Source organism: Talpa occidentalis, unplaced genomic scaffold (genome assembly GCF_014898055.3).
Source record: "Talpa occidentalis isolate TD23 unplaced genomic scaffold, MPIMG_talOcc4v2.1 talOcc4.13, whole genome shotgun sequence".
NCBI lineage: Eukaryota > Metazoa > Chordata > Mammalia > Eulipotyphla > Talpidae > Talpa > Talpa occidentalis.
Window position 1 is genome coordinate 94,546,473 of NW_023601322.1, and position 72,089 is coordinate 94,618,561.

Below are 72,089 nucleotides of genomic sequence, written 5' to 3' on the forward strand. Positions count from 1 at the left end.
GAAGACTGGCCCCCACCTGACACCCCGCAGATCTGGGGGGCGATTTCCCGGGGGCGCGAGGTGAGTGGGCCAGTAGCTCAGCCCTCTTCCAAATCCTTTTTCTCCTTCCCCAGCCTCTGGCTTCTACCTCCTTCTATGCAACCACTGCATAGAAGGTTCACTCCCAACCTTCTCCCAGAGGCAGAAAAGTCGCATGGCTGGTGGAGGGCGAACCCCGAGACTCCCCAGAGGCGGCCTATGTCCACCGCAGCGCACCTGAGCCCGGGCGGCCCGCACGAGCCCCGCGTCGGTGGCCTGGGGGGCGCCGGGGTTGTGGGGACAGCTGGGGGGGGGTCAGTTAAGGCGTGTGGGCGCCGGCTGACCGGAGCCCGACGTGCACGCGGGCTCCGGGCCTCAGTTTACCCGCCTGCAAGGGGCTACTGGGGGGCCTGGCTCTCCGCTAGGGCGCAGGGGGCACAGCGGGGCTCGCCCTCGGCTCGCGGGGTGGACAGGGAGGTGTGCAGCGCGCGGCGGGCCTCCCCCACTGCCCGCACCCCGCCCTCAGGGCGGCACTGTTGGGGGCGGGGGTGGGGCCCCCCTCGAGGTCGAAGCGCCTCGTTTCCCTTTTCCAAACCTACCTCGCCAGGCACATGCCCCAGCCCCGCGCGGGGAGGCTCCGGAGCCGGCGCGCCGGGCGGGGGCCGGGCTTCTGGGCAGAGACTGGGCGTCGGGGCCGGGGCGGGCCGGGCCGGGCGGAGTCCGGGGGCGTCGCGCGCTGGAAGCCGGGGCGGGGGCGCGCCCGGAGCAGCGCAGGTCGCGCGCGCGCCAGGACCCGGACCCGAAGCCGCTGCGCCCCGGCCCGAGGAGCCTGCGCCCCCGCCCGGGCCTCTCTCGGCGGTGCCTGCGCGCGGCGGGCGGCGCGGGGGCCGGTCCCGACCCGGAGTCGCCGCGGGAGCCGCGCGCGGAGCCGGGAAAGCGAGGCCGCCCTGGAGCGCGCGGACGCGGCCCCGAGGTACCCGCCCGGCCGCGGCCTGGGGTGAGGGGCGCTGGCCCTTCTTGGTCTCCCCGAGAGGGAGGTGTTGTCTGGGAGGCTGGTGCAGAGCTCACCCCTCGCGCGCCCGCGGGTTGGGGCGCAGCCGACTCTCCAAAACTCCACGCGGCGGGGCGCACTTTAGAGTCACTGGCAGACTTGCCGATGGGGGCCGGGCGCAGCCCTGAAGGGAGATGCTGGGTTTCTTTAGTTTTAGGTTCTTTGCAAGGTGTTTTTTTTTTTTTTGGTTTGGTTTTGTTTTTAATTCAGTAAACCAAAAAAATCCCACTGCACCAGGAGGGCGCACTGGCTTGCGCGGGAAGCCCCTCCCCGTGACCCCGCTGAGTTCCTCTTGCTTCATCCTCGGTTCCTCAGGAAATTATAGTAATCCGTTGTTTTCTGGGACTTTCCCAGATTAACAGGACGAATTTGATTTAAAGGAGGAATTTCCCAGCCCTCAGGAAGCCGGACCCCGCGCAGACCCCTGCAGCGGATCCTGCTCCCCAGGACTCGTGGGTTCCATCGGGTGCAGGTCACCTTGGAGAGTGGGAGGAAGAAGACACCGTCTCGAGCAAATCCGAACTTCCCGCAGGTTCTCCTGCAGCTGCTTTTGGATTTCGGCTGCTTTTGCAAGACCTGTTATTTCGGTGAGTGTGGCCTCGGGCGATGGCTGGGGGCGGTGACAAATGTCCCCAAAGCCCTGCTGCAGGGTGGTGACCCTTGAGGGGGTTGGGAAGATAGCAGTGTCTTTTGCTGCTTTTCCAAGTTTTCCTTCCCTTATCTGGGAGTTTTATTTCGTCAGGGAGAAAAGTCTGTGATTAAAAAAAAAAAAAAAAAAGCAAATGTCCTTTTTGCAACAAGGCAAAGATTCCTTCTTAAATATATCCATAGGGTGGGGAGAGGGACTAGAGGTAAAAGTACAGATTTCAGGGGCATTCCTTCCTTCACACACCACGGAGAACAAATCCCATTATTACAGATGACCTTGCTTTAAAAAACAAAACGAAACCTTGGCGATGTGCATGACCACCCAGGGGTGCCAACTTTCTGTTAAACTGTTTGGACACCTGGCTCCTTTTAGCAAAAAATAGCTCTGAAATTGTGTTGGTAGCAGTTGAAGGCCATGCTGCCTGCTGCAAGGTGCAAAGAGTATGTCTCTTGGCTGGCTTTGCAGGACCCAGGGGGGTAACTGGTGTGTGTGGGCATGTGTGTGTGTGTCTGTGTTGGTGTGTGATGGGTGGGGGTGTGAGCAGCGGTGGAGACCGTGATTTGGCAAATAATTCCTCTGCCCTTTGCCAAACTTCTTTCCTTTGCATGGACTCTCTTAACCCCCATCTGAAGACACTCCACTTCCCAGCTCTGAGACTTCCAGGTAAAACTTCTAGGACTTTCTTCTGTTGAACACATAAGAGGTTAACTCCGCTGACAACACCCGGTTCGTGCCTTCTGTGTTATGCTCTCTGTGCTAAAGTTCTCGATAGCAGAATTGATTTTCATTACTAACTTTATTCACCTATTGCTCGCCATTCATTGAACACAGACATCATCACAGTGCTGTGCAAGTGTCTTTGTCATATATCACACTTTACCACTGGTCATGGTACTAATCTCCAGCTCCATTTAACTCCATAAATATTAGGTGGTTTGTGATTCTGTAATGAAAATATCTGTTAAATGTTTGAATAGATATTAAGTGCATGTGGTAAAAAATTCCAAAGGGATGGGTGCAGTAAAAAGTCACCTGTTAACCCCAAAGGACAAGTTTCCTTCTCCAGAGGTAACCCACTGTTACCCCTGCATCAGCTCCTTGATCTTCTGGGTTTTTTTTTTTTTTGAGTTTGTCAGATTTCACAAAGCTGCTTCTGACCACCTGCATGCTCTTGATTTTTTTTAAAAAACATAGGTTTTGCCACTTTTATGTTTTTTGTTAGTTTCTGTGTTCTCTTTTTCCACCTATTACTCTGAGTCAGAAATACAGGCCACTTCACAGAGGGACCTTACAGTCCTGGAAATTAATGAATAGCCTAGTTTCTAAGTCTTTGAGGTTAGAGACCATGATTTATTCAACTTTGGAGTTCCCCAAACAACTTACCAGAATTAACAGGAGGTATTAGGTAGATACTGATGCCAGGATGAAAGTTTACTGTACTTGGGTCACCTGGTCCTCAGAGCTTCTTCCTCATGAGGAAGGGGTGTTTTCACACCAGCACCAGAGGCCAGGTGGCTGCCCTGCTGGTTCCAGCACACACCTCTTTGTGCCTCTTCCTTAGAGGTAAACTACTCTCGTATCTAACAGGAGCAAACTGCTTTTCTTTGAATCCTATTCAACTCTCTCTACCGTGAAGAGGTGATTCACTGGGTCATTAGATCAGATAGTATGTGTGAAGAACTGACATGCTGCCTGGCACAAGATGGGTATATGGTGGCCAGTAAGCTGTCAAATGGGTGATGCTTCTGTCAGCTCAGGCTGCTCCGTGGTCCTGTAAGAAAAGCTTAACGGGAAAATTTGATTTTTTACCCATAGGTCTTGTTCTTTATGACTGTCTTTGGCTCTTGCTTCTAGGGCCCAGGCTGAACCGTGTCTTCTGGGGACCACCTTTGTGGCACACGGAAAGTAGAAAAGTGAACTGCACAGTAGTTCTTAAAGCTTCTGCTTAGAAATTGGCTGCCATGTCACCCCCATTCACATTTCATTGACATGGCGAAAAGTGTCATTTTTCTAAAGGGCAGACCCAGTAGGTGTAGACCTGTGAGGAGGGCCAGCACGTATTTGACAGTAATATAGCCATCTCCGTAGGCGTGGCTAATTGAGGATTGATTGACTCACACCAAGAACGCCCTGATTCACAAACCAGAATGTGGCCCTTACAGTGGGGACTGTGTCTACCCTAGTACTGCACGTGGATCCTGTTTGGGACAAACTTTTCTTGTTGGTGGATTTTCTCAAAAGACTGAATTCTAAGCTGATGACTATATAAAGAACACAGAATATATTTTGGTTATTACCAAAAGACTATATCCAGATATACTGTGGTTTTTTTGATCCACTTCTCCTTTGGAAACTGTCCTTGTCCCAAGTCCAGGAATCAGCTGGGAGGAGAGCCTTGTGTCTGAGGCAAGGCTCCTGTTACAGCAGACTCTCACTCTTTCTGTAGGCTCTTTGCGTCTTTTTTTTTTTTTTTTGGTTCTTTTTTTTAAAGATTTATTTTTATTTACTTATGCATACAAGAACTGGTGTAGGCCAGAGGTGTGTGGGAGGGGAGAAGGGTGAGAGGATTCACCAGAGACAGAGTGGGGAGCAGAACAGGCAGATCTACTGAAATCCACTGCTGAGGGGAGCAGCGGGCGAGTCAGGAGAGGTCTGCTGAGCCATGTGGGTAGCTCCCTGGCTGGGGATCGAACTCGTGCTGCAGTGGCTACAGATTGCTTCATAGCGCTGAGACTTAATCCCTTGAAATTAGTTCTTAAAGGTCAGTTCTGTATGAAAATAACCTCTCAAAAATGTTAGCCACACATTCTCCTGTCTTGCTATGCTCCTTTACCCTACTGATGTGGAGGTGGAGGGCATCGCAGGGCCAGTAGGGCCAGGGCCTGGAGAGGAATGTGGTTAATGGCAGTTAGGCTGTGCTCTTTGTGGCTAATGACTGCTTATCCAGTCATCAGGAACCACTGACAAAAATAAATAATCCTCATAGTACAGACTGTATTTAGAAGTACCTCTTACAGACTTTTTATTTTTTTTTTTTAAATCTAACTTTATTTATTTTTTTTAGATTTTATTTATTTATTTTTACAAGCACTGGGTACAGCCAGAAGCGTGGAAGGGTGAGAGAATTCACCAGAGCCAGAGCGGGGAGCAGAACAGGCAGACTGACGAAGTACACTGCTGAGGGGAGCAGTGGGCAGCAGGAGAGATCTGTGCGCCATGTGGGACCCTCGCCCAGCGGCTGGGGATTGAACCTGCTCTGCTGAGGCTGCGGGCAGCTTTGCAACCCAGCGCTCAACTGCTGCGCCACTGGGGAGGCCCTTACAGACTTTTTAAACTGTATCTAATGTTCAACTTTAAATATTATAAAATAGGGCCTCCTGGTGGCTGATGGGTTAAGTCTCAGCGCTATCACTGCTATGGCCTGAGTTGATCCCCAGCCAGGGAGGTGACCCACATGGCGAAGCAGACCTCTCCTCTCTCACGCACTGCTCCCTTCAGCAGTGTACTTCAGTCAATCTGCCTGTTCTGTTCCCTGATCTGTTTCTGGTGAATGCTCTCCCTGCCCCTGCCCCCCACCTTTGGCCTACACCTCAGTTCTTATATACATAAATAAAAAGAAATCTTTTTAAAAATTTTAAAATAGTAATAGCATTTACTATTTTAAACTTTCTACTCACAGTCTAAGTGAGGATCTTATATCAACAACACTTAGATGTTGCATTTATTTGCTTTTAACTTTTATTATTTCTTTAATCAGGTTTCCCAACTCAAGATCTATTTCTAATGTAGTTAATAAACTGTAGGTTTTCTTTGTGTATATATTCCCTGAGGCCATTCAAACCAAAGAGACTATTCTTGATTTTCTTTTTTTTTTTATTTAAAGATTTATTTATTTTTGCATACAAGAGCGGGGGTGCAGGCCATAGGTGTTGGGGTGAGAGGATTCACCAGAGATGGAGTGGGGAGCAGAACAGGCAGAGTGACTGAAATACATTGCTGAGGGGAGCAGTGGGCGAGACAGGAGAGGTCTGCTGTGCCATGTGGGTCAGCTCCCTGGCTGGGGATAGCTTCACAGTGCTGAGACTTAACCCCTTCCACCACAAGAAGGCCCTGATTTTCTATTTAAAGTACAGCTGTCATATTTTGTCTGGACCCAAATCACTTTTTAAATGAGAAAGGATCTGAGGTTTCTTTATGCTCCCCTCCCTCCAAATCCCTTTATTAACAATTATCTTGTTATTATTGCCCATATTATAGGTATGACCTTAGAGTCAAATTAGAAATGAAAATTAAACAGCAAAGGTGAAATTCTAGTTCTCATAGGTCTTAGCTTAGAATTTCATGTATCTACTGCTTAAGGGAAAGTATTCTCTTTATGTATTGCTTTCAGTAAGTCTAAACAAGTCACCTATCAGAAGGTTCCGAAAATGCAGTCTCAGTGCTGAAGTATGGGGGTGAATTCACAGGTTGCTTTGATTGTTGCAGGCGGATCAGAGACAGTTGCACACAATGTCCTATTTCGAAGACGCTGACACAGAAGAAACTGTAACTTGTCTTCAGATGACAGTTTACCATCCTGGCCAGCAGAAGAGTGGAATATTCCAATCAATAAGATTTTATAACCGAGAGAAGCTTCCCTCCAGTGAAGTGGTGAAATTTGGCCGAAATTCCAACATCTGTCATTATACCTTTCAGGACAAGCAGGTTTCCCGAGTTCAGTTCTCTCTGCAGCTTTTTAAAAAGTTTGACAGCTCAGTTCTCTCTTTTGAAATTAAAAACATGAGCAAGAAGACCAGTCTGATCGTGGACAATAAGGAGCTGGGCTACCTCAATAAGATGGACCTGCCGTACAGGTGCATGGTCAGATTTGGCGAGTACCAGTTCCTGATAGAGAAGGAAGATGGGGAATCGTTGGAATTTTTTGAGACTCAGTTTATTTTGTCGCCAAGGTCACTCTCTCAAGAAAACGACTGGCCACCACAGATGCCCGTGCCTGAGTATGGTAGTTATTCATCCTGTTCCACCCAAACCACTTCTCCTACAGAAATAGATGAAAATGAATTCTGAACCCAGAGGACTAAAGAGAATAATGAAGGATGAAGTTCTCTGCAGATACTTTATAGACATGCCTCTGCTGAAGTTTCTCAGCATTGGTTGTATTGTCAGATCTGGACCTGGTATTACCATTTTGAAGTCTGTAAGTGGGGCCAGCCTTAGTCACCTGTTGCATCCATAGAGGTATAAAAAGCTATTTTGTGTACATGTGTGAGGGTTAATGCACAAAAAACATCCTCTGTGGTATACTAATAGTTTTCAGAGTGTTTTCTTTTTATGTGTGGTTCTAATCCTGTTTTCGTCAGGGATCATCTCTGACCTGGTCATGTCATTTCACAGCAGCCATTTGTTTTCAGGGTCAAGGTCACAGGTGTATTGTCAGTGTGTCCGTAGCTGTTAAGCTTGTAGTACGAGAGTACTAGGTGCATTGTGCGGTCTTAATATGGGAAAACTTACTTGAGAAGTAGTACCCTGATTTTCTGTGATTTCTTTCTATAGTGATGGAATGTTTATTCCCGAGAGCACAGTTCTCCTTGTATATATCCAGCATCTAAAACCATTATTTTAAAGAAACACTGTGTTGAGCTTCAAGTTGTTTTTCATTTTTATTAAAAAAATTATTTTTTTAAATGTATGTCACAAATTTTAATTCCAAGAATTCAGATTTTTAATAGCTTCCAGGTATAAAGTCAAAGTTTAATTCTCTTTTCCATTTTCTTTGAAATGCTCTCTGAAGACCTGTCTGACTGCATTGTACCATTAAACATTTACAATAAATGCTTAAATACTTTTAAGGCAGATTTTATGTCCAAAACTGTTGCCCTCATTTAAGACTTACATGCAGCTCACTTTAACCGGGTAATTACTGAGTGTTAAATAATGATAAATAGTTTTGCTCAATTTTTTCCTGCATAAAAAGTCCTTTTTTAAAAAAAATATGCAGTTTAACAGCTTTTCTAAACTATATTTTGTAAATTCTGGCACCTCTTATTAAGACATTACTAAACCTTTGTTTTTGATTCAGGCCATCAGTCCAGGCTTACCTCCACACTAATATGTGGCACCAACATCTGTGTCTTCACTTCCTCCATCTAGGACTTCCGGGATATAGTAATTGTGCTTATGAAAATGCTGGAAAGATCGTCTCACTTCTTATGTCCATTTCTTTTTTCTCCTGGTTCCTCGCTGGTGGAGTCATGGCCCACCAAAAGATGTCCATGTGCTAATCTCCAGAACCTGTGACTGCTATTATAAGGCAAAGGAGAAAGCTGTAGCTGTAGAATGAAAGTAAGGCAGCTAATCAGTTGGCCTTCTAATAGAGATGATCTGGATGACCCAGTGAATCATAGTGGTCCTCAAAAAGTAGAAGAGGCAGAACAGGATGCCCGCAGCATGCAGTGTGAGGATTCCACCAGCTGCTGGTGGCTCTGAAGATGGAGGGTCCCTGAGCCAAGGATGTGGGGGACATCTTTAAGCTGGACAGGGAAATCTCCAGAAAGGAACGCAGCCACATCGACACTCCGAATTCGGTGAGCGCTGCCTTGAACTTGTAACCTATAGAACTTCATGATAAATTTGTGTTGTTGCAAACCACTCAACTGTACAAATTTATTACAGAAAACTAGTATGTTCCTGTGACCTGAGGGCATCTGTCTTTCTTACAACTATCAATGAAATTTCTTTATTATATCCTCTTTTTGTGGGATTGTAGCTTCCTGTCTGATGTAGGTTTACAACTTGTTGGACTTGCTCCTGGAACAGTCTCATGGTAAAGACTGATGAGTCAAGTGTATACACTTTCATGTGTGCACCCTGTCACATTCTGACCATTGTAAAAGATTTTGTTACCTGATTGCTATTTCTTGACTTTGAGAATGATGGATGAGTTGCTAAGCTACAAAGTTTAAATATGAAGGAAATCAGGTATCACTGTTATTGAACCCAAACAAAGTATTGGATGGCATTTACATTGCAAATACTGTCAAGTTTAGTTTTAGCTGCTTTACTAATTTGCTACTCTGTTTTGTCTTCACAGCAGATTTAATAAAATAATTTGTAAGTCAGAATTGTATGTTTATGGAGTAAAGAGTAAGAAGTCACTATATTTAAATGTAAAAATGTGTTTATTCACAATCCTTGAGAAGTTACCATTCCTTCAAAAAATTCTTTATGAACAAAATGCCAAGAAAAATTACAATAGTAGCTAATGCCAAACCAAAAATATACATCTGATGTATACAAACTTTAAAAAGCATAACACAGGCAGTGTGAATATAGATTACCTTGAAAATATTTCCAGGGACACAGCTACAAGGTATAATTATGTTAAGACAGACATAAATAGCATGACCTAATATATTTACACATTTGAAGTGTCATATATTTATTTCTATGAGATAAAAAAGGAAACTATAAATGTCATTGCCTAGCAGTTCAAATATTGGAAAGGGCCACATGATTTTTTTTAACTAAAGCAAGAACTTGAAGTTACTATTTATATATTTATATATATGGACCTTCCTATATTTTTGAGAACATGCACTGTCATTGTTGCAAGAAAAACAAAACCACTAAGAAAAAACTGAAAATTTTTGCTTACCAAAATCATACTCGATCCTCAGCAAAATCAAGATAAGCAATTAGGGACTATCTTATGTCCTTGGCTTTTTAAATTGATACATAAACTTGAGAGAAAAGAAGGGTTAACTGTATATCACAAAATGTAATTATACATATTGACAGACTTAGTTTCATCCCATTAAAGCACCTTGTATTACAAGGCAAAGGAAAGCTTAATAAAATCAATGAATCCTTTCAAACCAGAAAGGACTTATTTACTTTGAAATACCCGTATTAAAGCTTTTCAAGTTTTCCTTCCTCAATAGTCATGCACAGAGAATACGTTCTGTGTAAAGTCTTTCTAAGTCCATTTATTGGAAATACAGAATTAAAGAAGACATCTAGAGATCTGATATAGCAATTAGTGTCAATATTCCTTTATAGTGTCATGTAAAAGGAAGTGAAAAACCTAAGTGTATATATATATTTTCTTAAATATTACTTTTGATTACCAACTTTGTTTCCAAGCTCAGAGCTTATTTTATCATATCGTACCCTTTGTTCAGATTGACCAACATTATTATACTGGGCTATGCAACATGTCTAGAAAGAAACTGATACTTCAGCATTTTGTGAGTCCTCAAATTAACTGTGCTTACTATTAGGTAAAAAAATTAAATAAGTCACAGAAATAATGTTGGAAAAGGGAACACTATTTTGAAACAATATTGTAGTCCCTCCTAATGCTCCCTTCACGTCTGCTGAGAATTAACCAAAAGTGTCTTAATATTTTCATTGTTAGCTACTGAAATAGGATTAAGAAAGCATTTGAAGTGAAATTAATAAAATGTCTAAAAAGGGAAATGCTACAAATGATAAACAGGAATGCTATAAGGAGTTAAAGTAAATTTAATCGACAACATGACAGGATCATTAAAATGTTTTTTGGAAAACAGAAGGCAGATGATGAAATTGCACTTAATTCTGAAGCCATTTGATATACCCTTCCATTCCCACTGCTTTTTAAAAAGCATTTACAACAGTTTCTTACCTCCCTCTTTTCCAAAGTCTCAGCACAACCATTTATACATTCTAGTTGGTTTTTAACTTTTGGTCATAACCGGTAAGTAGGGTCACACAAGTCTACCCTATCGTTTCTGTGGATCTGCATCAGATGGCTTTGTGCCAGCATCAGACAGTTCTAATACAGGATTTACAAATCCAGAATACTCAGAATTGCCATTATCATCCATTTCGGCACTAACAAAATCATTCTCCCACTCCAGTCCGTTGGAGTCATCAGAAGCTGATGTAGGATTACTTCCGGTCTTCCTGCTGCTATACTTCAGTGCTGCCCGAAGAATGTCTTCCTCTGTTTTGGAGCGTTCTCTCATTGGAAGCATTCGATTCATTCCTACAATCGAGGCAGAGTTATTAGAAATCTCAGGGATTATTAAAAATCTATATTAAAACACTTCACAGTTTAGAACCTTAGACTTTATTTGTGAATTAACAACTTCAGGGCTATGGAGTCCTACTTAAATTTCTGGGATCTAATCCTGAAGTGTACCTAGATAAAAACATTACTACATACAAAAAGGAAGTTTTGATGCAACAATGATCATCTCAGGAGGTGAAATTTCTTAAGTGTCACAAACAATCAGAACAGACGCAGGACTTCAATGCTATTAAGTCTTATGTGAACAAGTGTGTCTGCCAAAGCCTACCCAACAAGGGAACAGTTTCATTTCTCAGATAATAACTAATGATAACATATACTTTTCCAGCACTTACTACATCCCAGTTAATGTTGTCTGCCCTTCACATATAGAGATTTACCCCTCAACAACTGTACCCTTCCACACAACACTATCATCAATCCCTCTTACAGAGCTCAACTATGTAAGGGGCAGGAGGGGATGATCTGCCCAGGGTCACACAGCTCAAGAAGAGGCAGAGCAAGAATCTGAATCTGGGCCTCTCCAGTGGCGCAGCAGGTTGAGCACAGTGCTGTGAAGCTGTCCACAGCCTCTGCAGCAAGGGTTCTATCCCCAGCCGGCCAGGGAGATACCCACATGGCGCGGCAGACCTCTCCTGCCTTGCCCACAGCTCCTCTCAGCAGTATCTTTGGTCCGTCTGCCTGTTCTGCTCCCCGCTCTGTCTCTGGTGAATCCTCTCACCCTCCCGCACTTCTGGCCTGTACCCTAGTTCTTGCATAAATAAATAAATCTTAAAAAAAAAAATCTGAATCTATTCAGTCTGACTCCAAAGTTTTCTCTCTGCCTGCACCACAACAGAGCAGAGATTTCTAGAACTATTCTATTTTTAAAAAAAGATTTATTTATTTATGCATACAAGAGCTGGGGTACAGGCCAGAGATGCAGTGGGTGAGAGGATTCACCAGACACAGAGCGGGATGCAGAACAGGTAGACTGACTGCTGAGGGGAGCAGCGGGCGAGACAAGAGAGGTCTGCTGCGCCATGTGGGTTGCTCCCTGGCCGGCTGGAGATCAAACTCATGCTGCACAGGCTGTGGATTGCTTCACAGTGCAGTGCTTAACCCCTTGCGCCACCAGGGAGGCCCTCTAGAACTATTCTAGATCTATTTTTGAATAATTAGAAATTGGTCAGTAAAGTGAAAATGTCAACAATCTTTTTTTTCAACTATCTCATTATAATGATTTTAATTCATTTATTCAAAATTTCAACCTGATAAGAGCATCCATTATTTAAATTAGTAGGTAAACAGCATCAACAAAACTGTAGCACTTAGTGTTAAAGATGATGTTGAAGTTTTGCAGATGGCACTTATAGCATTATGCCCTTTTCATTTTTTTTAAATCAGGGGATTCTGGGTTTCCCAGTAGCGCAGCGGGTTGAGCACAGCGCTGTGAACCCGCAGCCTCTGCAGCGCGGGTTCATTCCCGGGTCGGCCAGGGAGATTCCCACATGGTGTGGCAGACCTCTCCTGTCTCGCCCACTGCTCCCCTCAGCAGCGCTTCCAGTCCACCTGCCTGTTCTGCTCCCTGCTCTGTCTCTGGTGAATCCTTTCATCCTCCCGAGCCTCTGGCTTGTACCCCAGCTCTTGCATAAATAAATAAAATCTTTAAAATAAATAAATAAATCAGGGGATTCCTTGTTAGAAAATGTCAAAAACCGTGGAAGAAAACAATATAGTTTTCTTGACAGAAAGGAGGGAGGGAGGACAGAAAATAAATTTGAAGGTGTAAGTACAGAATCCACATGGTAAGAGAATTAAACCTAGGACTGGAAAAGATTATAAGAGAATACCCCTAGATGGAACCAACAGTTTTATTTTCTGACCATAATGAATCAGATCCCACAGTAGTAAAGGAACATTTATCTGTTTCACTGTTGTCTGTCACTCACAAAAAAATATCACAGACTCAACCCAGTAAAACAAGTTATCCCAACAGACAAGGTAAGAATGAGCTAGATGCTAAAACAATGTTGTGGCTTTATATTTGATAGATGAGCACTTTGTCTAAAGGAATCTGGACTCTCCATCTACCTACAAACAGGTTTTTCTTGTGGATTCTGGCCTCCACCTACTCTAGTCTCATCTTGAATAGTGACCTCACAAGTCATGCAAGTCAGGTTATCTCCAAACCTAGAGCATACAGTGTGGATGACAGAAGCAGAATGAAAAGGCCCGAAAGGCCCTCAGATCAAATTGAACAAGTTGTCAAAATAAAAATAAATTTAAAATTTGCTGACTGGATCAAATACACCATGATACATGTACAGTACTGGAGAAACAGTGTTTAGCTGGAGAAGACTTAAGTAAGGTAAAGTCTTTGGTAAAGTTATTCAAGTCTCCTATATATCTGTTTATTAATAAAACAAGTAGGTAGCTAGAAGCTAAGGTCTACTCTCTCAAGATTCTGAGATCAATGCTTATTATTCTTCTTAAAGTTTTACATTCTGTAATTGGTTCTCTCTTTTTGGATTACCTATTCTTAAAATGAAAACAAAAACCTGGGCCTGAATCAGTAAAATGTCCTTTACAAATAATACACATTTTTAAAAGGTAGAAGGAGGACAAATACTGGATGATTTCAGTCATATGTGGAATGAAAAAGAAAGAAAACAAACATAAGCAGCACAACTAAACCAAAACAAACTGTACAAGTATGGCTACAGAGCTGAGGTGCAGGTGGGAAATTCTAGCAGGAGGAGGGTCCCATGGACGGTGGTGGAAGATTATTGGTGCTTTGGTGGTGGGTGTTGTGTGGTCATATACATCTAAAGAGATGTGAATCTTTACTTCTAAATCATACAGTGTTATGGATCAATGTTATCTCAATAAAAAACGAAGCATTTAAAAAAATACATTTTAGCTACAATGTTGAATACTTGCTATGTGCTATGCTGTGTACTGGGTGTTTTGTAAAATTTTTTGTTTAATCCTCACAACATGCATATTTGTTTAAATATTTATTAATTGCCTATTGTGTGCCAGGCACTTTTGGATCCTGAGTACACTATTAATAATCACCCTTCAGGGCCTCCCTCGTGGCGCCGGGGTTTAAAACAGAGCTTTCAAGCTCTGTCACCAGCCACTGCGCACAAGTTCGATCCCCAGTCGGCCAAGAAGCAACCACCATGGTGCAGCAGACCTCTCCTGCCCCGACCCCTGTTCCCCTCAGCAGTGTGTTTCAGTAGATATGCCTGTTCTGCTCCCCAGTCTCTCTGGTGAATCCTCTCACACACACCGCCACCCTGCACCTCCAGTCTACACCCCAGTTCTTGTATGCATAAATAAATCTTTAAAAAAAATCATCCTTTCAAGTAGGTTTACATAATTTCTTTTTTGTGATGAACAAATGTGACGCAGAGTATGTATGAAGCACTACAGTCACGAAGACATACCGACTAAAACTCAAACTCATGTCTGTGTTACAGCTTTTGTGCTACCAAAAAAACCTAACAAGATGCTAATTTATAATGAACCAAAAGTTAACTAATTTTTAGCTTCAGACTGCCCACAAGGGGGCAGGAACTATTCGTACTGAGTAATAGTATAAACAGGATGACAAACACTTTAAAATGAGATATTAACATCTATTTTTTAATATCTCAAGAAATAATAAAAACTAAGCAACTTTCTAAACAATTTATCAATAAGTGATAACTACTTATATAGTCAGAGTCTAAGAAGTTTTCATTCTGAATTTTCAAGGCCCTGCATTCAGTTTAAATATAGTAAAACACCAAGCAGATTTCTATAAATTACCACAGATTAAATTTTTCAGGTAAAATTGTGAAATAAAGTACCTTCTTCATCTTCCCACTCTAGGTCTAAGGATGTGCTATCTTCATTTCCACTAGTTGACTTAGTTTTGGTCATTAAATCACAACTGCTTTCTGTATTTGGCGTCAAAACTGTGGCATCTGATGAAAGTCCTAGAAGACACAAAACACAATTAAATGTGCTCATCTGTCATCGTTTGCCACAACTATTTATTTTGTGATAATTGTTTCTCTCCAAATATTACTACTCTTCTTTTTTTTTTTTTACTACTCTTCTTAATATCACAAGAAACAATTACTGAACTCATTACATTGGTTAAGTTTCTACGAGGAGTAGTATGAAGGGTTTGTTCCTTGTATTTTTTTGCTAGCAAGCATAGTAGACATGCACACTGAAATGAATGACAAACATTTCAAATACAATGAACCCTAGCTAATGTTTTTAATAGCTAAGTACAAAGGAAAAGGAAAAAAAAAGAAAAATGACAAAGTAAATAAAAGGTTATCTCTAGTTCTAATGGAGCCACTACTATGTTTTGACTTTTGACACTTAAGAGGAAGAAACCTTTCGTTTTTATCCATCATCTTTTTAATATGCAAAATAAGTATACTTTTGTACAACTTCCTCCCACTTTCCCCTTCCATTTCTGGGAGGAAAAAAAGAAGGGATCAGAGTAGAAATGGGTAAAGTAGTACTTGACTCCCTCCCCAGATGTGCAGAAAGAAACTGTGGGGCCTCCCCGGTGGCGCAGAGGGTTGAGCGCAGCGCTGTGAAGCTGTCCACAGCCTCCGCAGCGCAGGTTTGATTCCCAGCCGGCCAGGGAGAATCCCACATGGTGCAGCAGACCTCTCCTGTCTTGCCCGCTGCTCCCCTCAGCAGTGTCTTCAGTCCGTCTGCCTGTACTGCTCCCCACTCTGTCTCTGGTGAGTCCTTTCACCCTATCGTGACTCTGGCCTGTATCCCAACTCTTGTATAAATAAAAATAAATCTTAAAAAAAAAAACCAAAAAAAAAAAAAAAAACCTGTGCTTCCTTCTTTGCTCCGATTTCTACTAAAAAAAGGAAAGATAATATTGTATAAGGGCTAGTTAATGAATTCATCTGGGCCACCCAACTGTAAAAGGCAGGGGGTTCTATAGAAACAGTGCCAAAACCTTCAATTTTCTGCTTTATGTGGCATGAAATAAACTTAAAATGTACACAAAATATTTTAAAAGACTTACTACTACTTCGAAAAACTTCATACTGTGACTTTATATTTCTCAAACAAGATTCAAAGTCATCTTCTGCTCCTGAACTGTAAAAAAAAAAAAAAAAAAAGTAAAATAATTATTTATATATTCATGGTTGATGCAGCATAATACAGGTTTAAGTGTGTGATGGCCTCTGGTCTCAGGATCGATCTACAACCAAAGTCTACCCAACACCCCTGAACAGTTAGAGACAACCCAGTGAAACAGGTTTTAATTTTCCTAATGTTAGCAATAAGCTAAAAATAGGAAGACTCCGGGAATCTCCAAAGTATTAACCATGAAGTCCAACTTTACAATCTGCAGTAATGGCAAACATGAACAAAGCTATCTGTATGACTAGCAAACACTCGTGCAAAGGGGACACTGAAATGTGTACCTCAAAACCTGACCACATAAAAACGTTATTGTAAGGAAAGAGGGGGTATGGAAAATGCAAACCACTCAGGCGCAAACAGTTGACCCAAGGGATTCAGTGAGTTTTTTTTGCACACTATGTAGAAGATCACTTTTTAAAATGCAGTAAAGTACCTTCCGTAAGAGGTGATCTCTTCCCAACATTAAGAGCAATGTTCTCAGTAATAAAACAAACCATGCTCTTGAAGAGAAATTTCCTTTGTTGTAACACATAAACATCAATATAGACACACAAACATCCAGAGGTGAGCTGCGTTCTCCTTGGAAAAGACACACTGTTTACCACAAAAGGAAGAAGTACGTTGACTATTTACCTGTGACAGTCTCCACTGTTGGAAGGATGGTATCGCTGCATGACTCTCTGTCTTTCTTGCTTTGGAAACATAATGCAATATAAAATCACTCTGTTGGAAGATTACATCTCTGAAATTATATTCATGCAGTGCCAGAGATATTTTTTTCTAGTTTCTAAAAAGGATATTTGATTGAAATCTTTTTTCTTAAATTCATCACTGTTTACTTCTACATTCAGTTATTTATGTGTAGGTAGTCTTACAATCTATCAGTGCATAGTCCTTAAGTAGCCAGAATATTCCAGGTGGTATTAAAAAAAAAGTTTAAAACAAACATGTATTGGTGTTTTCAGTATTCTTATTACACCTAAGAACATCCAGTAATGAGAAGGATCAGAAGAAATAAACTGTTAAAACACTCTATAAAGTTCTAATGTGGCTGAAGTAAGTAGCAACAAAGGACTTAGAAGAACCCTGACTAAGTTGACTCAAAAGTAGTAGTAACAATAAAAATACAAGCTCAGGAGACCTGTCAGAGTGGGGGCTTCCACAGGCCCCAGCCATATATCCTTGACACCCTGAATTACAGGTGCTATGACACTGCCCTCACCTCCAAACTCAGAGGGCAACTGCAAACATCGGGTGATATACATCTATGTATCTCTCTGAGTCCAGGTTTGGGGCGTCACCTCCATAAATGGCTTTGTGACCCTATACCCACTTAGGAAAGGAAAAATTCAGAGAACCCTGGAGAAAATCAGAAGCAAATGGAGGCTGCACAGGGATCACTTTTAGTCTTTAAAAGGAGAATTTATTACAGTAAAACAAGCTGTTTAAATTGTCACTATAAAACTTTCTTAGTAGAAGTATTTCTTAGAAGGTGAGATAATTTTTAAACACTCACTATTAGAACCGGAAAAAATAATAATACTTTGCATTCATTAAAAAAAAAGAACTAGAAAAAAGGCACTGCCTCGCACAATTTAATTGATCTGCTGAAACATCAAGAAAAGAATAGAGAGAGGAGGGAAGAAGGAAGAAAGGAAGGAAGAGAGAGAGAGGGAGGGAGAGAGAGAGGAAGGGAGAAAGGGCATGGGTCACATAGAAGTCACACAGCAATAGGACAGATGTGGTTTTTCGGTTTCTCTAAGTCACAGTGATTATCACGTGACATGATCTTTGCACACCTTCTGTTCACGCCACAGTAGTGAGGTTTTGCACGTGAAGTGTGGCTGCAGGGCACTGGCTCAGCATGGCTGTACTTGAACTCCAATGCTGCCATTTATGACGTGCAGGACGTCAAGCAAGTTACTTATCATAAGCGTCCCATGGGTTCCTCATCTATAAAATGAGGCTTAAAAAAAACACGGCCTCTCTTGTGTAACTGTTGTGAGGATTAAATAACGCAAAACACATAAACTACATAGAACAATTCCTGACACTTAGCCAGGACTCCAGAAATATCTGTTATTAGTAGCTGATATGATAATGCCGTATTAGTAATGGCAGGGCAAGATATTCTTCGACTTTTCGGATGATATGCTAAAGATTTCTCAAAATTCAAGCTCCCAATCTCCCAAAGATAAAAGAATAAAGATGAAAGATATACAGTATCTCTACAGGGCAAAGTCATCCAGTTTTCCTGATTCTAGAAAGTACAATTCAAGGACATGTCTAAAAGAAAAAATCAGAAAAACACAGTAAATACTGCGGTCGAAATTATATTTATTTATTTTAAGTTCCTTTAAAAAAAAAAAAGATTTATTTATTTATTTATTTATACAAGAACGGGGGTAGAAGCCAGATGTGCGGGAGGGTGAGAGGATTCACCAGAGACAGAGCGGGGAGCAGAATAGGTAGATGGACCGAAGACACTGCTGAGGGGAGCAGTGGGCGAGGCAAGAAAGGTCTGTCCTGCCATGTGTGTTTCTCCCTGGCCGGCGGGGAATTGAACCGGCTCTGCAGAGGCTGTGGACAGCTTTGCAGCGCAGTGCTCAACTGCTGCGCCACTGGGGAGGCCCCGAAGTTATATTTAAAGGCAAATTTGGCACTGCTTCCATCTCAGAGTATATTTATTTTTCCAAAAGAATATTGGATTTTTGAAAACTGAATTTAATCTTTGGGATAAACAAGACTTCGCTTCTGCTAATCTAAAGCTAACTGGCACTGTCACATGGAGCATATAATTTGATGTTATTTCTAACCCTTAAAACCCAATTAATCTGCCTTTAAAAATCCTAAATACATAGATAAATACACCTGTGGTTAAACAAGAAGCCCTCAATTCTAGGGGGAAAGCAAAGTCCCAACAAAGATCTGTCAGAGGAAATCAGGAGCAGAGAAGCCCTAATGTCTGCTGGGGTCTCCCCCTCACCTCCAGGAGCTTTCGCTGCTTTGCTGCCCTGGCTGCTTTACGCTGTTCAGCGTGTAAAGCTTCTTCTTCTAGTCTTAACTTCTCTTCTTGTAAGGCTAACTGTGCATGAACAAAACAATAAGGATTAACAAAAATCAGAACCTGTCTGACTGCTCTAAAGAGAAAATGATTTTCTACTTACCAAATAAAAAATAAATTATTTAAAAAAATAATTGACCTCTACACAGCATCTAAGAGAATTGAAATTTTTATGATTTCTCATTTCGATTTTCCCTCTCACAAAAGGACTCAAATGACCTCCACATATTACAGGATTCTTCAGAAGGTGAGTTATGAGGTAGCAGCATCCAATGTGTATAAATATGTTTCTCTCTTTGGAGCGTGCAGAGCTCTTCTTTCTCACCAATGCTCCCACAACTGTCATCCTGACTAGCCTGATGGTTCTGGCCCTCAATCCAGAATCTTCCGCACTAAGGCCCATCACACTGCTGTCAGCCAAAGTGAAATAAGCTTTCACAAAATTCATGTCTCTGATGTCTGTTGCAGACATCTCCTGAATCTGATTACTTGCAATCTGTTCAAAAATTACTTTCAAATTTAAGTTCCTGCCATTCGTAATGTTATATAGACTGCTTTCATGATGATATACCACATGTTAAAGCAAACTTAAAACTCAAATTTCAACAGAATGGTTTTCTTTAGCCTAACGTTAGCAATCTACTGCAGAATATTATAATTACTGGCCAATTCCCCATGTACATTAAAATAAAATATTTACGACTGTCTGAAGCACTACCTTTTGTTACTAAGCAAAAAATAAATGCAAGACAAACAAAAGCCTTGAAAAGACCCATTTATTTGTCAAACGGTAATTTTTTAAAGTTGGTTTTAAACACAAAGGTGCATGGGTCCTGCTGGTGTCCCTACTTGAGAATTAAAAAATTGTTTCTGTAAAATTGTATTGTATTTACTTCATTATGGGGGGCAACATGATTTCTAGTAAGTTAAACCAAACTAGAACTACTTATAATAAGTTCTAACTTGTTTACTTCTTAATAATTTTCATCTGTACATATCTAGATATAGGTCAATGCCTGTTCCTATAAAACATATTATTTAATACTAGAATTGATGATAAATGTAAGGGAAAGAACTTTCCCCTCTACATTAGCAGCTTTACAATAACAGATATAAAAGACGATCCACCTCCTTTTGAATTTTCATATCCAGATGTTTCTGTTTTTCAGCAATGGAATCATAATGCCTCTCTCTTAGGTCAATGATTTCTTCCTCGGTAAGAGGCCTATAGAGAAAAAGGAAAGGGGGAAAAAATAAAAAGAGGCTTCTGATGTCTGAATTAAAATAAAAAAACACATAAAACAAGTGAAAAACTGAAATTTTCACTGTCAAGATGTATTCATGCAATCTGATGCTGGTCCAGTTGTTAAGAGTGGAAGTACATTGTCACATGGGCTAAACCTTGGTAGAAAGTTGAATAAATAGACACATTGTTAGAGAATTCCTTGTACCACAACCACGATTTAAGAAATGTGAACTCCACCGGTCTTCACTCTGGCTCTGCTTCAGATATGTAACCAGACCCCAACGTCCATCAGAAGCTATAAGCTTCAGCACTGTACACCCTGACCTTGGCCCTCACTCACACCAGGACCCCATCTGTCCTGCTACGTCACTCTGACCACCCCAGGCCTTCCATCCAGGCCATGTCGTGCTGCCTCTCTGGCACGATCATCGCCTGACCTCACTTCTCTAACAGCCAATGTGACACGAGGGCTCTGGAACTACTTTCTGACTCACAGACACCTTCTCCCACTCCTATCACTGTGGCATTTCACCCAGGTCCCCCCGTCTGTGATCTTGCATTTTTCCATGATTAGCTTTCCCTGCTGAGAACTGCTGGAGAAAATCCAGCAACCACACTCAAGAGCACCCCACACTACCTCACATCCCACACTAACTACGTCAAAATCAAGCGCCACGTACTCTGAAGTTCCTCATTCAAAATCTCTCTCAAAAGGTTTCGCCTCACTCTGAGAAAGGCAGAGCATCCTCTTCTCAACTTCTTGCCACATCTCTCACTCATGTCTATTCTCTTGATTCTTCTCAGTCCTCTGAAGAGGAGCCATTCCCAAACATGTCCAAGGTTATGGGATACACTTACACTCTTATTCATCTGCCCACTCCAGAGAATTTTCTGAGGCACTGCTCCATCAATTTGAATCTCTCCTTCACTTTCAGTCTATTCTTTTTGTGTGTGTGTGTGTGTGTGTCTGTTTTCACCTCTCTTCCATGTGAAGGATGGACAGGAAAAAACGAAGGTAAGAAAGAAAACAGGAAAAACCTTCATCTGACTTGTTCTTATCTCTAGCTACTACTCCCTCATTCTCCATCTATTTCAATCAAAATTCCTAAATTAAATGCATAATATCAATATAGTTATGAAGAGTCAGATTCTACTCTTTTTGCTTTACTTGTATTAAAATAATTTTAATCTTCACAAAGCCCCTAGAATGAGATCTAGAGGGCCTCCTAGGTGGCACAAGGGAGTTAAAGTCTTAGCATTATCAAGCTATTTAGCCAGTCACTGTGGCATGAGTTCGATCCCTGGCCAGGGAGCTGACCCACAAGGCGCAGCAGAACTCTCCTGACTCACCTGCTGCTCCCCTCAGCAGTGTATTTCGTCAGTCTGCCTGTTCTGTTCCCCGCTCTGCCTCTGGTGAATCCTCTCATACCTCCCCCTACTCCCACTCTGCACCTCCGGCCTATACCCCAGTTCTTATATGCATAAATAAATAAAAATAAATCTTCAGGGAAAAAAGGAATAGAGATTACACATATGAGGAAAGTGAGACTATGTTGAGGTCAGTCACACAGTAAGCAGTGAAGTCAGACAGACTCACGGAGTCTTCTCCTGCCTTCTCTGTCCTTACCTGCCCCTTCACTCAACCTTTCCCTGGGGTCCACCTCTGCTTGCATCACTCAGTAATTGCAGCAAAAGTAATCGATGGCATCCATGTTGCCAAATACAACAGACAGCTGGACGTTCTAATGCTGGCGTCCCCTCTGCTCCCTCTCTTGGCCAGACGGTCTCCACCCCACCCTGGTTCCCCAAGTCCTCCTGATGGACACTTTGCCCACGCTGTTTGGCTTTCTTCAGATTCCCCTTCTGACTTTTCGGTTCTCAGATCCCTGCTCTCTTCACGCTCCAAATACCTCACTCCTCCTCATACCCACACTCAGGCCGGCAATCAATATGACCAAGGTTTAACCAGCCACACACATAGTAATGTCTCCTAGTTTTCTTCCTTTAGCCGTGACTTCTTTCCTGAGCCCCTCCTTTTTTTCTTTTCAGTTTTTCAAAATTAAATACAAATTTTAAGTGTCAGTTCATTAAGCTCTGACAACTCACGTAACTGTAAGAAACAGCCGTTCCATCACTGTGCAAACTCCCCCTTTGCATCTCTCTCTAGTCAGTTCTCCCACTCTGGTGGTGCAACTTCTGTCTGGACTGCTCTCCTTGGGAAAGTTACCACCAGCCAACCCTTCAAGTAACAATACCTGCGTCATCACCTTACAGAAGTCTATATGGACATATTTCCATTACAGATTTTGTGCAAAAGGCCTCTCCTTCCTAACAAGTTTTATAAGTGCTATTAAAATGTTTTTTCCCCCACATATTGAAACAGTCATCTCCAGGAACTAGCTCTCTGATCAGGACAATCTGTCTTGTAAAGTAGAGCTCATATCTAATTTTTTAATCCCTGTGTCTAGCACTGTACCTGACATGTAATAGTTGCTTAATAAATGTCTGCTAAATAAAAAGGTAAAGAACATACATACAAAATATGAAACAGTATATAAAAAGTCTCTTAATATGAACAATTCTCTTCTGAGTAAAAGATAGATGGTTCTTTTTCTAGTAGCTCGTGTAACTTTAAAACAATATGAAGAGGCTATTTAAATAGAATATCGCTGTTCTAGTTACTACAGAAAGATGTAAAAAACTTGTGAATAGTAAAACAAATTTTAGAATGTCATAAGGGAAAGATGGATAAAGTTTAAAATTTTTTAAAATGTATTTACCAACATTTAAATAGTTTAAAAAAAACTAAAAATACATAATCTAGGGTTAATTGGAAAACATCTGGATGCTTATGTACATTAAGTACTTTCATGTTCAAAATGGTATTTTGAAATATGTATAGTTTGCCTCCATCTTATGAAAGAGAAAAACTAAGGTCCTGAAATGCCTCAAAAGGAAGCTAAAGACGCAGCCTGGAAGCTTAGGGGGCTTCGCGTTCACACTGAAGTAGTGTTTGTTTTTAAAGTCTTACCTATGACTGCTTCCCGGGCTTTCCCCCTGTACAAAAATTAAACAATTAAAGAAATTTCACTACATGAATTCCATTTAAAACAAACCAATTAAGTTTTCATTTAGTCAAAATATTTTTGACTCATCTATTTTTATCCATGAATAAATTTCATTACTAAAGATGTAAACAAACAGCTTTAATATCTATTTCTCAAAGGCAAAATGTAGGTTACAACAGTGCTTATATTTATGACAAGCAATTTATGGACATTTCTTGTTTTTTTCTAACAGATATTTATTCCATACCAAATGTACCTCCAGGGTTGGACTGATAGTACTGTGTGGTCATTCTTAGACTTGTACTGAAGGAGAATACAGGGGTGTGCATTCAGAGGTGAGTTACAGTGCTGGTGGCTCTGAGTTCAAAGCTAATGGATCAATAATGTATGTGAAAATAAGGTGTCAGACAACATAAAACAAGGGCATACACTGATAAGTTTACAAAAAAACGTGATGAGAGGCTTGCAGGAACCTGACTCAGCGACAGTATTTGCTAATTCAGCATTTATGACTTTGCAGCAGCAAACTATCATGAATAATGAGAATCAACTGTATTTTCTTTTATAGGATTAGGGAATTACCTAGAGTTTTGTTCCCTCAAAGCAGACCATAATTATTTCCAAGATGTGGGTTCGTGTGTCTCTGTTACATGCTAAGTAACAGCAAGAAATGGTTCATACAAATTTAGGAAATAGCCCCACCAAACCAAATACAAACTATGACACAAAAGAGGGAATATAGTCCTGGTTAGCAAAAATGAAAACTTAAGAATTAAGCAAGCAGAAACTCAACCAAAAAGCACCTTAGGAACATACGCAGGACCACTAATTCTTTTAAAAAGCAGGTTGGAGCTGAGAGGAATGATGCTGAAGGCTGAAAGAACGCCTACATTTAGCATTTATTAGAGACCTTAAAAATAGCATGATAAGTGTTTGCTTGCACGTGTTTAAAAAATACAGAGAAATTAAAGTGACCTTTTGAAAAGGGAAAAAAACTAAGTCCTATGAAACATCAAAGTATTTGGGAGAAATTTTACTGGGAATACAAAAGGTCAAGACAGTTCCTCAAAGGTGTTTTACCAGATGACAATAAATATGCAATAATGCAATATTATTTTTAAAAAAAATTGATACTCAAATTAATCTGGAAATGCTGAGTTAAGCATGTTTAAATAATTTTCTTTAACAATAGATCTTTCAGATCAATAAGCTCATTTATACTTTTAGAATAAAATTCTGTCCAACACATGGAAATGCTGGGCTCAATAATAATATTTTTTGATGTTTCCCTCTTTCTTCAGAAAACAAAAAATAACAGAAGGTGAAATTTCTCAGTGATCCTCTAGTCTAATTCATCCTAAATATGTGAAAAGTTGGCCCAAAAGTGGTTAAATTTGCACAAACTCAAGAAATTAGTTTAGTGAAGTTGAAAACTAACAAACAAAATCTCTTCTAATGATGGCAGTACTTAAGAAATGCACATGCATTTCATTGATATTAAAATGTGCCTTTTGTTTTCCATATTTTAACATTTCTGTACGTGGCAGGCATCTTAAAATTGACTGATTTTTAGATGAGATTAAATGGAAAAAATTAACAAAAACAGTAACTGATAAAATAGAGGCTAAAGTCAAACATGAATTATAAATTGAACATCAATACACTCCACTCTTTAAAATTTCCACAACTGGGGCTAAAGAATGGGTCTACTCTAGATTGTGAATTTTACCTAATCAGTGGCAAAATAGCCTTTTTGAAAGTTCCTCGAGTTTTACGGGATGCTTTAAAAATCTGTTTCAATTAGTATATAACTATACACAGTATTACATATAATACAGTAAAGATTCTGAATTATATGATAAACAAATTAGTAAAAGAAATGAGTGAAAAGCAAAAATATAAAGCAAAAAACAATTCTAAATGGAAAGAAAAATTTTAGGAGTAATTGTCAGAACCAAAGAGATGACTGATGAGAACAAACATGGTAATACTTACTTCATCACTTTCTACTAGGTTCTCAAACTGAAAGAACAAGAAAGCAAGTGTTAGCAGGATGTCCAAGGTACAGAGCACTCATCAAAAGATCTAAGACTTTTTCACTTCAATAGCAATATACCTTGATATGTTAAAGATACATACATCAAGTGGTTTTTTATGTTAATTAGATATATTCAACAGTCCTACAAAATAACCAAAACAATCAATTTTTCTTTATGACTTGATAGGAGAAACAAGTAGAATTATAGCAATTTTCTACATAAATAAGAAACTGACAAGCTAAAACTTCCACGTGAATACAGTATTTTATATGGGTGTTTTAAAGCTACATTGAGAAGATTTTCTAAAGTTCAGGACAAATTACTGAATGTTCTGCAAAGGAAACTTTTCAAGGAACATGGATTAAATGATAGAAATAAGAATTTCTCTTATATTGTTTCTATCTATTCATCTATTTGCTCAGGTATGTTCGAAATCTACCAGTTCACAGTCACTACTCCCAAACACCGAGTCTCTCTAGAGGTAGGAATGTAAGCAAGTCAGTCACAACGTGAGGAATGCCATTATGCCCAAAGGACTAATGAAAATCATCATTACATTTTATTGTTATCTGTTTTAAATATGCTTTAACAAATAACCACTTGAAAGAAAGGAAAGTGTTTTATTGATAATAATGCCTTAAGATCAAGAAAACAATGAATTTAAAAGGTCTGGAAGATACAGCACTCTGAAAAGATGGCTTAGAGCGCTTTCAAAATACTATCTTGAGCTTATTTTTTGTATTGGCTTGTCCTACTTTTTAAAAATAATTTCTGGCTTACATGCTTTCTCATCTAATATAGAAGGCAGTACAGTACAAATGTAAAAACTTTGAAGTCAGTTTTGGAGTACAATTCAGGGTCTGCTACTTACAGGGTATATACTAAGCATAGTTTCTTCACCAGTCTAAGCCTCCACAAAACAAGGTGACTGCTAACAGGTAGTAGTGTAATAAAACTCATAAAGTTCTGGAGGAAAAGCCAGAAGCTAACAGAGACTGAGTAAATGCTATATTCCATTATTGTGTTTTACATACAAAGAAAAAGCACTCTGATTCTGCTATGGAGTTGCTTAGAATCAACCTCCTGCTTTGATTTGCTACACCTCTCTACTGGGGCAGGTCAACCCTCTGTCTGTAGAATCACTGCTCACTCAAGCAGTGTTAGTGACAGAAGAATACTCCCTATCTGAGTTGTGGAGAGTTGGAATAAAAAACCACCACTTCTTCAGTAGAAGTAACAATTTTATTCAAACAGCTCCAGAATCCTTTGCAAACTTGTCCTTATTTACCCTTCCCTCAACTACCCCATCCTTTCCCTCTTTACAAGCATCAGTAAGATGGAAATATAAACAGTGTATACTAAATTTAGGTCGAGATTCTTTCCTCTTAATTAAAGAAACACACACACAAAAAGCTCTCCTGCCCTCCAGAAGGAACTTCTAACATAATCAAATTCATGACTCTACTTACCTCTATAGTTAAATGCTCACCTCTTGAGCATGTCCTAAAATACTTGGATCTGGGAATAAAAACAGAAAAACAACTTTAAAAGTCACAATTCTAAAACTGATTTAACACAGTAGGATAAAAACACTTTCTCAAGAGCAACTTTAAATTCTCTAAAATAAAGTATCTCATAAGAAGGAACTACCAGGGCCTCCCCGGTGGCACAGCGGTTGAGCGCTGGGTTGCGAAGCTGCCCGCAGCCTCTGCAGCACCAGTTCGCTCCCCGGCTGCTCCTGGGCCACAGGAGGAGGGTCCTACATTGCTCGCAGACCTCTCCTGCCGCCCGCTGCTCCCCTCAGCAGTGTACTTTGGTCCTTCTGCCTGTTCTGCTCTCCACTCTGGCTCTGGTGAATTCTCTCACCCTCCCGCGCTTCTGACTGTACTCAGTGCTTGCATAAATAAATAAATATATCTTTAAAAAAAAAGTAAAATAGTGGTAGTTCAACAAAAGATATATTTTTTTAAAAAAAGGATAGAGGCCACTATGTTCAGAGGGCCATCTCTGGATGGCAGCATCTCCTCCCTTTTATTTGCTTGGAAGATGTTCTTTAACAACTACAGGAGGGCAAGTGGTGTATGTCAGAGCTACTCAGTATCTTCACTACTAGGTGCCAAGACATGATTAGACTTCACTTACAGTGTGGTTGCTGCTAGGGCTACCAAAAGTGGAGGAGAGGGCTCCCCCTCTCCCCATGGGGATCTAAAATCACACTGAGGGCTCCTAATGCGCCAGGATTCTTGCACAGAAAGCTGCTTTTTAAGAGACATGAAGAATCCCACGGTCAGGACAGGTCACAAGGCTCTGTATTAGATTTGTAAGTATGGAGGGAGGGGAGCGGACAGGCTTAGTGAATAACATATTAGCGTCACTAAATTTTAACATGAATAAAAAGAGCAATGAAACTCTTCTTCCTGGTATAACCTTTATCTGACAACACATGTGAAGCTGTTTTATTGCCCACTAGGAGATCATGGGTAAAATACAGAGGAGCTGGTATTGTCATTCCACAGATCTAATAATTCATGGGACATATCCAGTATAAACGGTGTCTTTAATTCTCTATGCATCCCTCGTCCCCTTTCTGTTACCCTCCCCATTCCCCAGGGCACACCAGAAAAGAGTCAAACACTGTGTTCTGGGGTAAGGACTGATGCTGAAAGGGTCTCAAGCGTCTCCCCCTGCAACCATCATACTCTCTCCCGAGTGGAGGCTGTCTCTCATTAATCTATTTCCCCTTTCAGACTTACTCAGTGGTATAACTGAATAATGAAATAAAGTTCAGTAGCACTAAGTATTTCTGCGAAGTCATCAGTATGACATCACTGTTGAAGCAAAGCCTAAAGCTAAGGGGTTCACCGTGCTCACTGAGAGGTAATTGTTCACTGTGACCCTACACGAGAGGGCAGAACGCTGTGTGCTGCCTGGGTATACATTACTCTATAGCTTCAGCAGAAACCCAAGGTGTTGTCTGTTACACACGTCTCCCACTTTCCTGTCCCTTGCATGCACATCTGACTGGTGACGATGATTGTGCTCCTGCAGGATGGACCCCCAGCTTCTGACCCTGCTAGACCACAGCCACCCGAGCCCTCATTTGATTGGTTCAGGGTGCTACGGAGGCTAAACAGACACAGCAGCTTCTGAGAGCTACAGGCCAGGAGTGGTGCTTCGGACAATAGTGAAGAGAGGAATGAAATCAATCGAATGAGTGCTGCGACAGCACTACCGTCCTCGCAGGGGCCGGGCTGCATCCCTACCCTCCCACAGCTCAGTACTCAACAAACTGAGTATCTTTATAAGAAATCCCAACTTCTGGGCCTCCCTGGTGGCACAGGCGGTTAAGCACAGCGCTGTGAAGCTGTCCGCAGCCTCAGCAGTGCTGGTTCGATCCCTGCCAGCCTTGGAGCAACCCACATGGCGAACAGACCTCTCCTGTCTCGCCCACTGCTCCCCTCAGCAGTATATTTCGGCCCGCCTGCCTGTGCTGCTCCCCGCCCTGTCTCTGGTGAATCCTTTCACCCTCCCGCGCATCTGGCCTGCACCCCGGCTCTTGTATAAATAAAATAAATCTTTGGGGGAAAACAAAAGAAATCCCAACTTCGGCCCAACATAGCTTGATTTCGGTTCCTGTCCCCACAACCAAAGTCTTGACTAACAAACAAGTCTAAGTGACAGAATGGCAAAAAAAGCTAATTAAAAAGAGGGCCCTGAGTGTATTATTATTAAAATGGAAGGTAAACAGAAAAGCAAAATAACTTTGGGAAAAAGCTCAACCTTCCCTTTTAAGACACATTAGATTGGCCCTTATTGTTCACAAAGGGCACGTATTGACTCCTAAAGCCACGGATGCTAAGATTATATTGACGGATTAAATACTCAATTTGGCAAACTCAGATATAACATTTTTATTAGAAGAGCTTTATCCAGGGAGGTACTGGAAAAGAAGTTGAGAACCACTGTGCATGTTTTAAAAGGAATGAGAGAGACAACCGCTTGAAAGGTAGCATTTCAGCGTCAGAGCCGTCCGTCACTCTAGCTGCAAGTGAAACAAATTAAATCCAAATCTTTGCATCATATTGGAAAGGCTTAAAGCTTCAGAAATCTGGAATACAAATCTCTTGGTGTCCCCTAATGAATAAACAAATGTTTTATGATTTTTACCGAACAGTTCTGTTCAATCCTGTCTTTCCTCCGAGGTGAGGAGGAGGGTGCAGGGAGGGGGAAGAAGGTAGAGGGAAAGGAGACACTTCTCCAATCAACGTGGAGCCAGGAATCCTGGTGAGGGCATCACAACTGCCCAGAAACAGCCAGCCACCTGCCACTTTGCAGCTAACACTCGTGAGGAGAGTAACAAGAAACATGCAGATAAATGCACCACGTGGTGACAGCTACTATGACAGAAATGCCTCAGAGTAACAAGACCAGCGCTATTGGGAGAGGGTGGTGATTTTATAGCCGGTGGTTGGCTGGAGAGGTCATTCTGCTAAAGCAAGATGGAACAAAGACCCCCGAGGAAATGACAGAGTCAGGTAGTGACGTAAGTGGAGGACACGAGGTCAAGCAGAGGGAAAACAAACACACAGGTTCTGAAGCAAAATGATGCTTGGCATATTCTAAAAAGCTGGGGTCCCCGACAGGCTGGAAAAGGAGATGAGGCCTGAGGGCTAGCCAGTGCCAGACCAGAACCGTGTGTAAGCTCTGGGAAGGAGGTTGCATTTTATTCTCAAGGAGAATTCACAGAAGAGGTTTCAGTCTTTGGCATTTACCTTTTTTGTTTTTAAAAAAAATCATGAAAAATTTCAAGTATGTAAAAAGTAGATGGAGTGATACCCACCACCCAGTTTAGAAAGTTACCATATTCCTGATCTTATTTGTACCAATCCCTCATTTTATTTTGGGAGAATATTTTTAAAGTTTTTATTAACTACATTTTTTTCCCCCTTACATCTTTATAGTCCCCATCATTCTCCCGCTTCACCAAGCAGAACATCATCTGTGAACCAGCACCATGTTCTGTTTTGGGAGAATATTTTAAAGTCAATCCAAGAAATGTTACCTTACCCTTTCTGCCATTTGCATCTCTAGTTGTTAAGAACCTTTTTTTAAAAAACCTAAACCACTTTGTCATTATCATACCTAGCAAAATAAAAAGTAATTTTATAATATTTCTCAGTCCATATTTCAATTTCCCTGATTATACTTTTACACATGACTCATTCAAACCAGAGTTCATACAAGGGCTACACCCTGCATTAGCTTAGGGGGCTTCTATCTGAAACAACCCGTCAGGTGAGATACCTTGTCTGTCTCATTGACCACTGTAACTTCAGAACTTAAAAACAGGACTGACGCCCTGGCTTGAGCACATGAATGACGGACACCAACGAGCCAGCACTCCACAGAGACAATACACAAACGTTCTGACACCTCCATTACTGCACTGCTGCCTATTTTCACCCATAACTGTATTTGCTTTTTGTCTCAACAATCTTCCTTTCACAGCTTTTCTCATGCCACTGATTTTGTTGAAGAAATACTGTCATTTGTTCTATAGAATTCTTCACTCCCAAGATTCGGCTGATTTTTTCCCCCTTTGGGTGTTAATTCTTTATTCTCTGTTTTCTACATACTGGCAATTTGATTATATTGAGTGAGATTTCTTTAGGTAAGAATTCTTCATATCCGGCAGTTGTAATGAATCAAATTATGAGGAACTCTGTTTTTGTTTGCACCACTTTTACTGACACTAAGATTGATCTGTAGGCTCAGGTATCCTCAGCCTATCCATCCATTATAAAGCTCCACATTAACCTTTTCCCAAATGGTTTACCATCCACTGACAATCAATGCTCAGCTCCATTATTACATTAAAGGATACAAAATCATGATTTTTCAATTCTACCTTTCCTTAAGAATTAGTGCTGTAAGAACTTTAAGGGGCAATGATACACCCCTGAAACACATAAATGTTATAACACATTGTTATTTCAACTTAAAAAAAAAAAAAAGGTGCTGAAGATTGTAAACAGATAGATGATCTGACATATTAAGAGGCCAGTTAGGACATTCTGAAATAGAACAACAAAGAAATGATATTACTTAGGATCACCAAGTAGAATTAATGAGAAGTAGTTCTGGGGGAGAAAAATGCTGCAGGAGTTGCCAATGTATTAACTTAGGAGTTCATGTAAAAAGTAAGAATCAAGGATGTCTCCTAAGTGTTTGGTCTGAACAACTTGAGGAGTGGAGACTGCCATTTATGGAGATGAAGAAGGCTGGAGAAGGAGCAGGTCTGTTTGTGGATGCCTTGCCCTTGACATCAAACAGTCAAGAGTCTGGGTGAGAGACCTCTTTTAAAGTTCCAAGTCTAGAGCATTATTATGAACATCAGTCCTGACGCCCCTCCAGTACTTTTCATAACTAACCCTGTGGCTATATCCCAATCTCTGATTACTCTTCTTTTCTTCCTTGACTTACACCCAATAAATTCTTCTTCTCATCCCAAGGAAGGTTGGAAGACAAAAATTCAGTGCCAGCAATTTCTCCCTTCCAAACATATTTTTCATATTATTCCCCATACTTATATGTGCCTATTGTTTTTAAGGATTTTACTTCTAATCACTGTGCAGAAATAGAAGTACGGTCTATTTCTGGACAGAGAGGAGTGAGTTATCTCCCCTTAGTTTGAAATACAGGAAACAAAAGTTAAAATAATAAAAGCTACACAATGGATCAGTTATTTGACAAATTAAGTTTACATTAAGGAAGGAGAATGGCTTCGGAGCCTGAACTCTTAATAAGAGAACATCTTAAAAAAGGATGTGTTAAGTAGAAGGAATGAAAGAACAGAAAACAGAGAAGCAAATATTGGCAGGTTCATCCAATGACTGTAGAAGAGTCTCCAGCTCAAGGAACTGAGCTGTTTCTGGCCCAGTGCTGGGTAATAGTCCAAGTGACAGGTTACTTGAAATGCAATACTAACTTTGTACTGATTCTTTACTAAGCACCTCCACCCTAAAATATTTTATTCACAGTGAAAGAATGGCCTTATTTGAATAAGCAAGTACTATATAGTTCCTGGACATCTATATTTATTTATTTTTAAGGATTTATTTATGTATACAAGAGCTGGGGGTACAAGCCAGAGGTGCAGGGGGGTGAAAGGATTCATAAGAGACAGAGTGGGGAACAGAACAGGCAGATAGACTGAAGTACACTGCTGAGGTGAGCAGGTGAGTCAGGAGAGGTCTACCACACCATGTGGGAAGCTGCCTGGCCGGCCAGGGATCGAACTCGTGCTGCAGAGGCTACGGACTGCTTCAGAGTGCTGTGCTTAACCCCCTGCGCCACTGGGGAAGTGCTATATTTTTTACTTTTAATTATTAAACCTGCCTTTGGTTTTTCTACATCTGACCTGCTGTTACCAAAATTACTATGTAATTAAAAAAAAAAAAAGTAAACACCGAGTTAAGATGGAAAAAAAAATTACTATGTATTAATGGGACAACAAAACTTCCAAGTCCTGCACAGTAATACTTCGTTTATAGTACTAGCTCCTGGCTGTAGTATTTTCTTCAGAGTGTACAAGAGGCACCATTAAAAAAGAGGAGAGGAAAATGAGATAAAAAGAAGTTGGATCATAGCCTAAAACCAGAAACTTGGTACCAACTCATTAGAAGTACATTGCTAACAATGTTCATGAAAGCTAAATGTTAGACTAGGGAAAGGAAAAATGCGTAGAAGGGTAATGTCTGTTGCAAAGATCTTACTCTTTAGTAAGTATTCTTTAGAGAAATAACAAGAACTGGTTTTTCTTCAATTTGAAAAACAAAAACCACTGTTTTATTGACTTGAAGCTTCCAACTACACAATGCTGCAAACCCAAAGTAGAACGAGGTATACAGGGAGCACAAGGAGAGTCTTGCATTTGCTAAGTATCTACAATGTGATGCACATATGAGCTAGGTCTGTAAGTGGATTTTACGTATATTTCCTTCCACGGCAATGCCATCAGGTGCTGTAAGTTCACTGGGTGGATCTGCTCTGCCCACCATGAGAGCCGTGAGTCATGTGTGGCTCCAGAGCACTTGAAATGTGGTTACGTCTCCACTGAGCATCAGGTGTCAAAAATACACTGGATTTAGGTCTCCCTGGTAGTGCAGGGGTTAAGTTTCAGCACAATGAAGCTATCAGTAGCCACTGCAGCAATAGTTCCTTTCCTGGCCAGGGAGCTGACCCACATGGCGCAGACCTCTTCCGTTTTGCCCGCTGCTCCCCTCAGCAGTTTATTTCAGCCAATCCGCCTGTTCTGCTCCCTACTCTGTCACTGGTGAATCCTCTCACCAACCGCGCCCCTGCCCCACACCTCTGACCTGTACCCCAGTTCTTGTATGCATAAATAATCTTTAAAAAATATACTGGATTTGAAGACTTTGTATTAAAAAAGAAAAGGAAAATATCTAAAATACCTGAGCTTTCAACATACATCCATGATCAAGAATAAATATATTTTATACCTTCCTCTATTCCTCTATTCAGTTGATTGCAATTCTGTGACTGAAGTCACTGATGTGTAAGATCCAAAATACTGTTAATGTGGCTTGAATCTAAAAGTGTGCTCCTTGCATTTTATACTTTACTACTCTCTTAGAAGAAAAAATAAGTAATAATCATAAAACATTGTTATTTGTAAAAAGGGTTTCACTAAATATTAGGCATAAATAAATCTGGTGACATTTAAAATTAAATCTGGTTTAGAATGTTAATCATTAACTTAGGAATCTGAAAATTAGAGAATAGCCATCCTACTTTTGTAGACCTATTGTTAACAGGTAAGTGGGTCATATTATACAAACCTCCCTAAATTTACTAAAAAATTTGTGAAGCTGTACAGAATTTAAGAGTTTTCTATTATGCAAACATAATTGCTCAAAAATAAAAATAGGAAGCTAAAACCATATTCTCTGCTTTCACATATGAACATCTGACTACAGCTACTGAATCTCAAAATTACTTATATTTATAATGATAACATACATAACTCCAAGAAAAAACTTCCAAATTCATAGAGCCCAGAGATTCTCAGAAGAGTAAGTGTTGGACATCTCATAGAAAATAAATGAGAAAGTGGCAACAATAAATTTAGGGAGGCATCCATCCCTCGGCCTTGGGCAAAAATCAACATAATTAAGTTATTATTACTGAGACGAAACTGCTATACACCTCTGATAGTTTAAATTTTTTAAAAAAGGAAGGGATGAGTCCCAAGACTGAATACAACACATTAAAATGCCTCTGATCAGACATTCTTAGTCCTAATAGCTCTGGCCTGGTAAAGCAGCTACGCTCACACCTCAGCATATAACAATCACCTCCTCAAATGTTAATACAAGTGAGCTCTCCCCTCAGGTTCTGTTCTCCTCAGCTATTTGTCTACACTTTGGTCTTTATAGGTTTTTAATTGTTAGAGCCTTTCATCCAATAGGGCAAGTCACCTTCAAAATCTCTAGTCTGTTTTTGGTCCTTTGCTCATCTACTGAAATTATTGTTTTTTTTTTTGTTTTTTTTTTTTGGTGGGACCCTCGCTGGTGGCTGGGGAACGAACAGGTGCTGCAGAGGCTGCGGACAGCCTCGCAGCCCAATGCTCAACTGCTGCACCACCAGTTCTAGAAGATTTATTAAGATTGTAATTAGAATTGCACTGAATTCAGATTTTTCGATCCACAAACATGGTCTTGTCCTCCATTTATTTCATTATTTTTACAAAATATTATCCTACTTTTTACATATTTATTATTGGCTTATTCCTAGTCTCTTGTATTTGTCACTGGTAACACAAAAGAAAAATTTAAAAAACATACAATATCTGTTGCTCATATATAGGAATGTAATAAATTTTACTGTAAGTAAAAGGTAACATTTCATATTAACAGACTGGGGGAAATATCTCACAATAACAAGTGTTAAGCAAATGTTGGTAAATGTGTAAGCTGGTATAATTACTTTGAAAAGTTTGACATTTTCTAGTAAATCTGAAGGCATGTGTGAGCTCTATAATCCACAAACCCTACCACTCCTACATATATATACCAAAGAACTTCCTGTCCACCTGTACAGGCATTTATATGAACATTAATTGAACTAATTTATAGTAGCAAAAAACCTCAAAATAATCTAAATGCTCCTCACCAAGAGAGGAATAATTCAATTTTGGCCTATAATTACGGTGAAGCCCTACACGGTTGTAGAAGTGGAAGTATGACAACGGGAATTTTGAATAAATATTCTGGTTACGAATCATTACTCGGGGCAGGGGGGGGGGGGGCTTCCTCTGGTGGCACAGCAGTTGAGCGCTGGGCTGCAAAGCTGCCTGCAGCCTCTGCAGCGCCGGTTCAATCCCCAGCCATCAGTGAGGATCCCACCAAAAAAAAAAATCATTACTCGGGCCTCCCCTGGTGGTGCTGGTGGCTGAGCGCAGTGCTGTGAAGCTGTCTGCAGCCTCTGCAGCACCAGTTCAATCCTGGCTGGCCAGCGAGGGTCTCACATGGCGTGGCAGACCTCTCCGGTCTCGCCTGCTGCTCCCCTCATCAGTGTATTTCATCAGTCTGCCTGTTCTGTTCCCCACTCTGTCTCTGGTGAATCTTCTCACCCTCCCACACATCTGGCTTGTACCCTGGTTCTTGAATAAACAAATAAATAAATCTTTACCAAAAAAAAAAAAATCACTACTCTAGGGCCTCCCCCAAGTGGTGCAGGCGGTTGAGCGCAGCACTGTGAAGCTGTCTGCAGCCTCTGCAGCATGATTCGATTTCCGGGCAGGGAGCTACCCACATGGCACAGCAGACATCTCCAGACTCACTCACTGCTCCCCTCAGCAGTGTATTTCAGTCGGTCTGCCTGTTCTATTCCCCACTCTCTCTCTGGTGAATCCTCTCACCCTCCCAGTTCTTGTATGCATGAATAAATAAATCTTTAAAAAAAAAAATCACTATTCTAAATTGAAGACTTGCTCTCTCACAGACTGAGTGACAACATGGAAATAAGAACACCATTCTTTCCTTCACCTTAAAACAAACTTGGGTTACGAAAGAAGCTGTTCCTCTAAGGGCCAGGAACCACGTGAATCCTAGAGAAACAAGCAGAGATAAATACACAGTGAGTAAATGCACAAAGAGTATGTGCAATTTGAGTCCAGTCAAGAAATGATTACAGCTTGACGAGAACACCATCAATAAGAGAAATGGACAGATCAAAGAAATATTTAGAAGATCAAAATCACCTGGGATGAGGTGATGGACTAGGAAATGAGAGATGAAGGGAAGATGAGTCAGAATCCCAATGGGATGTAAAAGAAAAGCAGCAGGAGTGCAAGAGAAAAGAAACGTGGCAAATACAAGACATAAGACTTAAAACGCCATAGGTGAAAAGGACAAAGGACAAAGCAACGTGAAACATTGCAAAAGTCCTTCAGAAACACAGCTATCTCACATAAAATAAAGCTGAGCTGAGAAGAAAATGGCTCCAGTTATCACATGTGCATCTAACTTTCATGAATTCAGTCATATGCCCTGGAGACAAATAATCTGGGCAACAATCCATCATTCAATTCAAGAGCATGAATATTATGGTGACTCTAAGCAGCTGAGAAGCTCCAAAAACAATGATTTAAAGAAAATGGCAGCCTATTTTCCCTTTCCTATCCATCTATAGCTCCACAAAGTCATTCATTCATTAGACATAATTGTTGTATCCCTGAGAGCAATCTCTAAATGAAGCAGAGTTTCTATGTGTTCACTGTACTTCTGCTGAAGATGTAAAAGTGGCTTCAGACACTAAAGTATATTGGGGGGGGGGGGCCTCCCTGGTGGTGCAGGCGGTTGAGCACAGCGCTGTAAAGCTGTCCGCAGCCTCTGCAGTGTGGGTTTGATCCTGGCCGGCCACGGAGACCTTCACATCGCGCGGCAGACCTCTCCTGTCTCACCCCATTGCGCGGCAGACCTCTCCTGCCTCGCCCACTGCTCCCCTCAGCAGTGTATTTCAGTCAGTCTGCCTGTTCTGTTCCCCGCTCTGTCTCTGGTGGATCCTCTCACGCTCCTGCATATCTGGCCTGTGCCCCGATTCTTGTATGCATGAATAAGTAAATCTTTAAAGAAAAAAAGGGTATGAGAGGGAGGAAAGACAGGGTATCATACTCTGAATGACGGTGGCAGGGAGAGGAAGGCAGAAGAATTTGAAAGTAATGTGGCACATAGTGGAGATTCTTGTATATGTAATTATTTATCAATGTTATCAATGCTGGTATCAAGACAATCTTATATAAAGGATAAAATCAGTCTTGTTAAGAGACTGAAAATGCAGTGTTTATGCTTCTACCTGTTATTTCTATAGCAGGAAAAAACTCTTCTATACCAAAGGGAATTAAGTGAGCGATCACAAAAATATCTTCACACATCCTACCTTGGGATTGTTTCTTTTCTTCATATTATCCTATACAATAGCTGTTAAAATAAAATAGGTAGGTGCCTTTAGCTTCTGTTTGACATCATAAATAAATGATGAAAAACTATGGTAAATTGTCCAAAGCCTATTAAAAATTAAAAGCTTTTCAAATCTCTTTTTCTGAACAGAAGATTAGAAAGGTTGCAAATCGGATGCCTGGCAAAAACTATTACAATGAAGAAGATGGACACATCGTTTTTCATTTAGTATCAAATACCTCAACAGAGCCTTAACAGTTCAATCTCAGAGACGGCACTGACAGAGGTGGTAATGATCAATGAACTCCTGTCCAGTGGAGGCCAGTTTAGGAAAAATGGATGTTCAGAAAACTAATATGCCTTAAAAATACAAAACTTCCTGCTAAATACTCTGAAGACAGAAAACATGGGTTAAGAGAAAAAGGATTTCCAGTAGTCCTTTACAGAAAAAGTTTGCCAATCTCCAACACTAGAGCAGATGTGAAGGAAATAACTCGAAGGGACCTGAGAGGTCTTTTAGCTCTTCTCCACTCAGCCCCTGCCGTCTGCGTATAGTAGCCGAAAGTGTTCATCACCTTCTTTTCTTTCAGAAACTGTTGCCACCTAGGTGTGTGAAATTCTTACTTCCCTAAGTTCCAGTGCATTTAAAATACAAAAAGGGACAAAAATTGGCCATGACTCTATGAGGCTAACAGCCTAGTGGTGTAGACTTACAGGTAAATAAATAACCATGCGCTGAGAGGGATATACTCATGTGGGACACTTGAGAAGCTTACGAATCAAGACTCCTAGCGGTGGGATACTCCAGGATTCAACAAGTACCCATGGAAGGGGAGAGTGAAAGACCAAGGTAGAGTTATGAAACCAGACTCATTCATTCTGTCAACAAGTAGTTATTGAACGGCTACTACGGAACATTCGACGGGAAGCAAAAACAAGCATGGACTCCCTCCTACACACTGAGAATGAAAGATAGAGGCTAACCAAATTATTACACTACTTGGGTTAAAACTGTAACCCCAAGGAAATGCTCATATGAAAAGGAAGATGGTTCCATGATGGTGTGAGGTTAGGAAATGGTCTGTGAAAACTTCAGTGGGAAAGAATCCTTGAGCTGGCATCTAAAAGATTACAAGGTAGGGCCTCCCCGTGGCGCAGCGGGTTCACTGCAGCACTGTGAAGCTGTCCGCAGCCTCTGCAGTGCAGGTTTGATTTCCGGCCAGCCAGCCAGGGAGATACCCACATGGCATGGCAGACCTCTCCTGTCTCGCCCGCTGCTCCCCTGAGCAGTGTTTTCGGTCCATCTGCCTGGTCTGCTCCCCACTCTGTCTCTGGTGAATTCTCTCACCCTCCTGCACCTCTGGCCTGTACCCCAGTTCTTGTATAAATAAAATCTTTTTTTTAATAAAATAAAAGATTACAAGTTAGCTAAGTAAAAAGGGAAGAAGTGGATTCAAGGAAGAGAGTGACACAAATGAGGCACAGTAAGCAAGGCACAGAAATCTAGATTAAAGATTTCAGTCTTTGGTCCTTCCTGGTGACATAGGGGTTAAAGACAGTGCTATCAAGCTATCGCCAGCCACTGCAGCTAAGTTTCATCTCTGGCCAGCGAGCTGACCCACGTGGTGCAGCAGACCTGTCCTGTCTCACCTGCTGCTCCCCTCAGAAATGTCTCTCAGTGCATCTGCCTGTTCTGCTCCCCACTCTCTCTGGTGAATCCTCTCATCCCCTGTACCTCCGGCCTATACCCCAGTTTTTGTATGCATAAATAAAAATAAATCTTAAAAAAAAGTAAGCAAGAAAGCTAATTAAAAAAAATATTTCATTCTTTATCCTAAAGGTGTGGTAAACCAGTGGAGAATTTTAAGCTATTTTGTATCAAAGATTTGCATTTAAGATCAGGCTGACTTCATTATGCAGGATAAACTGATACAGGTCACACACTATGTGGGCAGACCAGCTAGTAGTCTTTTCACTCAATCACCAAATATTTAATGAGTGCCTACTGTGTATCAAGCACTTTTGACTTACTGGATATATAGGAATAAATAGAAGCCCCTGACCTCATGGAACTTATACTCTGTTGATAGACAACAAATAGTCTACAAAGTCATGCAGTGGTTAAGTGCTGTGAAGGAAAGTAAAACAGAGTCAGACAATCATGTATGAGAAAGTGCTATTTTAACGAGGGTCCTAGAAATCTGGGCAAATAATGATGACAGCTTGAACTGAGATGGCAGTAGCAAGAAAAGACTGAAGACCTATTTTAAAAAATTAATTAAAAAAAACAGCATTGGACATCAATAAACACCCCGAAGGCTTTGAAGTGACGAGGGCAAAAGGAAATGCACCAGGATACAAGAGACGGTGGTGGGAAAAAATAAGACAATAAAAAACAGAGCAGTTATTTAGGAGATACCAAAAAATCTAATTTCTAGTCTAGACAGACTAGAAATACAGGATGATGGGGAGAAGCGTCAGCCACCCCAGTTAGTGGATCAATGCATGGTATTCATCAAGAATGTACCAGAAGCATCAACATTTTGAAGCGGTAAGGAAAATGCACAGGAGATAGGGAAGACAGATCCATTACGGAAGAAAGATGATGCAATATCTAATGAGTGTAAAATCATAGGAGTTGAGAGGAATGAACGACATCAAATGGTGTTAAAGATCAAGTGCAGTAAGGATTAATAATACCCACAGCACCGTGATGACTGCATTAATGTTATGACGAGGGAGGGTGGGGCAAGAAGGGAAGCGGGGCAAAGAGAGCCAACGCGAGATTGGCTGAGTGAGAAGTGACAAGGTGGAGACATCCACACTTGAAGGTGTTGAAGGGAAAAGGCAGGAGGCAGACAAATAGCTGGTGGGAGATTAGGGAGGTGAACTAAGATTTTGCTTTTCTTTCTTTCTGGTTTTCAGATTAGAGAGGCATCAAATCAAAATGGTATCAAGAAGGTAAAGCAAGATGTACAGGACACCAAGTGTCTCTCCTAGGGCAGAGAGGAAGGGAAAGTTGGAAAGATGTAGGATCATTCAGAAAGTGTAAGTTACAGGACCTGACAACCTGCATTTGGAGGGTGAGTAAAAGGGAGGAATATAATACAACTCTTAGGTCATGGCCTAGGGGACTGAATGCATTTTATTTTACTACTCATAAGGGAGGGCACAAAATTATAAAATGGCTGGTATTTTAAAAAAGAGTAAAGAATTATGAGAAGCAATAAAAGATGAGCTCAGCTTTACACAATGAACTTGCAGTTCAATTTGATAGCGAGGTGGAAATACTAGGCAATTAGACATTTCAGAGCTCAGATTGAGATGCCAGGAAGTGCATGCATTTAATTATGCGAGTGGTGTTTTTGAATAGCTTTGTTAGAATGCAGTAAAGTCAAATGTTTTCATGCCACCACCAGGGAAGGTATCTTTTTTTTTTTTTTTAGGTTCTGCTTCAGATTTATTTGTACAAATAGCACAGGAAGACACCAGTGCCCTTTAGACAGCAGCCTAGGGGTGACACCAGTCCGTCTGTCCTCACATGGGCAGACAGCGTTCTCTATTCTTAAGGCTTTGCGGGGGTCTGGGCACCTTTGGCGGCCTGGGTACATTTGGCAGCCTGGGCACCTTTGGCAGTCTGTGTTCCTTTGGGGACCTGTGCTGCAGCCGCATCCTTGGCCTGGGTTTTAGCCTTGCCCTTTGGCCGAGAAAGCCTGAGACCCTTGGCGATGCGGGCACGTGCATGTTTCCCAAGCTTGGGGTGAGCGATGTAGGCAAGTCGGCTGAGCTTGCGGCTGCTGCCCTTTGGGATGTTAGCCCTGACCGTCTTGGTCTTTACAAGGGCCTTGATAGCCTCAGCACGTGCACTCATGGCCTTGGCATTGTTGGCCTGCATCTTCCTCAGGCCCTTCTCGTTATGTTTCTTGGCAAAGTGCATGTTCCTTAGGAACTTGGGATCTACCCCCTTAAGAGATTCGTATCTTTGGGTTTCTTGATGCCATTTCTGTGCCATTTTCGGGATTGGTTGTGCGTCATGTGGTTCTTGGACTTGGCCATGTCTGCACTGAGGCCCGCGGCTCCCCGGGCACCTTGAGCTGGAAGAGCCAGGGAAGGTATCTTAAGGAAGGAAAATACGCTACAGGAGAATAGAGTGAGGTCAGGAACAAAGCCCCAGGAACCCTCTAAGGTGTAACATAGAAGTTCAGGAAATCTATATTCATTTAAGTTTTTGCTGCTTTCTTTCTTAACTTATGAAATTTCAAAAGAAACACTTTACACTTTTACCTATTTTTCCAAGCCGACAAAAATGTAGAAAAAGCAAGCTGAATCTTTCAATGACACCAATGATTACTGTTTCAATGATATATATTATAATCAAATATTTTAAAAATGCTGACCGCTACCCTATACGGTCTCTTTTTAAAAAAACAAAATCAGTTGGATATGTGTTTGACTATGTGAATGTGTGTTATTTTTTACCAAAGTCAGAGAATTATCTTGAAACTCTCCCCACCCAAAAAAAAAGAAGGATAAAAGAAAAAGTTTTTTAAATGTTACAAGTTTATAAGTAACACCCTCTTGCTAGTCATTCAATAAACATGAGATGCTGTGAGTGGAAAGAGAAAGACAAAACATAGTCCCTGGCCTTCTGGAGCTCTCAACTTATATGTACCAGGAGCCAGCAAACAATGGAAGGCCAAATCAGGCCCAATGCTTGAGTGTATAAAGTTTTATTGGAACATAGTCACGTTTATCTATGGCTGCTCGTAGACCAAAATATAGAGTGGTTAGCAAGAGACCTCATAACCTGCAAAGCTTAACATATGTATTATCTGGTCCTTTACAGAAAAAGTCTACCAATCCCTCATATAGAGCAGATTGAATAAGCCTGTGGAAAATATTATTTCCTAAGGGAGATAATACTGTCTCAGGGGGCTGCAGCAGGTTTCACAGGGAAGGTAATATTTAAAAATCAGTAAAAGTTCACCAAGAATAGAAATAAAAGATGCCACACATAAAGGCACAGGATGGGAGAACCCAGTATTTAGGAAAGCTGGAACAAATGCACTCCAGTGAAATACAGGATGTTAAAAAATATAGGAGTTAGGACAAATGAAAACATGGCAGAGAATACAGACTCTTGATTTCTTCCTGCTGCTTTCCTGTGCTGCCAAGCTCAAGTGCTTAGGGAGTAAAGTCTACTGTTTTAATGCAATACTCCAAGGAAAACATAATTAGGTTGGTAAAATAGATTAAGGTTAAGTTGCCTTGTCAGGAGTTTAAACCTGACGCTACTTATATTTGGAACGTTATCGTTTATTTTAAAGTTTACATACTAAGGTATATAAAGAGTTAAGCTTTTAAAAGTAGCATTCAATGTTATCTTTTTTATGTTATTCTCACTGATTTGTATTCTAACATGATTTTCTGAATGAGAGAACAAAGAGTGAAATTACACTCTTTATCTAAAAGTAGAACTGCATTTAATCCTGAGTATACAAATGAACATTATACTGCACATTTGAATGCCATGCAATTCATCATCTGTCATAAGAGGAAAAAAAGGCTGAGCACTGTAGACGAACAGGGAAATTGTTAAGCAAGGAAAAGCATGATCTAATCTGGGTTTTAGAAACCCTCACACCAGTGACAGGAAGGGAAGGCGGCCTGGAGTGTGAGAGAAACAAGAGAGAGAACATTTTAGAAGTCGGTGTAGTAGTTTCAAAGACAATGTTTAAAGGCAGGAGCAGAGGAAGGAAACACGTTCAGTATGTATTAAAGAGAGATTGAACAGCTGATCAGAGAGAGGTAGAGGCTATGAAGCTTGCAGATTAGAAGACTGTGAATAGAGCTGTTAAGGGAACTTGGGAAGTTCAGATACATGTGGAACACAATAGGTATTTTGATACGCTGTGTTGAGAAGCCTTAGTATATCCAAGTGTATTTCTACAGTGGGCACTCATGGCATAGTGCTCAACCTTTGAAGAGGTCTATTCAGAAGACATGAGATTTAGAAATGGTGGTGGCTAAAACTTACCAGAATAAATGAAATATCTTCAGAGCTGCATGTGAAAAGAAAAAAATGAGAGGAGAGGCATATTCCGTATTTAACAGGCAGATTAAGTAAAATTATTAAGGATGGGAACAGGAAAATGAAGATAAAAATAAAAACTGCCCAGAGGTCATGGACATAGTTTGAAGAAAAAGATTACAGCTTATCACACCAAAAGAGCCAACTTGTTGAGACATGCATAAGACCTTCAGGTGACAAAGAACAAGATAAAGCACTAAGAAATAGAACAACCACGTTTTACCTACAGAATACAGAGGAAAAACATTAGTGGTTAAGGGCAGGGGCTGTGAATTCAGAGGGCTACAATCCCAGCTCTGCTATTTCGGGCAAACTTTCTAAGCATCAGTTTTCAACCTACAACGTATATAATACTACTTGTCTTCCTCTCAGGACTGTGTGGAGGAATAAATGCGATAATGTAAAGTACTTAGAACAATGTATGGCTCATAGGAAGTAATCAAATGTTGGCAGCATTTATTAAGGTCTTTTTTTCACTAGGAAACAGCAAATCATTGTAAACTATTGCAGGAAGGCAAACTTTGCTGCTGCTGGAGTCAAAAAGGCCAACAAAGGTTAAACATCAAGAAGGATACATGATGGTCCCTTTATATAAACTACAGTACATTTTAAGAGGAAACCCTGTGTGGAATTACAAGGTAAGATAAAAATGGGAATTAAAACACAACACAAGATAACTAGGATTTCCGGTTGAAAAAGAAAAAAAAACAAAGAACATAGCTAAGTGCCCATACAAAAGATTTCTAGTACTGTCCAAGGAAACAGAAGAACTGATCTGCAAATGGAACTCTCCAGAATGTGCTCCTAGGCAAAATTTCCCATAGTGAAGGATAACTTGTAAGGCTATTTATATTTTATTCCTTAAAGATACTTAATTTCTCTATTAGTAGTTTCTGACATAACTTCAGCAATGATAGAGACTTCATATCCCAACACTGATACTTCGATTACCAACATAGTCTAGAATATAATACAAGAAATCACCAATATTTTACCATTAAAAACCCAATAATTATGGTTTTCAAACTGAATAATGTCAGTGATCTCACTTTGAGGCACCCCTGGGAAATCTACAAAGCTAAGAAAACAGCCCCTGTACCACAGAACACTCTAGTGAATGCGCAGGTTAAATCAGCTTAAGATTTACATTATTCTCCTAAATTAATACTAGAATTAATGTAATACAATATGTTAATCAGAAGATTCAAGTAAAGGAACTGTTTACGGAGTAAAAGAAAAGGGGGATATCACCATTACATGGTTTTGATGACAGAATCTGCATCACACAGACTCTCACCATCTCAACAGGTTTTATTTGTTCAATTTCTGCCCACACCACAAGAGCACGGATCCAACTAGTATGCTTTTACAGCCCATCTGCAGATAATTAATGCTCACACTAATTTACTGATTTACCCTGCCCCTTCTCTATGCTGCCAAGCTCATATACCCAGGGAGAGGAATCTACAATTTTAACACTATATGCTGAGGAAAATAGAATTAGTTTGCATAGTCACCTGCCTTCAAAGTACATAACAAAGCTCCCACAGATATAGGGCAGTGTGGTCCAGGAATAAATGATTTTTGCTCACCCAATTAGAGCATAAGACGCTATTTTTATAGAGTTAGAATTTAACACAGTGCAACTACAAATAAAATACTAAATATTAATCAAGAAAAAGATTTTGTGTCATCCAGTTATTAGGAGTATTTAAGCAGCATGACTAATGGGTGGGTCAAATTAGAACTAAATTAGGTAATAGTATGACAAGATAAGACAGCTACCATGTTACTGTATAACAGTAACAGTCCTTAAATCAGGGAAACCAACATTAAACTTTAAGTTCTTACTTTTCCGTTCCAGGAACACTTCTTGTACAACTTCAGCTAAATACTGTCATCAGAGAGGTGACACACTGCCTGATGAACTAATAAGTGAATCACAAAAGATCTCCCTCACCAAAAGTGCCAAATTATAAGTCATTTGGCTTCAGTTTATGACGAACACCTTATTACCTAATACTGTTAAATGGAACAGATCCTGAGAACTCTGCAGTCTGTTCCAGAAAGTGCAGAGCAGTCTTATTCCTTATACAAAGCAGCTGGGTTCAGATTTTCAATTCTAAGTTGGAATTCCTGAGAGGCTTTAACAACAATGAACTAGTTCAAAGGAATTCATCTTAATTTTTTCACTATCCAAGGAAATTAAAACACGAAAATGCAGTCACTGTGAAATTTTATTCTAGGGATGACGTTAGTAGAACCACCTAAACAAATCCAACTTTTAATCGAGAAGGGCGGTTCAGAAGCACTGTGACTTCCTTGGTTTGTGGGCAGCAAACTGGGTAGAGTATTCCTCTCCAAATTCTTAAAAAAAACAGCATGAAATAACCACACACTGCCCCTGTTATCAGCACCCAGAGTCCGCATAGACACTGGAGGGAGCTCCATGCATCCCGCAAGTCGCTGGACACGTCCAAGAGTTACTCTCTCCCTGGACCCTTCACTCCAGCACCATGCAGGCGACTTGTACTAAAAACCTCCTTGGCATCAAGTTCTTGCAGTCAGATCCTCACCTTCACTGGCAGGGCCCAAGATACGATCAGACACAGAGCCACGACCTTTGGCATCCAACCCTGGCTCCATGTAGAGTGTGCCCAGGTTGCCCGAGTTACTCTCTCCCTGGAACCTTCACTCCAGCACCATGCAGGCGACTTGTACTAAAAACCTCCTTGGCATCATCAAGTTCTTGCAGTCAGATCCTCACCTTCACCGGCAGGGCCCAAGATACGATCAGACACAGAGCCACGACCTTTGGCATCCAACCCTGGCTCCTTGTAGGGTGTGCCCGGGCTGCAGCCGAGCCCGTCCTACGGCCCAGGTCGCGAGGGACGGTGCCTGCAGCAACTTTCCCCGCGGGCCTGCCCCGGGCCCCCACCTCCCCCCGCCCCCCTCCCCGGGGTCACAGCCGGGCTCCCCGCCCCTCCCGGGGGCTTACCCTCCGCCGCCTCCGCGCTGCAGGCGCCCCGCTTCCTTGCGGAGGCGCCCGAAGCACTGCGTCCAGCAGCAGTTCCCCATCGCATGCCGCCCCGGCGCGCCGCGCCCCCGCCTCCTCCCGCGCAGAGCCCAGGCCCGGGCCCGGCAGCCGCATCCGCGCGGCGCCGGCCGAGGGGCGTCGGGACCCGGCGCGCGGCGGCGCGAGGGGCCGGGGCCGCCGAAGGACGCGCGCTCGGAACAAAGGCAGCGGTCACTCCAGCCGCCGCCGACTCGCCGCCGCGGGAGGGGGGAGCGCCGGGCTGTGGGCTCGGGACGCCCTCGCCATCCGCATGGCCCCCCGCTCGGCTCAGCCCGCGCCCGGCACAGCGAGCGCCTCCCGCCGCCGAAGAGGACAGTCCCGGAGGGGCGCGCGCCCAGGCCCCGCCTTCTCGCGTCGCCGAGCCGCCGACGCCGCCACGCCCCCGCCCCTCCCGGGCCCCCATTGGGCGCCGCCGCGGAAGCCCCGCCTCTTCCGGCGACAGCCGCGCGTCACTTCCGTGCGCTCCTCGGCCCCGCCGCCCCCTCACCCCGGCGCTGGGTGTGGAGGCTGGGCTAGCGCACCTTGACCTGGCTGCCGAGTCTCGTGCTCTCCCGGCCGGTTCTGCCTGCTGGGGCCCGACCGCCTCAGGGTGCACACGGAGAAGCCTCGGCCTTCGAACTTTGTACCAAAGCCACGTGAGGGCCTCCCTAGTGGCGCAAGGGTTAAGATGCAACCTGTGAAGCTGTCTGCAGCCTTTGCAGCAGGAGGGAGCTACCCACATGGCGCGGCAGACCTATCCTGACTCGCCCGCTGCTCCCCTCAGCAGTGCGTGTCAGTCAGTCTGCCTGTTCTGTTCCCCGCTCTCTCTGGTGAGTCCTCTCACTCCCTGCAGCTCTGGTCTGTACCCCAGCTCTTGTATGCATACATTGAAAAAAAACAAAACCAAAGCCACTTGAGCGGCTTCCCTAGCGCCCCAGGAGTCCTCAGCGGTGGAGGGGTGCTTCTCTTGTGTGGGAGCTTAGGCCTAATTCGTGTTGCAGGAGAGGAGCAAAGAGGGTCAGGGACTGGTTAAGTTGTGTCTCCTGGTCGCTAGTGTGAGCACTGTAGCAGAATACTAGTGGTAGCCTACTGGCCTGATACCGAAAGAGTGGGTCCTTTGCCCTTCTAGGGAAAGAATTCACCAGAGTGCTACTTGTATTTGAACCAGGCAAGGCTTTGTTAGAGAGACTCATGTGTGAGGGAGCCAGCTTGGGAAAGGAGAATATATATAGTCTGACGACTCCCTTCAGGGAGTTAGAAGGAAATACTTGTAGGTTAAGTGCACAAAAGGTGGGTAGGGGGCCAGCAGCAGCCTCATAGCGTGATGTGGGTTGGGGTATGCACCCAATATCTGCAAATGGGTTACATTCCAGCTGCACACGGGGGCTCTCAGCCTTCTCTCACCAGGAAATTTTAATTATTAGTCATGATCTGACACTTTATCTATCATGGTGCTTCATGATCGGTGCCAAATTGTTGGGTCAGGACTTATCCATCCATGATTTAGTCTGCCTGTTCCAACAGGACTTAGGACACCTCATCCTACCACCTTGCAACTTTTTTATCTAGGTTGTCTCAATGTTGTTCTGGGAGTTTGGGGACCCCTCAAGAGCAAGAATTCTGTCCCCTCCATTACCGCACTAGTCTAAATAATAGAAACACAAATTCATTCCTTCAGTTCATTGGAGTATAGTTTTGATTACCTAAATTTACATGAGATACTACTTATGAGTATATAACATAGAGGTAATGAAATAATAAGATTTATATTACAGGCTTGTTAGTATAAATGAGCATTTAAATAAGTAGTTTGTATAATACAGGAGCAACTGCAAAGCAGTTAATTCCTTTGTCGCTACATATCACAATTTATAAAAAAAATAATGCTAGCTTTTTCAGAATCCTTCTTAATCACACACTCAGGCATACTCCACATCACTACTTGAAGTCAGGCTTTAAGAAAGTGTGGCTTACATAGAGAAAAATATTCTCCAACTGTCAGGCACTGCCCGTCCCAGGGTCTGCAGAGGCAGAAATGAGATGCCTGAAAGTGAGACTATCCACTGACTTAAGGGGATATCACACCACCTACAAACTAGTTGTGTTTTGTGCTGGGAACCAAAATACAATAATCTTGTCAAAAAGCCATAGCCCAGTGTCATTATGGTTCCTGAAGTCTTATTTATTCAGTGTTAAATAATACTATGTGAAAGACCCATAGCCTAGCCCCATGTTTAACTTGACCAAGGACTACCTAGTTCTTTTGTGTATATTTTCTCCATTATAAATTGAAAATTTAGGAGCACTATTTTCATCTCTGTAGCTCTCAAACAATAACTTGAACAAGAGCACACACTGCCTTCTCACTGGGAGAAGCTAGAGGGATGATAGCCACCCATGAACCCACCTCTGAGGTCTAGGGGACACTCATATACTGAAGGAGGAGGCCTGTGGCTACTAAGTATTAGACACAAAGGCCTGTTTCCCTTCTAGTTAAGTTATTGGAATTTACTTTAACCTCAGAGTTTTGGAGCCTTAGGCCAATAACTTTACCATAAAAAATAATTTTGTGAGGCAGAGATGCTCTTGTGAATTCTTGCAAAACAAAAGCAAATTCACTGGGGGAGGGTGGGGGTTTAGAAATATACTTTCCATCTAGGTTGCACAGATTTTGCATAGATGTAACCATGAGCCTGCAATCACATATTACACATATTACACCATGCTATCATTACACAGGCAGACACAGAAATAGTAGAAGGAAAAATCCCATGAGTTTCATAGACACCATAAAATAAGTATATTTAAATAAATTTTTTTAAAGAAAGGGAATATAAAAGCAATCAAGGGCCTCTCTGGTGGCAGAAGGGGTTAAGATGCAACCTATGAAGCTGTCTGCAGCCACTGCAGCACGAGCTCGAGCCCCGGCCAGGGAGCTACCTACATGGCGCAGCAGACCTCTCCTGACTCACCCGCTGCTCCCCTCAGCAGTGTATTTCAGCTGATCTGCCTGTTCTGTTTCCCACTCTGTCTCTCACCCCCCACAACTCTGGCCTATACCCCAGTTCTTGTGTGTATAAATAAATAAATCTTTAAAAAAATAAAAGGAATTAAAACAAAACTAGTAGAAATGAAAAATACATTGAAATTAAGCATTGATGGAGAGATTTCTGCTTCTAGTTCAGATGTAGAAGGATAAGAAAGACATAGTTACAAGAAAAACCTCAACAAAACTTAAAACCAGTTTTTCCATGCAGTCAACAAGGAATGATAAATAAAAGGAAGCCTATTTGAACTGATGTTTAAGATGAATGAGATAGTCATACATGAACAGACAAGCTCAGTAGCTTCTTACTTGGGAGTTGGTATCTGGGCTAAATAAGGGCGAATGAAGAATTGACCTGCCAAAGATGGAGGTGAAGAGAAATCAACTAGGAATTAGCAGCAGTGTGGAATTCAGGGTACTGGAATCTGGAAGAAGACTGCACTAGATTGATGTTTTAAAAAATTGCTTTGGGCCTCCCCAGTGGCGCAGCGGTTGAGCGCTGGGTTGCGAAGCTGCCCGCAGCCTCTGCAGCACCGGTTCAATCCCTGGCTGCTCCCCGGCCGCTGGTGAGGGTCCCACATGGCGTGCAGACCTCTCCAGCCGCCTGCTGCTCCCCTCAGCAGTGTGCTTCGTCAGTCTGCCTGCTCTGCTCCCTGCTCTGGCTCTGGTGAATTCTCTCACCCTCCCGCACTTCTGACTACCCAGTGCTTGCATAAATAAATAAATAAATAAATCTTTAAAAAAAAAATGCCTTAACAGTATTTCCCATCCAACATTCTCTTTTCTGCAATGTGATGTTGACATTTTTCCCACCAAGGGCGGTGTCTATAATGCCTCCCTTGAATCAAGTTCAGTTTATGACATGACGGAGAAATATTTGAGTTCTGAGGCTAAATCACTCAAGGTTGTATAACTTCTGACTGGTCCACATGACTTTCAAACTCTGACTGAAATACAAGGATTCCTTGGCAGCCTTGATGTGAGGAGTGGTCATGTGGTGAAAGTGTTCTGGACTATTCCAAGCTGAGTCCCCAGCCACTCATTGGCATCAACCAGCAAGCATGTGTTGGAGCCTCCTCAAAATGATTCCTGCACCTTCCCATTGGGTCACCTTGCACCTAATCCACATGATTCCTGAACATAATAAAAGTGTTGTTTTCATTTCAAGTGTTCTTGTTTTATTTTGATTCTAATGTCTTTTCAAATGTTAAAGCTGCTTATTTTGTGATGGAACAAAAGATAACCAGAATAAGCTCCAGATTTGAAAACACCTTACTCACCTTGACAGTTCTCCCTTCCACAGATACCAGTTGCACCTAAATACTACCAAGAAAGTTGCAGTAGAGGACAAGCTTGGAAACACATGTAATAAGTATTCCTCTGTAGCCTCACAGGGCCTGGATTCTGCACCCTATCAAAATTGATTCTAAAGATGATGCAAAATTTTCTGAAAGTAATCCAAAGTCCTTCCAGCTCAAATACTAAAAGAAATACATAGTGCTAATGCATTAGGAGTTACACTAATTACAGGTGGATTAAAGCTAAAAAAGTATGCGTTTGGCTCTGTTGAAGAAGATTCTTTGAAAATCTGAATAACCACTGTGACCCTAACAGGAAAAGGATTGTGCTCTCTGGGAACAATCTAAACTAAACAAAAATTACACTTTCGTTTTCGTTACTGTTTCATATGCAGTTTCTATAAGTTCAGTTTCTTTCCCAATGAACTTGAAAATGTAAAAGATGGAACCATAGTAAGAAGACATCTAGAGATCACCCATAAACAAACTCTTAGACTCCATAGGCAGGAATTTTAACATCATTATCACGAATATATGAAAGCATTGACAGCAAAACTTGGCAACAATTGGTGACAGTGTTTTAGGAGAAAAATAGGAAAAGAAGCAAACACATTTTTGAACTAAAAATTGTATTGAAGGGCCTCCCCTGGTGGCGCAGCAGTTGAGCGCTGGGTTGAGAAACTGCCCGCAGCCTCTGCAGCGCCGGTTCGATCCCTGGCCGCTGGGCGGGGGTCCCACATGGCGCGCAGACCTCTCCTGCCACCCACTGCTCCCCTTAGCAGTGTATTGTCAGTCTGCCTGATCTGCTTTCCCCTCTGGCTCTGGTGAATTCTTTCACCCTCCCGTACTTCTCACTGTACCCAGTGCTTGTATAAATAAATAAATAAATCTTTAAAAAGAAATAAAAATAAAAATTTCATTGAAAAACTATAGTATCAGTAATGAAAAATGTATCAGTTAACAGCAGATTTGATAGTATAAAAGAAAGGATTCACGAACCTAAGAACAGTTCATTGAAATTAGCTATAACATGGAGAGAAAAAAATTGGGACAGTAATCAAAGTATCAGTGGTCTATGAAATGGTCAAGTGGTCTAACATATTTGTGCTTCAATTCCAAAGGAGAAGAAAGAAAAGGTAGAAAAAAGGTATTTGAAGAAGAAATAAATGGCAAAACATTCATTTGATGAAAAAACATTAAGCCATAGGTGCAAGAAATAAACCCCAAACAGGATAAATACAAAGAATCTACCACTAGGCATAGCATAGTTAAATTGTTGAAAAGCAAAGATATAGAAGAAAAATCTCAAAAACAGCATCTGGAGGAATAAAAGGACTCATTACAGAGAACAACAATAAGAATTCCATCTGAACTTTGAGCAGAACAAATACATGTTACAATGGAATATCTTTTAGGCTTAAGGGGGGGAAAAAAATCTTGTAGCCTGTGTTTAGGGAACTTAACTTTCAAATAGAAGGAAAAATAAGCACATTTTCCAATAACCACAAACTAAAAGAATTCAATAGAACAGATTTTTACTACTAAAATGCTAAAGGAAATACATCAGGCTGATGAAAATGATACCAGATGGACACTCAGATTTATAAGAAAGGAAAGCACTAAAACTGGATAAATGTAAAACATCTGTGTTTTCTTAAAAATCTTAAAAAAACAGTTGACCTAGTAAAGCAAGTTGTGGGAGTTGTGTATACAAATAAATATATACTAATAATAATACAAAGGGAAGGAGAAGTTAAGGTAAGACCTGCTAGTAGGGAATATTTCATCCAATTTAAAGGTAGTCTGTGATAAATTAGGGGTGCATAAGGTAATACCTAAAGCAGAAGTTCCTCATCTCTACATTATTAATATTTTGGGCCAGATATTTCTTTGTCTTGGGGACCTGTCCAGTGCATTGTAGGATGTTTATAAACGTCCTCATATTGGAAACTGAAGGGCAAGTGTGAGCTTACTCCTGTTCCCAATCTTCAGAGGTTGCTTGGTGTACTTGAGTTTCAGTTGGTTTTTAGGCTTTAGGCTTGTTATTTTTAATTCAGCATACTTTGTGAGTTCTAAAAATGTGTTGGGGCATTAGGCCAAGGCTGGAATTCTAGATACAAGCACACTGTCTGTCACATAGCCTGCACTATGCACACTTGCTGATGAATGAGTGTTTACTCCACAATGGACTTCTTTCCAATCCCCGAGCCCACGCTGGTTTAGATCTGTGCTGCTAGGACTGGCTCCCGCCCAAATGGCTCAGTGATTACAGGAAACATCTGCCTGTGTTTGCCAGTTCATGTAATGTATTTTCTCTAGTCATATCAATCCTCGCTTTTGTGGATAGACTGCAGTTATATTTAATATAGAGTATTTTATCGACTCTTTCTCATGACATAATAGACATGTCTTTCTCATAGACATGAAAGATGCTAATCTGAAATAGGCCTTGGCATGAATATATGCATCCATGAATCTACAAACCAATGCTTATATTCTAAAAGGAGTAATAGATGGGGAGATATATTGAATTCATCTTTTTTTCCTATGTTTAAAACGTATGCAATGTAAAATATGGAAGTCAGGACCTGCTCAGATTTTGGCAGAAGGGAAGGAAATTTTTCCATATGCACATTTTGAATTATCACTGTTCTTGGGAGGCTGGTCTTTTCCAGCCTTTTTCTTTCAGAGCATGGAAATCATGTCAGGGACCTTGTCACTACTAGGATGAAAGATGGGAACACTTTTTCCAAAGTCAAAATTTTGGTTTGATTCTGTTCTCATTTTTCAGATCTTATAATTGGTATAAGTAGTATTTCTTGTAGCTGCATTAGACTTTTGGGCTTTTTGAACTATTTAGACCAGAAATCATCAGCCAGTTACTTCCTTTCATAGTGTGGAAACCACAACCCAGGCAAGTTAACAAGCAGAGTTAGGACTGATTCTGTGAGTCCAAATTAAGGGTGTTAACTCTGACCTCCCCGAATAGTTTGGTTGCCAATCCTTTTTTTTTTTTTTTAAAGATTTATTTATGCATCTAAGAACAGGGGCACAGGCCAGAGATGCAGGGGAATAAGAGGATTCACCAGAGACAGAGTGGGGAACAGAATAGGCAGACTGAGTGAAACACTGCTGAGGGCAGTAGCGGGCGAGACAGGAAAGGTTTGCCTCGCCCTGTGGGTTTTTCCCTGGCCGGCTGGGGATTGAACTTGTGCTGCAGAGGCTGCAGATTGCTTCATAGTGCAGTGCTTAACCCCTTGCGCCACCAGGGAGGCCCTGGTTGCCAATTCTTAATCAAATTATTTTGAAATCTTGGATCCATCTCATTCTTTTAAAGTCCACTAGTGATTCCTCATTCTAATCATTTAATACCCCCAGATATCTATTGTATTTTAAATAGGGCTTTGTGCTTCCAGTTTCTTTTTACTCCATTTTACCTTGTTTTGGTTTCTGAATGCATTTACTCCCTGTTATGTGCTCTAAATTATCTTTAATTTTTAAAATTGCAATGATCATGAAAACACCTTTATGAAATAATATTTCAATCATGAAATGCAGTGAGAGGGAGATTTATGTTCAAGGAATTTATTGGGGCCTTTTCTCAGGGTCACTGCCTGTGAGGGGAGGGAAAAAAGTAAGATTAGGCAGAGGAAGGAGTTGAGCAGCTCTGGAAGTCAGGCCTTTATACCTCTATATCTACTATCCTTGGACCCAGACTATTCTGGGGAAGGAATAAGATCTTGGCAAGGTGGCTGTTTTGTTAAGGGCAGTTCCTGGGGAGGGACTTGCTGGGAACTGGCGGCTGCAGTTTTTGGAAGCTATGGGAATGAGTGGCATACCACAGCGGCTAGTACAGATGTGTATATACTGTGTAAATAAGACACAGAACAAAGCAAACGCCTACAATGTTAAAATATCATGAGGTGTCCATGTGCTAATTCCTGGAACGTGTCGTTATTTTATCTCCCATGGTAAAAGAAACTTCTCAGATATGATCAAGTGAAAGATCTTGAGACGGGGAGATTTTCCAGGAATGTCTGTATGGGCCCACTGTGATCCTACGGGTCCTTGTAAAAGTGGGGATGGGGAAGCTCAGAATCCGAAACAGAGTTGGGGTATTGGAAGCAGAGGGGTTGCTGCATTGTGGCCAAAAGTCAAGGAACAGGGCACTCTGGAGATGCTAGAAAAGCCAAAAAATGTATTCTCTCCTAGTTCCTCCAGGGGTGGGGGCAGTTCTTAGCTCTGCCAACACTTTGAATTTTGCCCCAGAAGACCCATTTCAGGTTTATGAAATTCAAAACAGTATGAGAATAAATTTTTATCAATTGAATCCACTAAATTTATGGTAATTTGTTTTGGCAGCAGTAGGAACTCATCCACTTCTGTGCTCTCATAATAGATTAAGCAAGAGAACATTGACCTTGCCTTGGGGAACACCAGGATGTCCCTCCAAACACTTTCTCCCTTCCCACCAAGGGTAACTACAATTTTGAAAGTTAATTTTATCATTTCTTCACTTTTCATTATGGTTTTCACATACATGTATTTCCAATGGCATATTTAAGAGTTTATGTTTTCATAGTATTCTGAAATTGCTTTGCCACGCAATATAGTGCCTTTGAGATTCATCCGTGTGAATGTGTGATGCTGTGGTTCATTTGTTTTTACTGCTGTTAACGTTTTAGTTTTATGAGTAGAAGGCTTCTATTGGGCATATTCTACCTCTTCATACTCAATGTACTCTAGCACAATTACTGCATATTTCCCTCTGGATGGGTAATGGTGAGGTCTGAGGAGAAGCACTTCAGAGAGATGAGTATAGTATCACAATCTTTCCCGTTCTGTTTGCTTCCTGTTCTTCCCTGACCAATGAGTATCTTTCTCATTTTTGGGACCTACTTCGAATGCTAGGTCGCTAGGGGATAGGAATTGTGGTACTAAACATGTTTTATACTGTACAGTACTTTGTACAATGTCTTATCAATGCTGATAATTATTAAATTATAGAAGCAATAAATGTTGCACACTACCCACATAGAAGGGTCAGGACTTTCTGGTTTCAAGTAATAGAAATGCAATTCAGAGGAGCTTAAGGACAAAATATACTTTCTTTGTTCACAGATGTGGAAACATCAATGGGAGGAACTGGAGCTCTGAGACACAGCTAGATGCAGGGGTTGAAATGGTGTCCTCAGGACTCTCTCCATAGCTCAGATTGTCCCTCATTCTCAAAAAGAAAATATAGGGAAAGATGCCTATTGTTGACTGCAAATCTACTTCATCTTACAAGTCATTCTTTTTTTTTAAAGATTTATTTTATTTATTTATGCATATAAGAGGTGGGGTATAGGCCAGAGGTGTGAAGGGTGAGAGGATTCACCAGAGACTGAGTGGGGAGCAGAACAGGCAGATCGACTGAAATACACTGCTGAGGGGAGCAGCAGGCGAGACAGGAGAGGTCTGCTGTGCCACGTGGGTCAGCTCCCTGACCGGGGATTGAACTTGTGTTGCAGTGGCTGCTGATAGTGTCATAGTGCTGAGACTTAACCCCTTGCGCCACTAGGAAGGCCCCCCAAGTCATTCTTCCAGAAAAAGAAAACATCCCACATCCTACCACCAATGTGAAGTGTGTAATGGAGACACTGGAGACATTTTGATTGGCTTTGTTTGAGTCATGACAGTACTACATGCTCTGCGTGACCTAAAAATATTCATATGAAATGGGCGAGGTTCCTCCAGAGGATAGGATGCTGAAAAGGACATAACTGCCCCCCCCATGTCTGCCTTTCATGTATTAATGCTGCTCTTAATGAAAGGTGCTGGGAGGGGCCTCCCTGGTGGTGCAAGGGGTTAAAACATAACCTATGAAGCTATCCGCAGCCACTGCAGCACGGGTTTGATCCCCAGCCAGGTAGTACCTACCTGGCTGATGTGACAGGCTTTGATGTCATGGTAATATGGGTCCATCTAGGTGCTCCAGCTACTAGTTTTCTTCTACTCAGTAACAGTGCAGTTGCTTATGGAAGATTTCCCAACCTTATTAGATTATTTGCCTGACGATACTTGTGATATCTTATACTCACAAGTTTTTAAATTATTTGATATTTTGTAAAAGCAACATATATATTCACTTTCTTCCTTTCTGCCCCCATCACACATAAATTTCCTCAACAACTCGGTGCTCTCTTAAGTTTTGTTCCGAGGTCCAAATAAAGGAGTAGCTCTCTCTAACTTATTTTAATTACAAAATTATGCTGTGAGATTTATTTTACCCTTTCTCCCTTTCCTTACTTCAAATTACAAAGAGTGACTGGACTATGGGTATAATACTGTCAAGTTAATTCTTTTTTAAAATATTTTATTTTATATAATTCTTACATCATTTTTCATTTTTGAAGTTCCTTCTTGATCATATTTTAGTTCCATTTGTAACTTCTCATTAGTCATTTGATATGTATCGTACTTCCGCAAGTTAACTACTTCAAAAGCAAACCAAGAAAGTGTGTTTCAGGACACGAAAGCATTTGTTCAAGAATGGATAAAATGAGGAGAAGGCATATATTAAGTGCTATATATAACAGACATTATTTATATAACCAGGGTTTTATAAATAACCCACTAGGGAGATTTGAAGGTGGAGACATTCACAACATGTGTGGGAATCATTAACGTTTCATAAAGAAGTAGCTTGAAGGTGAGGAGACTGTGTTGCTCAAGACAGGTTGGATAATTTAATAGTTATAATTGGAAGAGAGCGTGAAGAAAGGAAACTCCAGGCTCAAGATATATGCAAAAAAAAGTAGGAAAGCTCAGGAAGCAGAATGTAATAGGATAGGGACATTTACTTCTTTCAATAAGCATTATGTAAGAGGCACTGTGTATGTGATCAAAGACCAGTTATCTTTGATCCCAGGTGCTTACCCATAGGAAGCTCTTGAGGGGATTGAGCTCCTCAGGCATCTACCTGCTTAACAGCTTCCTTTGGATATTTCAGTTTTAACATCTAAAACTGAACACCTGCTCAAAGACACATGATCCAGACTCCACCATTGGGACAGTCCTGCCAGGACTTCAAACCTGGAGCAGGAATCTAAGGCAAAGGTGTCTGCATGGAGAGAATTCATTCGTGGTGGTACTAGCATTATCCAGATGTACTAGCAACAGTAATGCCATCTGGCTGGGGTTGCGGTGGTGTCCTGTGGCGGCAGTAGCTCCCTTGCCATAGTTTTTCTGTTAGCAGACCATTATAGTGCTTCTTGCTTTTTTCCTTCTGGAATAACTTCGGTGTTTGCCCATTTTCCACGTTTGCTCTTATAACCTGACATCCACTTCTGTGAAGTCCCAAAATCCTTCTGCTTTTATCTTGGTTGCTTTTGCTAAGTTAGGTAGGCTTAGTGTAGCTCTTGGTGCCCCTCATCACATCTCCTGGATCCATCTTTCATTTCAGCTGCCAGTGAGGTGGACATTTCTACACAAGGTCATCCTCTCCTCCAGCTGACAGCATCCTGCCAGACTCAAAGCCTCCGAAGATCTTTTTCTTGTTGCTGAACCCTTTCGTCCAGGATGTTTTCAAAGTGAGTGAAGAGGTGACCCAATGCCATGATGCTCTATACATCTGGGAGTTTCTGTATTTCTGCTGCACACCTGGAAAATAGTTTAGTTTTATGTAAAAATCCTAGATTTGAATGCTTTTTCTTTCAATTCTTTAAAAATATTGGGCCATGTTCTTTCGTGTCAGTTCTATTTGCGTGCCTTTTATGTGATAGTGGAGTAATGTCTTCTCCACAACTAGAGTATGAGCACTATGAAGGTAGAGATCAAGGGGATTTTGCTCATCTTTGTATCCCATCATGTATCCAGCACAGTGCCACAGTACCTGCCGACCCCGTTAACATTTACTGAGTGAATAAACAAAAGCTTGGGGGGGCATGATTAGCACAATATTTGGAATAATGTTTTTGAGGGTCTTGAATGCTAGTTGAAGAATTTGTATTCATTTGGCAAGCAATAGAATCATGCAGGTTTTAAAATAGTGTGGTGAGTGACACAATTAGAGCACACTTTAGGAAGCTTGTTCTGACAGCAGTATATTGGATACACTGGAGAACTGGATGCTAAAGTCATGGAAACCAGCGACAGTGCCATAGCAACACAGTAGGCTACATAACGGAGGCCTGAACTCAGATGCTGGGTGTGGGAATTGCATAGTGAAGACATTTGAGACAGGACAACGGTAGTGAATCATTCTAAGATGTCTTTTCAGTTTCAGGTCTGGATAACTAGAAGACAGTGTTCCATGAACAGAAGTAGGAGAATTCAGATAAGCAGATGGTTTGGCTGAGGCATATGTTCTGAGTTAGGTTTTAAATGGTTTTTGTTTGAGGGGATGTTGGGATGTTCAGATCAAGATGAACAGGAAGAAGCTGAAATGTGACTGCGGAACTCAGAACATAGATCAAAACTAGAGATATGATATGAAACAGGGCTGGCCCATGAGTATCCAGCCTGCTGCCCACTTATGAATACCCACAAGCTAAGACTGTATTTTACATTTTTAAATACTGAAAAAAAGCCGAAAATAATGGTTTGTGATATCTTAAAATTAATGTAAGTCAATTTTTTTTGTGTTCATAGTTTTATTGAAGCATAGCTACACGCCTTCATTTCTGTATTGTCTGTGGTTGCTTTTGTGCTACAAAACAGCTGAATAGTTGTAGTTGAGACTGTATGGCCTACAGAATTGAAAATATTTCCTGTCTAGACCTTTACAGGAAAAGAAATTGCCATTGTATACATATATTGCTGAATTGTCAACTATTGCTTTTGTAAAGCAATTTGACCAAAACAGAAGTCCAAAAACAAACAAACAAAAAAGATAGTACCTATGTTAAAATAACAAGTTTATGATTTTTTAAACATTTCCTCTTACATTTTTTTTTTGGTTATTTCAATAAGACATAGATAGTTTTTCTTAAAATAAATTTTATAAAAATTCATGCAAACATTTCAGGGAAGAGAAAATTACTGCTTGAGTGAAGAAAAAAATTATAGGCATATGTAGTAATGGAACATTTGCTAGTTCATGCATCAAGCACAATTTTAGACAAATGAAACTGGCTGTAAATTGTGGTGGGTGAATAGGAAACTAAGCTTGCTGGTGCAGCCCTAGAGGGGGACTGACTGTGTCTTAAATAGATCACTCACCTCTGCTTACAAAGGTCCATGTCCTAGCTTTGAGGCACAAGAATTCAGTTTATCATTTTGTGGGATTAATTTTTTTTTTATTGAGGTAACACTGGTATACAACACTGTATGTGATTTAGAAGCATGGGACCACACTTCCTCCCAGGGAAATGGTTTTTTTGAGTGCATTTCTTCCCAATAAGAAAAGCACACCAGAAGTGTCTTGAAACTGGGGAAATTTGTATCAAACTTGAATAGCTCCTTACTATGAAATTGGTATGTTTGACCTAAATGCTGGAATTGGTCATTCAGGATACCTTCTGCTGTGGATAAATAGTGAGAAGTCATTGCTCACTGACTCTCTTGTTTTGGACTCTAGTTAGTGATTATTACTCTTCAGTTGTGTGGTATGACACCACCATAGGCAGCAGTAAAAAATACCCAAAGTTTATAATTATTTTGTTTAATAAGATTGGAGAATTTATAAGTTGTTCTGATAGAATTTGGAAGATCACTCAATATTGTAGAGTTATCTCCTTCCTCAATTTCTGAGGAATTCATCCTTTTTAGGCTTTATATTTTCATATGCTCAGTTCGCAGTGGGAGATTGTTATATTTGTGAGGCTTCTTCAGCTGTTTCCCCAAAAAGTAATAGTTTTTTTTTCTTTTAGCATGGGTAATGACATAGATAAGGAGTGTGACATTATTAAAGAGTACTCCTGGGCCTCCCTAGTGGCGCAGGCGGTTGAGCACAGCACTGTGCAGCTGTCCTCAGCCTCTGCAATGCCGGTTCGATCCCCGCCAGCAGTGGAGATACCCACATGGTGCGACAGACCTCTCCTGTCTCACCCACTGCTCCCCTCAGCAGTGTTTTTCCATCAGTCTGCCTGTTCTGTTCCCCACTCTGTCTCTGGTGAATCCTCTCATCCTCCCACACACCTGACCTATACCCTCATTCTTGTATAAATAAATAAATCTTAAAAAAAAATAAAAAGTACTTCTTTACAGGTTTATAGGTATATAAAATATTTTGAATATTTAGGGTTACTTGGGTTGCTGTAATATTTTTTGGTGAATTTTTAGCACATGTCTTCTGGGCTGATATAAAATGGCAGCTGAAACGGCATGCTGAATTTTGATACTAAACATGAGAGCCAGGAGGGAGACAAAATGGGGCCAGCAAGTGAATGTGTGGGAATGGGACAGGCTGTCTGGGGTGGATGTATGTGTAAAAGTTTTCTGCTCAGTGCCTGGCACCTACTGTGCATCTTACAGGAGGTTGGCACTGCTAAGGATGGATTGGTATGGAGGAACTCTAGGGTTTTATAACACTGGTGAGAGAAGTTCAAGAATTGTGAGAAACTTTTTATTAAGGCCTTGAGGTATTTCTTCATCATTGGGGCCCATCTTTCAGAAGCGGTTGAGAGCTGCCCGCACAGATAGGGTCCCACTGCAGACAGCTGTACAATCAAACCCAGTGCATGATTCTATTAAATAAAAAAAAAAAAAAAAAAAAAAAGTTCATTTGAGAGGAAAATTAAATTCTGTACACTGACTGACGTTAAGATCAGCAAACAAGAAGATTGTTAAATTCAGAGGTCATGGAAGCAATAATCACAACTTATGAGTTATTTATTAGGACACACTCCTCACCACCGTTTCCAACATTCTTCTGCTTTCAGATGTGAAATCCTCTGCTTTATAAATGCAGCTTGTCAAAGACTATTGTATTTTAGAGTAAATATTAATTATAAGATGATTTCTAGAATATGCAGCCTAATCTCTAATGTGTGCCAATCTTCAGGCAGTAAGTGCTAAAAATTTGACTGTGGAAAATTTGAAGTATATACAGGATAAGAAAAAAAAAGAAAACATATGAATCGTCATCTGCTATCACTCAGATTTAAAAATTATCAACTTTTTGCCAGTCTTTTCTCATCTATTTCCCAGTACACCTTAAATGAAGAATTAGATCACAGGGGCTTAGTAGACATTTATAGAGCAGTGCAACCCCAAAGAGCTGAGTACACATTTTCTCAAATGTCAATAAATTTATGAAGGTTCAAATTATATGAAGCATCTTCTCAAATGACAGAAATCAATGGCACAAAGAGCAGGAAAATCTAATATGTATAGGCCAAACAACATACTGCTGAATGACAAGTAGGTTAATGAGGAAATCAAAGGGGAAATTAAAAGATACCTGGACACATGAAAATGAAGAGAACTATCAGGAACTCTGGGATGTAGTAAAAGCTGTACTAAGAGGGAAGCATATAGCAATAAAGGCCCACATCAAAAAACAAGAGACATAGCAAATAAATAATATGATTTTAACCTTAAGGGATTAGAGAAAGAGTAACAAACTAACAAAGCCTGTATACAAACTAAGTCATAAAAAAAAATACAATGGTCTTTGTACTAACCATTTTTCATATAATAATGATAGTGTTCTGCGCTATCCACTCATCCTGGCATTCCATGATCTGACCTAGAATACGCTACAGTGAGTTCTGACAATTCAAAACTTACAAAAACACCAAGACAAGACACAACCCTAAGAAGTTTAAGAAAAAACTAAGGAATGCTGTGTTAGAAGAAAATTGATGTATTTGTTATTTTGTTTTTCTCAGGTCCCTGGAAAGTACTTGTTTTATATTTTTCTTAGAATTAAAGATATTGTGAAACATTCCTACTTTAGTATTGCATTGAGAAATGACTGAAATGAAATTTGGCTTTTTTTTTTTTTAAATAATGGAAGCCTGAATTCTTTTCTATGGATTGCCTGCATGAGGATAGTACATAAACCCTCAAGAACATTCCTGCTATATATGTAGCAGGAGCTGCCACCTTCAGGCCAAAACAAAACAAAACAAATTTATTAGTTCTTTTCTCTTTTTGAGTGTCACTGAATTCAATATCAATACTCATTTTTCTTTATTTAGAATAATCTGGCTCTCTCTTCCTCCTACCATTGTAGTAGTCTTTCCTGCTTTTCTTTTGTTGTTTTCTTAATTCCCACTTCTTTCACTTGTTCTTTTGGACATTAGCCTCTTCATTTTCCTTGTTCAATCTATTCTTTATGACACCAGAAGACACTTGTGGCAAAATTTCTAAATGGCAATGATTGAATTCAGGAATTTGGTTTTAGATTATTTAGTATGTAAGTAACATTAGGCCTTGTTACACACAAAACATCTTAGATTCGTATCCTGCCAAGATTACGAATATACTTATCTAATTTTTCTTCTTTCTTCCATGAATTATTTATTAAGTCTTGGTTCCCACTTTAAGAAGTGTCAAGTTAAAGTGAATTTCACATAAAGTCATGAACTTCTTTTACTGTTTCTCTTAATACATGGGTTTTTCTGAGATTGACTTGCAGTCATTAATTATTTCTCAAAATTTCTTTCTACTTGAGGCTATTTTCCTTTTAGACTACAATGAGATCATAGCTAACTGGGATTCAGTGTGAGGGTCCACTGACTGTGTTTAAATCTTCTTGTCAGTTGCTTTGATTTATTATTGAAAGGGAATATGTTAATTTCTAGTAAGGATGAAAACTTTTTTGGTTATAAGAGAATATTTTAGTTGTATTTTAATTATTTAAAGTGTTAGCAGTAGGAAGTAGTCACTATGCTATGCTATGCTTTATTAAAACAAAAAAAAATGAATCCCCACATCTTAGTTGCTTAACACAGTGAATGATTATTTTCACTCAAAATATCTTCCAGTAAGGATTGGACATCTTTCTTCTTGTAGATCCTCCAAGTGGGGGTTCAGGGCTGCTGTGGGAGGGAAAGAGATTGCTAGAAAAGGCAACTCAACTCTTACATGCCTGTGTGGCATTCATCACTTTCACTTAGTGTTTTATTGTCCAAACTTATTGCATGGCCCCAGCCCCCAACCTAACCATTGGGAAGACTACACAATAACACAGAAGCATATCATACTCAGTTTGAATTACCAGTTACTGTTTCACTGCTATTATTTTTAATCTTTGATTTTTCTATTACAGAGAATACTGATACATGAAATGGAGAAAAATTTTCCAATGAAAGAGTTATAACCATATCATAGAACTCCCAAAATTAGTCAAGTGAAACTTGGAGCCAAATTTTAATACATACATAAGATTTATTTTTAATGCATTAACTTCACTCATGCTGATAATTGATTTCAGAGGGGTTTGTGGAGATTTAAAAATATATGTATGTACAGTTTTCCAGAGTTAGAGCCTAATTCCTCTGAGTTTGGCCTGGACTTATGCACTCACTTCTAATAAATAAAATATGGTACAAGTGATTATGTGTGACTTCCAAAACTTGATCATCAAGGACATCATGACTTTCTTATTCTCTCTCTCTCTTAGATAACAGGCCCTAGAGAAAACCAGTTGACTGGTTTTGAGTATACATCAGACATCTTTGTGTCTGGTGGGGAGCTGAGTCCTCCTGCCAGCAGCTGTGTTGGTGAGCTACTGTAGGAGAGGATCCTTCATCTCAGTCATGAAAACAGCTTGGGCAACATCATGAGCTCCTGAGCCAGACCCACAAAAACTGTGAGATTATAAATGTTTTTGTTTTAAAATTTGGGGTAATTTGTTATGCAATAATAGATAACTAATTTAGCATTATAAGATATAATGTACTTAATTGGTATAGCCATTTCTTAATGAAATGTTAAATCAGAATATTTTAATTAGCACTAACACTTTTTTGATGTGATTATATATATATATATGTTATTAATGAAACACCATTGTTTGGCATCTTTGTTAATATTTTGACAATGTAGGATTTCTCCCTTCAGGAATACTAACACTTGGAAATAAAACTCCATGTATGGAGAGAAGGAGGAAGGGAGTAAAGGGTAGAGAGCTGTAGTTCAGCAGTTTTATTGTCCTCTTACAGTATTATATTCATAACCACAAGAGTTATAATAATATAACTGAATTATATTAGTAACTATAGAGAAAAAACTAGGGAAATTTAGATGTTTTCTTTTTTAAGGTTTTTTTTTTAGGATTTGTTTTATTTATTTATGCATACAATAACTAGGATGTAGGCCAGAGGTGCAGGGGTGAGAGGATTGACCAGAGACAGGGAGGGGAGAAGAACAGGTAGATCTACTGAAATACACTGCTGAGAGGAGCAGTGGGCGCGACAGGAGAGGTCTGCAGAGCCATGTGGGACCCTCGCTGGCCGGCCGGCTGGGATGGAACTGGCGCAGCAGAGGCTTCAGACAGCTTCGCAGCAACTGCCTGCGCCACCAGGGGAGGCCCCTGAAAATATTTTCACCCTTTTCGGAAATTAAACTTTCATTACTGATCACTGATATGCAAACAGTTAAACAAACAACTATATAAAAATTAGGATCAAGGCAATTGCTAGTGATAAGTTCTCGTGTCAAATAGTTTTCAGTGTTCTGGGTGACCTTTCCATGACATTAAGCTCATTTTCCCAGCAACCAATTATGACATGGCCTTTAGAGTACGTTGGGCCCCCAAAGACCAGGTGCTATGTAAGGAAAACAGCTCAGCATCTGGCCCTTATTATTGTTTTTTTGTTATCCAGGCATCACCAAGTTTTCCCATCTCTGTTCAGGCCTGACCACTCATGCAATTTTTATAGTAGCAAGTGAAAATAGTTTGGAAATTTCCATTTGAGGGCCAATACCTCATGGAAAACTTTGAAAATAATTTTATTTATTAATAGAAACTAGTTTATTAATATTCTGAGTATATATTTCTGCAGTTTTTCTATTTCATTAAATAGATTATCCTTTAAAAATATTCCTTTTCTGCGAGGGAGTTGATGAAAGGTAGATAAATTGAATGCACTGATGGCATAAATTAGCATAGGGTAAAAGGAGTAACATTTCATAACTGCATTGTGCTTGCATTGTAGAAAATTAAGCAACAATGATGAAATAAAAAATATGTCCGCCTCTCAGAGATCTCTACTGTTAACACCTAATTGTATCTCCTGGACTATGTGTATAAAATAAAATAAATAGGAGATATTAATAATAAATATGTAAAAATTAATATGTAACTATAACCAAATAAATTTAAATTTAATATTTAACCAAACTCATTATCCTTTTAAAACCTTATCTGATAATGTTTTCCCTCTTGGAGAGTTAAATCAAATTGGCATTTACAAACAGGAAAACCAATGCACAGCCCAATTCTTAGAGGGCAGGAGTCAAGAATACATGGTAAATGTAAGTCCTTTTTCTCTGTGTCACCTGGTCACTGTACACTTCTTTTTCTTTTTTTTTTTTAATAGAGGCCTGTTTTTATTTTATTTATTTATTTGTTTGTTTTGTTTATACATGCACTGGGTACAGTCAGAAGCGCGGGAGGGTGAGAGAATTCACCAGAGCCAGAGCGGGGAGCAGAGCAGGCAGAAGGACCAAAGTACACTGCTGAGGGGAGCAGCGGGCGGCAGGAGAGGTCTGCGCGCCATGTGGGACCCTCCTCCGGTGGCCGGGAAGCAGCCGGGGATCGAACCGGCGCTGCAGAGGCTGCGGGCAGCTTCGCAACCCAGTGCTCAACCGCTGCGCCACCGGGGAGGCCCTACACTTATTTTTCTTAATCACCGTTTGCTTGTTAAAATAGTTGAACCTCAAAAAGTACTAGGGAGTGTATTCAGGCAGAAATGTTTTCAAATTCTCACAAATCAGGAGATCTCCTAATGAGAAGAAAATAAGTGTTGCTGTCAGATGCACTTATCGCACCTTGTAAGCCTTTCACTCCAGAGAGTGCCCAGTGCTTATTATTTTCCCCTGGAGAGCCTCTTTCCCCTGGACACCCTGCAGATATATTGAGGGCGTCCCACTGCTAGGCAGGTGTGCAAATGGAAGTTGCCAGCTATGGGACCATTCTATGTGCTTCCTCTCCGGGGTCCTCTGAGGTCATAGGTCATGTTGCTATTAACCTGGGAGGCTGCCCTGGAAGGACTTTTCCAGTCTAGGAATTCTCTTATGGGTAGACTGGCTCTGAGACAAATACTGTCTTTGGAGGTTGGTGGGGGAAGGAGATGGTGTTTCAGTTTGTTCTGTCCTGCGGAAATGAGAATATGCAGGGATAGGGTCTTCAGCACTGCTGAGTCAGTAGACTTGAGTCTGTTGCAGTCACAGCCTGCCCCCTTCTAGGGTATTCTGGAGGCGTGTCCCCAACCAGGCAGTCGCCTCTAGAAGCATAGGAGTTTATGTAAAACATCAAGACTCTCTGGGGGTAAGCTAATTGCTTGGTATCCAGGCATTTAGATCCCTATTCTTTCCCCCTCCTCTGGAATATTATTAAACATTAACCTAATGCCCACATGGAAAGTTACAGATCAATAATTTTTAAAATAAGAATGAGCTAATTATAAATATATAAATGTTACATTGATGTCATAACATAATGCATAAAAAGAAGAGGGTGGAAAAAACCAGCAGCCATTTGAAATTCATGTCTGCTAACACAAATTGTATTTGTAGCAAGGGGATAGATAATACATGGTTACTGACATGACTCATGTGGTTCAAGTGGATTTTAATGAAATTCCTTTTAAAAAAATCTCAATTCTAGAACAGTTTTTGATTTATGGAAAGCTGCAAAGATTGTACATAGAGTTCCTGTGTAAGCATTGCCTAAGTTCGCTTGTTGTTAGCATCTTGTATTCACATTTACACTGCAGTGTGCTGACCTCTCTCTTGTCTCCTCCTTCTCCATTGTGTACTCTTGGTCCTTTGTCATAGATCCACTGTCCATATAAGGTTGGATTTATTTCTGTGCTCTCCATTCTATTCCATTGCTCTGTGTGGCTATTTCTATTCCAGTATCATATTGTTTTGATTATTATGACCTTACAGTACAGTGTGAAGTCTGGAAGCATGCTACCTCCATTTCTCTTCTTTTTTGGTCAAAATAAACACCTATAACTTAAAAACATATTATAATTCAGGCCTTTTGTGTCTAAATCTTTCTGCAGTGTAAAAACAATGCCGCCTTTGTTAATCCACAGCTCTTGGAAGCTACATTAGTAGGGAGAAAAGCCTGTCTCATCAGTTCGGGTGTCCATAAGGGAAGCAAAAACGCAGTAAATTTCCATTACTCAGGGAGGTGTTTGTGATAATCAGGTAGCCAGGCTTGGAACTCTCAAGAAATGTTTCTTTCAACTTGGAGAAAGAGACATGTTTGGGGGAAGTTATATTTGCCAACATCAGGTCTGACTGAGAATCTTATAAAAATATCTGAAAATATAAACTGACAATTAAGGAAAATGTGGGAGAACCAGTTTTGAAATGCACTAGGAAATGGCACTAAAGTTATGCCAGAGCTTAGTACAAACGTTCATGTCCATAAGCACCTGATTTGAGAAACTTCGACATTTCAGATATAGGGAAGTACTTGAACAAAAACAAAATATGAAAGAGGAGCCCAGGATGGAATAATGTAATTAAAGATTTGCTGATACAGTGAACTTTCATAATATGCTTGTAGCAGGTTTCACAGACTAAAAGGATGAGTATTAGCAATTTTCCTTTGAACAGTACATATTCATAACCTCTGCTGACTTATACTATCTATCTGTATACAAAACGTATCCTTGAGGGCCTCCCCAGGGGCGCAGCAGGTTGAGCACAGCGCTGTGAAGCTGTCCTCAGCCTCTGCAGTGTGGGTTCGCTTCCTGGCTGGCTAGGAAGATACCCACATGGCACGGCAGACCTCTTCTATCTCACCCGCTGCTCCCGTCAGCAGTGCTTTCGGTCCGTCTGCCTGTTCTGCTCCCCACTCTGTCTCTGGTGAATCTTCTCACCCTCCTGCACCTCTGGCCTGTACCCCAGCTCTTGTATAAAAATAAATAAGTCTTTAAAAAAAAGTATCTTTGAGTATGGATATGTGTTGGATTTTATTTTAATGTGAAGGTACTATTGTATGATTGTATTTATCTTGGTGAAACATTTTTAGTGCTTATTAAAAGCATAACATAGACCAAAAGATTGGTGTGAAATTTCACCTGGTAATCAAAGCCAGATACTGGTTTGCATTTCTATAAAAATATATTCAGAATTGATTTTGTTTTGTTAATGTTTAAATCTACAGAAAACCTGTGTTTGCATTCGTAAGTGTGATTGTGCACCTAAGTTTACAAAAGCAAAGAACCAACAAAAATGAACAGAATGGGGTTCTCAGACCAACATGTGGGGTGGAGTTTCCCACACCACCAAGTAATTTTTGGATATTGGTTGGGTGTCCTACAATTCAAATGAATTCTGATGCCATCTGCCTCGAAGTAGCATCAGATTCCACTTATTTCAGAGCCCAGCTGCAAGTCCAGGTTGTTATTTGTTTTTCTGACCTACTGGCTGTAGATTCGAGGCTCACATCTCACTCTTCAGTTTCAATTAATATGTTAGGGCAGCTCAGAGAGCAGTTTACTTACTGGCTCATCAATTATGAAAGGAGCTTAGGAACAACCAGATGAAAGATATATATATATATATATATATATATATATAGGTATATATATAGGTATATATAGGTATATATATAGGTGTATATATAGGTATATATATATAGGTATATAGGTGTGTGTATATATATATACCTATATATCTATATATATATATAGATATATAGGTATATATATCTTTGGGGAGCAAGGCATGCAGATATTGGGCTCCCACACCCCTCCAGTAGCAAAACTCCACCAGTCTTTGAGGATTCCACCACCCTGGAATCTCTCTGAACCTGCTCTTTTGAGTTTTCATGGAAGTTTCATTATTTACAGAGGCATGATTGAGTCACTCACTGGGTTTATGCAATAAATTAAACCTCCAACTCCTGTCTCCCTCCCCAGAGGTAAGGTGGTGGGGCATGCAAAGCTCCATCCTCTAATCACATGTTGGGGCTCCTGGCAATGACCCCCTCCTTAGGTGAGATCTGGGAGTCACCATTAACATAACAAAAGACACTTTATTGCACATATCACTTAAGAAATTCCAGTGATTTTATAAGATTTGTACTAGAAATGGGATGAAGACAAAATGTATATTTTGAGTTATAAATCAGTGTCACACTTAGCAACTCGTTAAAGATAGTGTGGATGCACATAGCACATTTTGTTTCTTATCATCAACTCTTTATATTCTTCATTTCGTATTTTTATCATCATTTTCATTCATGAAGAACTGACAGTTGAAATGAATAAGAGAATTCACAAAGATTTCAATCATGAGGAATTGAGAACACAGCACTGTAATAGAATTCCTTTATAGCAACCAAAAAAATTTGACCTTTTGGTGCCCAAACAATAATCAGAGTTTTTATAACTCGATATGTGAGCTTTCCATGGATAATGAAGAATGTCCTCTTTTATGTATGAATGGTTATATTTAATAATGATAGCATTTATTGAAAGTTTACTATGTGCAGTGCACTATTCTAAGATAAACAATAATTAAGTCATGATGAGTCTTTATCCCGTTTAACAGATGAAGGTCTTGGAGTTTAAAAAGATGTATGTGCACATTATCTGTATAGACTGTACAGTTAGTAAATGGAAGAACAAAGTCTTAAATTCATGTCTGAGATAAAGAGAGCTTTTTATCTAAAAGTGTGTACATTGTTCTAATATTTTCCTGTGACCAAAGGGAGAAATCATGCCTCAACACTGCCTTAGTTTTAGTAACTGGCTTGGGGCGGTTGTCTTGCTTGATCTTGCTGACTCCTAAGATTCCAGGGATAAAAATAACAAGTAAAATTACTGTTAAGGCCCCCCCAAATATTCTGGGCCTAGACTGGAGAAAGCTGTTCAAAAGCCCACTGAATTACCAACTCTTGACTGCTGAGACATTTGTGCTAAAAATAAGTGAGAAAGTCGTGATCAGGGTCAATGTTTAAGTCATAAATCAGTTGCAATAGTGTGTTGGGGGTGGAGGAAGGATAGTTTCTTTACAAGTTCTGCTTCGCCGTTAAAAATCCGTATTTTTAACATGGCCCAAAAGCCTGAGGATGGAAACTGTTGTGGAATTTGGGAATGGGGCCAGAAAGCACAAAGCAGAGTCCTAGGGAGACTTACCTGGTCAGCTGCCAAGACGACCTGATGATGGTTTGTCCTGATGTCTTGTGGGACCCATCTCAGGACTGATTATCTGCAATGTTCACCTGAGCAGTTCACGTATATGGACACTTACTAATCTTCTAGTCCTAATTTTAAGTAATGGACTTTCAATCTATGTTCAATCTATGGACTATCAATCATTTGTTCACCTGTTGCGAACATCCTCAAGCTTTTGTTGAACTTGACACACACTGTTCAGTCAGTTGAAGCTTTTATTGAAGATCTGAGCCTCGTGATTGAAGAAGGCAACACAACAGACTTAAAGGTTTGGTCCCTAATTTTTAAAATCCTCTTGACCAATGAGTTCATGGTTTAAGTTAGGTATCTTCATACTGTATTCTGACGATTGAGGTTTTGGGAAGTGACTCAGGTATCATGGAGGATGAGGTGAGATTAGATTCTGTGGCAGGTGCTGTGTTGTGCAGCTTAGATCTGCCTGATGG

At 40.7% G+C, this 72,089-nt stretch overlaps 2 protein-coding genes and 1 pseudogene across 2 annotated transcripts; 1 reads left to right on the forward strand and 2 right to left on the reverse strand.

Moving 5' to 3' along the window:
- The first annotated feature begins 953 nt into the window (after positions 1-953).
- Positions 954-8,883, forward strand: TIFA (TRAF interacting protein with forkhead associated domain). Its single transcript, XM_037508261.2, has 3 exons — positions 954-991; positions 1,424-1,656; positions 6,204-8,883. The coding sequence occupies exon 3, from the start codon at positions 6,228-6,230 to the stop codon at positions 6,783-6,785; it is 558 nt and encodes a 185-aa protein (XP_037364158.1). The 5' UTR covers positions 954-991; positions 1,424-1,656; positions 6,204-6,227; the 3' UTR covers positions 6,786-8,883.
- On the reverse strand, positions 8,868-47,051 carry AP1AR (adaptor related protein complex 1 associated regulatory protein). Its single transcript, XM_037509546.2, has 10 exons — positions 46,943-47,051; positions 26,841-26,889; positions 25,328-25,354; positions 23,296-23,321; positions 20,147-20,243; positions 18,941-19,039; positions 16,588-16,646; positions 15,830-15,903; positions 14,631-14,759; positions 8,868-10,746 (listed from the first exon to the last, which is right to left on the reverse strand). The coding sequence occupies exons 1-10, from the start codon at positions 47,020-47,022 to the stop codon at positions 10,481-10,483; spliced, it is 906 nt and encodes a 301-aa protein (XP_037365443.1). The 5' UTR covers positions 47,023-47,051; the 3' UTR covers positions 8,868-10,480.
- Positions 41,404-41,966, reverse strand: LOC119243618 (60S ribosomal protein L29-like; annotated as a pseudogene).
- Positions 47,052-72,089: the final 25,038 nt, after the last annotated feature.

Bases quoted from the DNA above. Each gene is read 5' to 3' on its own strand.
- TIFA (XM_037508261.2), top strand. From the start codon at position 6,228: ATGTCCTATTTCGAAGACGCTGACACAGAAGAAACTGTAACTTGTCTT.
- AP1AR (XM_037509546.2), bottom strand. From the start codon at position 47,022: ATGGGGAACTGCTGCTGGACGCAGTGCTTCGGGCGCCTCCGCAAGGAA. The intron at 26,890-46,942 runs GTAAGCCCCCGG...TTTTATTCCCAG, and splicing joins CAGCGCGGAGGCGGCGGAGG to ATCCAAGTATTTTAGGACAT. The intron at 10,747-14,630 runs GTACTTTATTTC...CCTCGATTGTAG, and splicing joins AGAGTGGGAAGATGAAGAAG to GAATGAATCGAATGCTTCCA.